This window comes from Centroberyx affinis, unplaced genomic scaffold (assembly GCF_046629955.1).
Source record: "Centroberyx affinis isolate AG114_WGS23_722 - 3 ecotype Tasmania unplaced genomic scaffold, CSIRO-AGI_Caff_v1 ptg005350l_1, whole genome shotgun sequence".
NCBI classification, from domain to species: domain Eukaryota; kingdom Metazoa; phylum Chordata; class Actinopteri; order Beryciformes; family Berycidae; genus Centroberyx; species Centroberyx affinis.
In genome coordinates this window covers 1-56669 of record NW_027282671.1, presented here as the reverse complement: position 1 = coordinate 56669, position 56669 = coordinate 1, and the positions used below count along the sequence as shown (strand labels likewise).

The 56669-nt window shown below is 39.8% G+C and overlaps 3 protein-coding genes across 4 annotated transcripts; 2 read left to right on the top strand and 1 right to left on the bottom strand.

The window, feature by feature from the left end:
* Positions 1-1920: 1920 nt before the first annotated feature.
* Positions 1921-16042, top strand: riox2 (ribosomal oxygenase 2). Its single transcript, XM_071546604.1, has 10 exons — positions 1921-2020; positions 3865-4320; positions 6441-6560; positions 8691-8819; positions 9889-9992; positions 11433-11535; positions 12380-12548; positions 12659-12747; positions 13644-13769; positions 15688-16042. Exons 2-10 carry the CDS (start codon positions 3871-3873, stop codon positions 15838-15840), a joined length of 1443 nt encoding a protein of 480 aa, XP_071402705.1. The 5' UTR covers positions 1921-2020; positions 3865-3870; the 3' UTR covers positions 15841-16042.
* Positions 16043-18354: 2312 nt separating this feature from the next.
* Positions 18355-31637, bottom strand: tiprl (TIP41, TOR signaling pathway regulator-like (S. cerevisiae)). Of its 2 annotated transcripts, none has more exons than XM_071546603.1 (8): positions 31340-31447; positions 27624-27751; positions 26343-26522; positions 26001-26100; positions 25092-25223; positions 23992-24087; positions 23741-23803; positions 18355-19787 (listed from the first exon to the last, which is right to left on the bottom strand). In XM_071546603.1, exons 2-8 carry the CDS (start codon positions 27746-27748, stop codon positions 19659-19661), a joined length of 825 nt encoding a protein of 274 aa, XP_071402704.1. In that variant the 5' UTR covers positions 27749-27751; positions 31340-31447; the 3' UTR covers positions 18355-19658. The 2 variants fall into 2 exon arrangements, with proteins under 2 accessions (XP_071402704.1, XP_071402703.1); XM_071546602.1 differs by lacking the exon at positions 31340-31447 and adding an exon at positions 31547-31637 and having other exon boundaries at positions 18356-19787.
* Positions 31638-32491: 854 nt separating this feature from the next.
* Positions 32492-54728, top strand: ska2 (spindle and kinetochore associated complex subunit 2). The gene is made up of 7 exons (XM_071546605.1): positions 32492-32657; positions 47889-47981; positions 49215-49391; positions 50443-50517; positions 51556-51598; positions 52681-52822; positions 53867-54728. Exons 1-7 carry the CDS (start codon positions 32625-32627, stop codon positions 53991-53993), a joined length of 690 nt encoding a protein of 229 aa, XP_071402706.1. The 5' UTR covers positions 32492-32624; the 3' UTR covers positions 53994-54728.
* The last annotated feature ends 1941 nt before the right edge of the window (positions 54729-56669 follow it).

Genomic DNA, 56669 nt, shown 5'->3' with positions numbered 1-56669 from the left:
CTTACCTTCCTGCTACTGTAACAACACCCATGAATGTAATAATTATTACATGAACAGGATAAAAGTTTTTACATAAACAGGAGGTAATATTTATTAAATTGGGAATTGATTAAGTTAACAGGATTACTAATGGTTTATTACATTAATGGGAAGTTATTACATTTACAGTTGCAGCAAGTGTGTTTGTGAGTGAATTAGAGAGACAGAGAGAATTAGGAATTTCATAAACAGTAGAGTCTTGAGTAAGGAAATGTGACTGACTTCACTGTAGAAACATTGGAATTGTATGAGTGTTCTGCTTTTCTGCTTCACTTTCCAGGCACACTCCAACCACAGAGATATTTGTTCATAAGGCCTTAATTTGCCTTGACAGTGATTACTATCTTACTTCTATTAATTTGTCATTAATTCATTGAGTAGTTAGTTGTCTTGTGGAAATTGTGTTAAACCAGTCAGCTTTGTACCATAGAATGTGAGTTACTGTCACCCTGTGTTCAAAGGGTAGAATACAATTTTAGGAGCAGCATGACATTTAAATTGTTGAACTGTGTGTGTGTGTGTGTGTGTGTGCGTGTGTGCTTGTGTGATTGTGTGTTTGTTGTGCTGGACATTTTCCTAATTTTCAGATAGTCACTTATGGGAAGCCTGTTTATTTAGATTATGATGGAAGCATATTTAATTGAGCCACAGTTCCCACAAAATGTGATGGTGCAGTCCCATCTGGTGTGATTCAAGGCCAAACAATGCTAAAAATCTCATGAGTCTGGGTTTCACAGTTTTAGTGTCCAGTGATGGTCTGAATGCTGTTTCAGAGGCTTTTCTCTTCTGATTACTTAGAACTGTTTGGCATCAAGAAGGTCAATTTTAAGATGATAACTTTAGTCTATCGTCATATTGTTTCAGTATTAATCCTTAGTTTCTTAATATTATGCGATAAGAAGTCATAGCCTAATTTGAGAAAAAAAAATCTCACAAGTTATGTGCTGGTTATTTTATATATATATATCTATATATATCTATCTATATATATATATACACATATATATATATATGTACACACACACACACACACACACACACCACACACATATGTATATATATATATATAGAGAGAGATATGGTAACACTTCACAATAAGGGTACACTAAGTTAAGGGTTAGTTAATGCTTAATAAGGGTTAGTTAATTAACAGTTAACTAATGTGTAATTTACTAATGGTGCTCATGTTAACTAAGGTATTAATTTATACATTATTTAATAGTTTATAAAGATGACTATTAAATAATGTATAAATTAATATCTTGATTACCAGACACATTAGTTGACTGTTAATTAAGGGTTATTTAATGCTTATTAAGCATTAACTAACCTTTAATTAATGTACCCTTATTGTAAAGTGTTACCATATATTTTAAATTATTGTTTAACAGGTGGCGGGTGGGCTTCCATAACAATGTTGTCTCACACCCATGAATCAGATATTATTAAAAAAAATATACATCTAGACTATTATACTGTTATAAAAAGCTGCCATGCAATCATAGCAGCCTGATAGCGACACATTAAAATAAATACTTATCAACTACTAAAAACACTAGCTATAATGTTGGCCGACTGAATTTCATAATGGTAAGCCTTTGTATTAAAATAGATTTACTTTTACATCATACCCTTTACTTTGATACATTTTCGGTCGGCTACTTTTATTTTGAAGGCGGCATCAATACAGTGAAACAGCTTGTGTCGGATGATATCATATAACATAACTTACAGGAAAGCAAGGTGGGAAACTCGCGAAAATGAGAAGATAAATGGTTATCGTTCTTGTCCTTGTTCTTGACGTATTTTAATTTTTAATGTTGACGCTATTCGTGATCACCGTTCGTATGTTTTCGGGGTCAGGCGTTGTTTCCAGTCGGACACATTGAGGGAAACACAGCTCAGTTCACATGGATCATTCTAAATAACGCTTTATTATCAACTTACTTTAACATCGCAGAACCTTTACACTCTTGGGAAGGTTAGTGAATCGAATTCTTTTTGATTGCACGTTTAGCTTGCCGTACTAACGTTATATAACATTAGCGATTCGTAAACTTACAGCGTTACTAGTTAGTGGTAGCAGCGTTAGTTAGCTAGTAGTCTGTTGATTTAGCTTTTTGAAAAGTTACAAAGTGTATTTCCATTTATATTTTAGGCATGGAGTTGATGCTGTTGTAAAGACAGGCTTCCAGTGAGTTGGACAGTAGAAAAAGCTTCAATTCCTAGATTAACAACTTTAGAAGCAACCAGTAGCAAGGAGGTGAGGGGTCAGAGGTCAGAGGTCAACACAGAATGATCATGGAACACAGAGGAGATAGGAAAACATAGGGCTTGATGTCATTTTATTGTATTTAGCTTTTGTACATAGGTGTATGATGATTGTCTGCCATGTTTGTTTGTCTTAATGCTGCTCTCCTGGCCAGGTTTACCCTGAAAAAGAGATTGTTAATCTCAATAATTTGGTCTAATGAAGGAACAATGAAAAAAACAACAACAATAAAAACTGGGCTGGGTGTATTAAATGTCTAAGTCTGCATATGTGAAAGCCTAGTTGCCTTAAACCCCATTTGGGTGAATGTGAGTTGAACAGTGGAGCTTTATGGGAAAGTGAGTGTAGGAAAAAATCCAAGTGACAGTGGTGAGACAGTGGCACCAAAAGTAGTCTATGCACTGGTTGTAAATGTTGGCTTTAGAAAGTAAGATTTTCATGTATAATGAGATGTGTAGAGAAATGGCTCACAACAATCCTACTGCTATAATTGGAGAGCGGTTTGTGCGTTTATGTGTTTGTGTGTCCTGAGAGGAGAGGACAGGAGACAAGGACAGGAGAGGACAGGAGACAAGGAGAGGAGATGTGGAGAGGAAAGGAGAGGAGAGAGGAGAGGAAACATGGAGAGGAGAGGAGGAGACGAAAGGAGGAGGAGAGGAGACAAGGAGAGAAGAGGAGAGGGGAGAGGACAGGAGACAAGGAGAGAAGAGGAGAGGGGAGAGGACAGGAGACAAGGAGAGAAGAGGAGAGGGGAGAGGACAGGAGACGAGAGGAGAGGAGACAAGGAGAGGAGAGGAGAGAGGACAGGAGACAAGGAGAGGAGAGGAGGAGGAGAGGAGACAAGGAGAGGAGAGAAGAGAGGACAGGAAACAAGGAGAGGAGATGAGGAGAGGAGAGGAGAGGATGAGAGGAGAGGAGGAGACGAAAGGAGGAGGAGCGGAGACAAGGAGAGAAGAGGAGAGGGGAGGGGAGTGGATAGGGGACAAGGAGAGGAGATTAGGAGAGGACAGGAGGAGAGGAAAGGAGAGAGGATAGGAGACAAGGAGAGGAGGAGAGGAGAGGAGAGAGGACAGGAGACAAGAAGAAGAGAGGGGGAGAATAGGAGAGGAGAGAAGAGAGGACAGGAGACAAGGAGAGGAGATGAGGAGAGGAAAGGAGAGGAGAGAGGAGAGGAAACATGGAGAGGAGAGGAGGAGACGAAAGGAGGAGAGGAGACAAGGAGAGAAGAGGAGAGGGGAGTGGATAGGAGACAAGGAGAGGAGAGGAGGAGATGAGGAGAGGAAAGGAGAGGAGAGCAGGAGAGGAGAGAGGAAAGGAGACAAGGAGAGGAGAGGAGGAGAATAGGAGAGGGAAGGAGAGGAGAGGAAAGGAGACAAGGAGAGGAGGAGGTTATAAATTCTAGTTTTATTAATTGACGTTTCGATCCCCAATAGGATCTTCTTCAGATTAGACCCATCAGTTTTGCTCATACATACATGCTGTGTTACACAAACCTATCCAGATCTTGATTCAGCAATGCCACCTACAATATCGTTTGAATTTTTTTCCCCCAGATTAAAATGCCACAGAAAGGGAAAGCAGCAGCCGGCAAAAGACGGAGCGCCGACGATCCCGGCGGCCCAATGAAACAGAGCAAGCCCGACCCCGACCCCCCCGCCCCCGCCCCGTCCCCCCTGAGCTTCCACAGCCCCGCCGGCCTGTTCGAAAGCCTCATCCGCCCCTTGGCCAGGGAGGAGTTCTTCAGGGATTACTGGGAGAAGAAGCCCCTCCACCTCCAGAGGGCCGAGCCCGGCGTGGCCTCCTACTACCGCTCTCTGTTCCGGCTGTCCGACCTGAAGGGCCTGTGCTCCCGGGGTCTGGAGTACGCCACCGACCTCAACGTCTGCCGCTGCGTCAACGGCAAGAAGAAGGTGATGAACAAGAAGGGACGGGTCAGCTACAACGTTCTCAGCAAGGACTTGGAGCAGAACAAGGCCACCGTCCAGTTCCACCAGCCGCAGAGGTTCAAGGTGAGAGGCAGAGAGACAGGAGCAGGCAGCACTGTAGAGTCAAAGCCAGCCAATCATCCTGACAGACAAAATTAGTTTACAGAGGTCAACTAGGCAAGGATGTTGTCTATCACCCACTCTATTTGCTCTCTTTATAGAGCCCTTGGCACAAGCAGTTCGTCAAAACAAAGAACTTAAAGGAGTTGTGGTAAATGGCATGGAGCATAAAATAGGACTCTTTGCTGATGATATCATAGCCTTCCTTGAGCAAACGAATAAATCATAGAGCTGGGCGATAATTCAATATTATCGTTTATCGTCTTTCAGTGGAATCATATCGTGATGATATGAAGATATTTTGATATCGTGACACACATTTCTGCTGTCTAAATTGATGATGACAAGCAAATTTGACTTAAAAACTCTCATAAAATGAGGTATGGTAGGAATATTATTTGAATATTTCTATTTTGTTTGACATCACACCTAACATTACCATTCGGTTCAATGAGATGAACATTAATTTGATTATTTAACGTGATTTTGCGTACATGAACCATATTGTGATATATATTGATATTGAGAAAAATCCATATGATTATCATGATATTGATTTCAACCATATCGCCCAGCCCTAATAAATCACTTCCTGTACTGATGAAGCTTCTAGAAACATATGGACACCTTTCGGGATATCAAATTAATATTTCAAAAACACAGATACTAACGCTTAATTATACTCCATCAAAAGTGATTCAGGAATCATTTAATTTTAATTGGAATCTAAAGACAGCCAATCATCTCCTTGTTTCCCTTGGACTAAATAGTTGCTTTACATTTCATCTATTATTTACTCAACTTTTATATTTGAATAATAAATTACTGTCAAATTCTGCCTTACTTGCAAACAAATCTGATATCAGGTCTCTTCAGTACATTTTAAAGGGATATAAGGATGTTTAGGAAACTCTTTAGATACACATTTGCGAACTTATTGATAAATGAGGCCCATTATACATGAAAACGTTCAGCTGGTCATGGTGCAAGTTGGTATTACTTTTCCAAGCGATATGTTTTATACTTTTTAAGATATTTAGCTTTTATTGCAAATTATTTTCCGATACACACTAATGGGAAAATGTACAGAGCAGATGCACACTATCTCTCCTTCTGTCCCTCTGTTACTACTAAAATTACTACAGCTACTACTGCCACTACTACTGCTACTACTACTACTACCTATACTACTACTTCATCTCCTACAACTACTACTGCTGCTTATACTACAGCTACTTCAACTACCACTAGTACTACTACTGCTACTACTAGCAGTACTGCTACTACTACAACCATCTACTACCACCCTAGATCAGTGATTCTCAACCTTTTCCATATCAAGGACCCTAATTTAGTCCACATTAGGGCCATGGACCCCCATTTGATGAGATTTTGTCTCTTGGACCTAAATCTGAGAATATGTTTTTTTGTTAGATATGATTTTGTCCAGAATTCCATGACTATCTGTATTGTAGGTAGAGAGATAACAGAGAAACTATGATTCTCTAATTGTGTTAACTTCTTGTAAATGAAATAATGCTGAAGTTTAACAATTCATCAATTTGCTGGGGACCCCCTGGAACTCCCTCAAGGACCCCTGGTGGTCCCCGGACCCCACGTTGAGATTGAGAACCACTGCCCTAGATTTTCTGATGCTCATCTACATATTTGTACAGATATTCATAGGCCTGGATAGTTGTCTGTCTTGTATGATACTGAATTAGCACTCTATGCTTGGTTACTTTTATCTAAATCTGCTTAACATTCACATAATCATCGACTCATGTTCTCTACCTTATAAAACAGTAGCTTACACATAGCCTAAGGTTTCATAGTTTGTTGACAATGGGAAAATGATTGCTTGAATAAAGGTGTCAGGACTATTTTAACTTGAGGACCAAGCCTCAGTCCCGATGCTAACAAATTGCGTGTTTTTCAATTGTCAATAATTTTAATTTTACTAACCTTCAGTGTTGAGTTCCTAATGTCTAGGTGTCTGCTGTTGTAAATAAACTCCACAGAGAAAGTGTGAACCAGCTTTTTGTCAGTTTTCCTGAAGCAGGGTGTTTTTACTGTCCTGTCAGGATGAGCTGTGGAGGATCCAGGAGAAGCTGGAGTGTTTCTTTGGTGCTTTGGTGGGCTCCAACGTCTACATCACACCGCAGGAGTCCCAGGGGCTTCCTCCTCACTATGATGATGTCGAGGTACAACACCGAACCACTCGCCCATACTACGTTCACCCATACCACTAGCCTCATATTCATAGTGCAAAATCACCCCCTAAATGCACAAAATATATTTTTGTCATCAAATTAAGAGAGAAAAATCTTTATGTGGATATCCACTTTCCTATACAAACAGTGCCCCGATTGTGCACTTTGTTATGCTGTAAAATACTTACCATTATTTGGATTTTTTTTTAATCTATGAGATAGATGAGCTAGATAAAACTACTTTTTCAATATGAAAAGAAAATTGTAGACATCACAGTATAACATTCCAATGGAAAAAAATGTTGTGTGCCTTGTCTTATGTTCAAATTTGTATTCAATATTTTGAGACAATCCTCATTAGATGTTACTCAAACCTCATATTTAGGTTGTAGAAATGGGTTTTGAACCATTTTTCCCATAAAAGTTGTACTAATTCAGCCACTTTGAATAGACTCCAAAGTACGGCTGGGCGATAATTAAAAAACATTGTTTATTGTCTTTCAGTGGAATCATATCGTGATGATATGAAGATATTTTGATATCGTGACACACATTTCTGCTGTCTAAATTGATGATGACAAGCAAATTTTACTTAAATAAAATGAGGTCCGGTAGGAATATTATTTGAATATTTCTGTTTTGTTTGACATCACACCTAACATTACCATTCGGTTCAATGAGATGAACATTAATTTGATAATTTAACATGATTTTGCATACATGAACCATATCGTGATATATATTGATATTGAGAAAAATCCTTATGATTATCGTGATATTGATTTCAACCATATCGCCCAGCCCTACTCCTGAGAGCAAGATTTATAGACACAACATGGTTGGAATAGAAACATTTTTGTACAGAGTACAGACTGACACAGAAGTCACTGGTTAGTGTTTCCCTAAAAGAGTCTTTGCATTAAAAGAGTCTTTCCTCTACTGGCTTACAAGAGGTTAAAGATGATCTTAGATGCTTTTGGGAAGCCCTTTTTCTGGCAGTTCCGGTCAGCAGGCAGCAGGTCATTCCAAGTGCAAGTGACACGCATACAATGTCAGCGTCTTGGATGACATGACTTTGGCCCAGACGTGGACGCTCCAGTTACCCTGTCCTCTCCAACAGACCCCGAATGGTCTTGATATCTGGGTAGAGGAGCACAAACTGAAACTCAACCCAAAGAAATGTAAAGTCTTACATGTCACCCACATGAGGCATCCACCCGCCCTGCCGACTCTCTCCACTGACCAGAACGTCCTGGAAGTCTGTGACACGGTTAAAATCCTGGGGGTCCACCATCCAGAGTAACTTGCGATGGGACGGTCAGGTGGAGTCAAGCTTTTTGCTCTGCGTCGCCTGAAGAAATTTGGTTTCCGAGACCCAGAACTTGTTTCCGTCTACACAGGCTTCGTGCGCCCGGTGCTGGAGTCTGCAGTCCCCGTCTGGCTCAGTTCCCTGACTACAGACCAAGGCTAAAAGGCTGGAAAGCACGCAGAAACGGACTTGTAAAATCATACTTGGCCAGAGGTACTCAGGGTACCCAGAGGCTCTTCTGCACTCTTGCATTGTGCACTCTATCAGAGAGACGCACTCAACTGTGTCTTGGCTTTGCCAGAAAGCTGCTGAAGTCCAACTTCAGAGACTGGCCTCCCCCCCCCTCAGGGAGCTCACAGGTCATCAGACAAGGAACTCAGACAAACTGGCCATCCCAAGATGTCGAACCGAGAGATACAGGAGATCACCAATCCCCTATATGTGCAGACTCCTAAATGACAGCGGATTTTAGATTTGACATATGAGATATTAGATTTTAGCTTAGATAATTGCAACATTTAAATTTTTTTTAGTAGAGCTGCAACAATTAATCGATTAGTTGTCAACTATTAAATTAATCGCCAACTATTTTGATAATCGATTAATCGGTTTGAGTAAGAAAAATAAGTCAAAATTCTCTGATTCCAGCTTCTTAAATGTGAATATTTTCTGGTTTCTTTACTCCTCTATGCCTCTACTCCTCAGAATAATTCAGTGTTTTTAATGACAATCATCTTTATGAACCTGTAATAATGCTGGAAGGTCAATAAACAATAAACAAACAACTTAGTGTTGGTGGACCTCTTGCCCAGGTGTTTATCCTGCAGTTGGAGGGGCAGAAACACTGGCGTCTCTACAGCCCCACTGTTCCCCTGGCCAGAGAATACAGCCTGGAGTCAGAGGAGAAGATCGGCAGCCCGACCCACGACATCATACTCAAGGTACAGCACCATCACTTCAGCATTCTGACCAGCATTCTGACAAGCTTCACACTTAGTTTTGAAAGTGTGAAGCTCATTTTTTGAGTCTTCACAGAAACAAATTTGCACTCGCGTTTGAGGCTCTGCTGTCGTAAGAAAACCATACACACTTGAAATAAAAAGAAACCGTCATTGTAATTACCGTTTGAACACTTGTGAGGGTGTTTGAATGCTTGTAACATAATGTTTGGGTTTGTCTGATTAATGGTTACGTATAATGAAATCCCAAATATTTTCTATGTAAAGCTACAGCACCCCTCAACGTTTTGGAAATGAATAGGCAGAGCTATGAATCCTGGGATTTCTCTCAGTTTGGCCCGCAAGCCCCACATTGGACATCCTGTACAAGCTAACAAAACAAAGTGGCAAACTGTTAGGGCTGAACAATTATTCGAAATTTTATCGAAATCGCAATATGGCCTACTGAAATTTTCAAATCGCAGGAGGCGCAATATTTGTTAAAGTTGAAATGTGTGTCAAAATACCATTTTAAAGTAAATATTGTGGTGCTGCAGAGATGTCCTGGCCTACACATCATATTCTACGGACTTAAGAAAACATCTTTGTTTGGTACAGATCCCCGCAAAAATCACACCATAATCATTTTAATACGTTTTTCAATGAAAATGAGAACGACGATGTAAAAATGATCATTCCCTCTAATATCGCAAATCATATCGCAATTGCAATATCAGTCAAAATAATCGCAATTAGATATTTTTTCAAAATCGATCAGCCCTACAAACTGTTCCCACGTGAGAAAACTGCAAGAATCCCAGAATTCATAACTCTGAACATTACCTGGTGAAACCTTGTCGAGAATGGTGTAGCTTTAGTTTATTTTTGGTCTTGTAAGATCGAGTTTATGAACATTTGATGGGAATTATTCTGCATGGATAATTGCATGACAATTTTCTGGTCAGTGCTAACTAAATATGTGCCAAATGTCTTGATCCTACGCATATCATTTGGTATCTGAAATGGGATTTTCCATGTTGTATGAATGAGTCAAGATCTTCCCTCTCCATAGGCGGGGGATCTTCTTTACTTCCCCAGAGGAACCATCCATCAGGCGGACACTCCTGTGGGGGTGGACCACTCCACCCACCTGACCCTCAGCACCTACCAGAACATGTATGTTGGCTCCTCTTCTCCATAGCTCTCCCTTTAACCCGTTTACCCTAAAGCAGTGCTTCCCAACCTTTTTCCTTAAGGGAGCCCTATTCTATCACTGAGTAAACAGACGACCCCTGACGAAGTGACATATTTTAGGGATATTTCATGTTATATTCAATGCATAACAATAACAGCACAAAACAACCCAAATAGTGAACGCAATAACTGCAGGAAGTTTGTGTAAAACGAGCAATTTGGATGAATATTGAGCAGATTATGTGAATATTGCATCAGAGATTAGTTTTCCTGATATTTTTAGGAACGTTTTATACAATTCTCTGTATTATTTTATTTATTTTTAACTATCATACATACTTATTATGCTTATTTTGGACAAATCAGGCTGTTTAGCAGAGAGTGAATATAGCTTGTGTTCATGTCTTCACCGCGCCCTTATCCTTGTTTATATCTTAAAAAACATCCAAACTTAAAATAACAACTACATTTAGTGCTTTTCTTCACAGAAACTCATGAAATGCTGAGATATACTGTATATATATTTTTTTTAAAGTTTTCTTACACCCCTTAAAACCAAGAAGACCTTGCAACCCCCCCGTGAAGCTTTTGCAACCCCTAGTGGGGGTCGGGATCCCCAGGTTGGGAACCAGTGCCCTAAAGGGAGGCATTTTTTGGTCGTGGTTTGGCACGGTACGTTTTGGAACGGTACCAAGAATATCGAGAGAATAGCAATCACATAGAGGCATGTGGTCTGCTTGGAATCAAAGGACAATTAGAGTAGCTGATCTTTGTCCAGCATCTCAAGGTGAACACAAGTTGTTTTCACACATGGACATGGAATATGGAACATTACCACATTGATTTAAATATACTGAATATTAGCACAACATATCAGCTATTGGCAGCTTCAATACAAAAATATCAGTTATTGGTGTTGACCTTCAAAATCCCATATTGGTTGAACCCTAATTCTCACTCTAAACATTGTATATATGATACTATGCTATACTCTTTATGTGCAATCTGAGAAGTGTATATATTGGTCTATAACAGTGATTCTCAACGTGGGGTCCGGGGACCACCAGGGGTCCTTGAGGGGGTCCCAGGCAAATTGATGAATTATTAAACTTAAGCACTGTTTCATTTACAAGAAGTTAACACCATTAGAGAATGTAGAAGAATGACTGTTTTGATCATAGTTTCTCTGTTATCTCTCAACCTACAATACAGATACCTCATGGAATTCTGGACAAAATCATATCTGATAATAAAGATATTCTCAGACTTGGGTCCGAGAGACAAAATCTCATCAAATGAGACTCTAATGTGGACTAAATTAGGGGTCCTTGATATGAAAAAGGTTGAGAAATGCTGGTCTATACAGTATATTGCTTCCTCTCACAGTCTGTTTCCTGTCCTCCCGACCTGTATCTGTCTCAGGTCATGGGGAGATTTGCTGTTGGACGCGTTTCCCAGTTTGCTGTTTGACACCATCAGGAGTGACAGGAGCCTGAGACAGGGCATGCCCAGAGGACTCTTACTGGTAAGATTCTGTTGATCTGGCCTACTTTGGTGCAAGTACAGGAGTCGTTCATTCTTGGGCCGATGCATGTTAAGTGAAGGCATTTCACACACTGGAATTCCTGTTTGTAGACAGACATGTTTCATTCCCCGAAAGAAGAGATGAGTGACACAAATGCAGGCAAAGTAATTCAAATACTTAAGTTTGTTAGCACTTTAGTATAGACTTCTGAAATCATGAGGATTGTGATTTGGTAACACTGTAGTATTTATTACAAATTAGGGCTGAACGATTTTGAAAAAATATCTAATTGCGATTATTTTGACTGATATTGCAATTGCGATATGATTTGTGATATTAGAGGGAATGATCATTTTTACATCATTATTCTCATTTTCATTGAAAAACGTAGTAAAATGATTATGGTGTGATTTTTGCGGGGATCTGTACCAAACAAAGATGTTTTCTTAAGTCTGTAGAATATGATGTGTAGGCCAGGACATCTCTGCAGCACCACAATATTTCATTTTAAATGGTATTTTGACACATTTCACCTTTAACAAATATTGCGCCTCCTGTGATTTAAAAAATTGCAGTAGGCCATATTGCGATTTTGATAAAATTTTGATTAATTGTTCAGCCCTAGTCTGGAGCCCTGAAAGGGTTCAGTAGACCTAAACAGCGAACCCACTTAGTCACTGCATTCCTGTTTAGGATGAAACAATGCAAGCAAAAGAAGCGAAGAACACATCGCTTACCTCCACCTCCCCTATCCCTACCCCCATTCCTCGCTCTCATCATATCCAACTGCAATGAGGATTCACACCTTGTCTGTATTTCTTTCTGGATGTGTTCGTGTGTTTAGGGCAGCAGTGAAGGCCCGGACACCAGCGGGCAGCTGGCCGGCTTCCTGAGAACTCTGGCAGACGAGGTGGAAACGGGGAAGCAAGATCTACGCTCTACTCACATGAGGAGAGACTTCATCACAAACAGATTACCACCATACACCCAGCACCAGCAAGATATTACACCATGTAGGGCTGTGTGGGCATTTGTATTTGTTCAAATACAAATCTATACAGTATGTGTTATGTGCACATTGATATAATCTGACCTTGTACTTGTGTGTGTATGTGTCCCATAGCTGGGAGGATTCCTGTACTGGAGGATTCAGTGTGTTTGAGATTTAAAGACCACATCCTCGTAACAGTGGAGCCGAGCCAGGAAAGAACAGTAAGTTGAGTAAATGAATGAATCAACAAAACCTTCTTGTCCCGTTCTTTGTCACTGTCACACAGTAAGCATAAAAGCCATTGATGATGGCAAACTGGGATTCGTGGATTACCGTATTTCCTCTAATAGTGGCCGGTAGTCAATTAAAAGCCGGGTCTCCGATAATGGCCGGGGCCGTGGTCGACACGAACAAATAAAGGCCGGCCCCAAATACAGGCCGGGGAAAAAAACAAAGGAAAAAACAACAGCGGATACCGGTAAACTCCTGGTGCCTGTTATATAATGTAACTGTAGTTTGTAGTAACGTACAAGTGCCACAAGATGGCAGTATGCCACGAGACGGCTCGGCCGGCGGAAGTCTCTGGAGCGTGCCGTCGTCGATTACCGTAATTATCGGTAATGCGTCGCAGTAACAAAAAAACGGCTACCTAACGAACCCCAACAGAAGCAGATCAGAAAACAAGGAGGCTTCGTACTAAAATATGAGCAAATATACTTATCAAACAGAGGGAATTAGAAATAAAGGCCTGTCTCTAATATAAGCCTGCTTCCAATAAAGGCCTGGTACCCTCTGCAGCTGAGGTAAATAAAGGCCCGGGCCAATATTAGAGGAAATACGGTAAACTAGTGTTGGATTCATATGTTGAAGATCGATGCCGAAAATGGAGGGACCGGGGGCTGGATGGACTTCGGCATATGGGGGCTAACCATAATGACAAATATTAGTCTTGAGAATTGTGTTTCATGTCATATAAATGTCCTGCCAAATCAAGGAACAGAATTCAGTTCATTTGCATGCTCAGCTGTCTGGCCCAGACTGAGCAATCCTTCATTTAGAAGTTGCGAAACACATCTAGATGATGTCCACTAAGTTCTAATTTGTGTGTGCGTTCTAGGATGAGGCCACAGAGTTGGCAGTCTTTGTCTTACATTCTTTGAAGAACCAAAGGGAGAGCCACATGATGGGTGAAAGTGGCGATGATGATGAGGATGATGAAGAGGAGGAGCGGGACATCTCGCAGGTAAGCTGTCGAGAGGCTGCCACACTGATTCATGCTTTCTTGGCGGAACATACGCAAGTTGCTCATGGCTTTCACGGGATACTTTTTTTTCTGGCCTCGGTACTCTTTAGAGCTGAACAATTAATCAAAATTGTATCGAAATCGCAATATGGCCTACTGCAATTTTCAAATCGCAGGAGGCGCAATATTTGTTAAAGGTGAAATGTGTCAAAATACCATTTTAAAGTAAATATTGTGGTGCTGCAGAGATGTCCTGGCCTACACATCATGTTCTACAGACTTAAGAAAACATCTTTGTTTGGTACAGATCCCCGCAAAAATTACACCATAATCATTTTAATACGTTTTTCAATGAAAATGAGAATAATGATGTAAAAATGATCATTCCCTCTAATATCGCAAATCATATCGCAATTGCAATATCAGTCAAAATAATCGCAATTAGATATTTTTTCAAAATCGTTCAGCCCTAAGGATCTACTATATGAGACGCATCACGATACAGACAACAGTTTGATGGTACTGCGATCATTGCAAGCCTAAAGTTGTATCTGTTTTATATATTGTGTAAGGGAATAATGTACAGTGAGCCTTCTGTTACTGCAAAACAAGCCCCAACGATGATGGAGAGACAATCATTATTCCTGTACACAGTCAAGTGCTCCAGTGCTCCCTACCGCTGTACATGCATGACACACCCTTATTGGACCTTCTGCCAGGCAGATACATTTGTAATACGGAATGTAAATAGTGCTTTCAGCAGATCACAGCACTACTGGATTGGGATGCATTGATCAGGTTATGTAGTGCCATACTGGATCACTCTTGCATAGTCCTAACACTCGTGCAGTTTCTCTCTCCCAGCATACTGCCATTTTGACATACTCATATTCATTCATTCATTCACTCACTCCATCTGCCTGTCTGCAATACTGCTTAAAGGATAAGGCTGGTGTTTTCAAATACATTTCTTATCGTCAACAAATCCTATGAAAATAACAAAATCAACAATGCGTTTGCTCTACTCCCGTTACTTTCCGACTTCCCACGTTCCGTTTTTAGCCTTCAACCCGGAAGTCATTTGCTCCAACTGTAAGCTAAAAACCTTTAAACACAGCTCACAAATACATAGTTTACATTTTTAAAAACTGTTACCATGAAAAGTCAGGCTGTTGTAGTTATTACCAAATCAAATTCAAATGGGAACAAATTCTTCATTACAACGGGGACTATTTTCAGTGCTAAGGCACTGCTTTCCTGAGATGGAAAACGTCTTTACAGCCGGCTTATTAAGTTGTTTGAGGAAAAAGTGGTCCGGCCCGGTGCATCGCGATGATGAAATATGCTGCAGAGCAGCAGCATGGCTTTTTGACATGTTTTTTTTTTTTTTTAAACATCTCTTTATTGAATTTTCAAAAGGTTCTGGTATACATAATACAAGATCATCATATAATATACAAAATATAAAACCGCCCTCCCCTTTCCCAACCCCCTGGTCTCTCCTACTCATCCTCCCAATCCACCCCACCACCCAGTCCTACCCCCAGTCCCATCCCAGTAGGCTACAACTGTCCACTACTCTTTGACATGTTTTTAATCGTTTTTTTTTAATACAATGCAGTTCTATGGCTGCTGGGACATGAAGATTTATTGGGCATCGGCTACATGGACGAGACTTGTTGACAAAACAAATTCATTGCTGATTTTGTTATTTTCATAGGATTTGTTGATGGTAAAAAATCCATTAAAAAACACCAGCAGTGACACTGTGACCTTGTTTTTAATACAAAAGGCTTCAGAATCAAAGAACTTCCACCTTATTGCTGTGTAGCTGTGTTCATGAACTAACTACACGTATTTTATTTGCAATGGTTGTGCCGATTTCCCATCTGTTTGTCTTTCTGTTCCCCCACCCTAGGGTCTACGCTTCCCCCTGTCCCACCTCCAGGCCCTCCGGCAGCTCCAGCAGGCGGAGCAGCTCGCCGTGGCCCAGCTGCAGCTGCCATCAGATGCAGACAAACTCAACCTGGTCCTGGCCCTCTGGACTGAGAGCCTGCTGGAAGTGTGCTAGTACACTTATCATGTCAAAGCACACTGTCACACCATGGAATCTCCTCCTCATTGAAGCCGGACGCCTTACTGAAGCTCCAGCACAGTGTTTGCTGTAGCCAAAAGAATTATGTCAATTAAGTTATGTTTGCACTTTGTAATGACATTATTAAATTGTTTACATTCTAGAAAGCCAATGTCATCGCTAGAAAGATTTGTGTCTCACGAATAAACATAATTCTGCAAAGTCAGACGGTTGTCACTGAACTTTTATTTATTACATCGTATCATGGTTGTATCGAATCATGTAGCTCAGTGGTTCTCAACGTGGGGTCCGGGGACCACCAGGGGTCCTTGAGGGGGTTCCAGGGGGTCCCCAGTCAAATTGATAAATGGTTAAACTTCAGCATTATTTCATTTACAAGAAGTTAACACAATTGGAGAATGTAGAAGAATGACTGTTTTGATCATAGTTTCACTGTTATCTCTCTACCTACAATACAGATAGTCATGGGATTCTGGACAAAATCATATCTAACATTAAAAATATTCACAGATTTGGGTCTGAGAGACAAAATCTCATCAAATGGGGGGTGCGTGGCCCTGATATGGACTAAATTAGGGGTCCTTGATATGAAAAAGGTTGAGAATCACTGGTGTAGCCCATATCATGTATCGGAACGTATGGTAAGATAAGCATATGGTCCCATCCATATTCACCCTGCAGCATTGTTTTTGATAAAGGTCTTGGTGAACTGACAGATCAGATACAGCACAATTTCTGTACAGTGGTTGTCTGCAAATAGAATAATGCCAGAGTAGTTTCTGTAGTGTTTTTAGTATTATTATTACCACCAGGACACCATCAGGGTAGACTGTGTGTGGAGGTACAAAAATCCAAAGCCTTACTCTGAAAAAATTTGGCCAATATTTACAATATATTTGTGTCATTTGTGTCCATCTGAAACTGCAGAAATTACTTGCTGTCCTGCAATTCCAGATATGTTAAAATTAGATGAGGATGAGAAGAGGATTCAAAAAGTTTAGAATAAAAGACAGATTTAATCTTTGGTTCTCTGACAAATTCTTAATATCGTTTCAATCGAGAAATAAACCGTGGCTGGTTCACTGGCTTGCTTTCAAATAATTTAGAGTTTTTAATGCTGTTAAGAAATCAACAGGGGAGGATAATTTGGATCCATTTTTCTCCCGGTTCTCCCGATGGCCAGTCTGGGCGGGACCAGGTCTGAAGTTTGGTAACCATACCATTACTAGTAACTAGATCAAAAGTTTAAGGTACCATACCATTACTTGTAACTACGTCTAAGGTTTAGTAACCATACCCATCACTAGTGACCAGGTCTAAGGTTGAACTCAAATAGTGTATTTTAAACAGAGGTGGAAAGTAACTACATTTACTCAAGTACTGTACTTCAGTACAATTTTGAGATAATTGTACTTTACTTGAGTATTTCCATTTGATGCTACTTTATACTTCCACTCCACTACATTTCAGAGGGAAATATTGTACTTTCTACTCCACTACATTTATTTGACAGCTTTAGTTACTTTTCAGATGGAGATTTGACACAATGGATAATATAACAAGCTTTTAAAATACAACACATTGTTAAAGATGAAACCAGTGGTTTCCAACCTTTTTGGCTTTTGACGTCTTACAAAAAGCAGTGTGTAGTCGGGTCACATTTCAGATGTCTATGAGTTGTTAACAGCTCCACCAAATAGTGATTTTTCCCTCTAAACCTCACATGGTTTCATTTCAATAAATGTTCAAATGATCCAATATTTCAGCAAAAATCAAAGATTAGAGAAAAAGTCCAAAAACTGAAAACAGATTTGTGTGTCACAACTTTGTTTTTTCTTCTTTCCTCTCCCATTAATCATCTCACGACCCCTCAGATTTATCCGGTGACCCTTTGGAGGGGCCCGACCCCTAGGTTGGGAACCACTGGACTAAACTAGCTCACTGTATATAAAGTAGTTCAAACTAGCTCCACCTCCAGCAGCTACAACAGTAACATGCTGCTTACACACTGATGCTTCAGTATTAATAATCTAATGATGTCATATATAATAAAATATCAGTCAGAGGGACCAAACCACTACTTTTACTTTAATACTTTAACTACATTTTGCTGCTAATACTTATGTACTTTTACTTAAGTAGGATTTTCCATGCAGGACTTTTACTTGTAATGGAGTATTTTTACATTGCTGTATTGGTACTTTTACTTAAGTAAAGGATCAGAGTACTTCTTCCACCACTGGTTTAAAGGGTCTATGTGTCATTTCTGGTCCAATGCTGGCCTCTATCGTTCAGTGATGTCATTACAACAACAAATCAAAGCTTGCCCGCTCCCCTGTTGTCTCCAGCTATGCAGACTGTGGGCTTACCAGTATTATCCTTTAAATAGCATGTTTTACGTCATTGCTACGTCTTAAACATTGACCTATGATTTGCAAATGGATAGGCCAGCCATTGTCATGCAGCTGTAAGTACAATCTGTTAAACACAGTGCTATATTGGCATTTTACTATTTCTGCTTGCCGTGCCATTTTACATGATGTGCTGTTGTTAGTAGAAAGTCTAGGTAAAATGCATCATTTCAATCTGGTAGAAAGGTATGATAATAATCTAATATCTAATGTAATATTTCAATAGATATAGATTCATGCAGTTATATTTTAGGGTTAGGTTGTCATTAGAGAGCTGACACCCAAACTCAATGGCTCTGTGGGTCAATATGACAGAAAATGAGCACATCACAATTTCTTTTTACCTATCGTCATATTTATTTCATTCTTCTGTAACCCTGCAATTCATGTCTGCCATTTTTCGTTTATTTCAATTGGGTTTCATTTAATGATTTATCATTGGTAAACCCCTTTTTCACACTGTTCTACAGAAATTAAGTTGACTATTTTTGATGCCCATGAACATTCCACAAAAGAAAACAAGAATCCAGCACAATATTAAACAAGTAAACATGTTGTCCCCCACAGATGATGCAGGCGTCCCTTGGATGGACGGACCAAGGACGATGCACAAGTCCCTTCACTGATTTTATCGTGGGGGACAACTAACAGCAAAGTAGCTGTATTTACACAAGCTCTTTCATTGTTTTATCAAAAAAAAAAAAACTTGATTCCTTGTTCTTTTTACAGCCCCACTCCAGAATTTATTTGGCCATATGCTAGGCATATTCACATAGATTCTTGACGAGTTTGACTTGTACATGGAAAACAAGCTTTTTTTCCCACCTTCCATAAGCCACTGTAGAAGCTACAGGGCTGTTTTACCGTTTACAACACATAATCAACGTATACCAACAGCTGCCCCGTACTGCCGAGCCTCACGTAAAAAGGTCAATCAATTTGACAGTGAAAAATGTCTTTTACAAATAAAACAAAATCAGTTCATATATTAACAAAGCCAGTAGTGGGACAAAAGTGTTTGACTAGGGTTGCCCATGCTGCAATTATGGTTTGAGGCATCTATGATATCAGAATGCATCAAGCTGTATTGTGAACAGAGTGAATCTTCCTAATGTCAGGTTGCACAGTTTGAAAGAACACATCATCATACAGTGTTCAAATATAAAACCCACGATCATCCCCGTCCCCACAATGTCTTACATCTATCAAAATCTGAGGTCACTTGAGGATGCCTAAAAGGTGTTGCTTGCAACTAATGTATATTCAACAATAAAGGCATGGGCAATGTTTGTTTTGACACCCTAAGAAAAAACTAATTGCTTGAGGACTACTCTGACTTCTCACCATGGGACACAGTAAGTGGACCTTATTGTGTGCACTTCACTACTGGTCTTCATTTACAGCTGACTCGGGGTCCGTCATAGGAAGCTCCAGCTTCTCGCATTCTGTCAGCTTCAGGGTTAAGTGCTGGGCGATCTCATTAGGATCAGTGTACTGAGCAGCAGGAACGTTCTGAAGGAAAAGAGTTAAAAATGGTGTTAACATGATGAAAATCAAAACATCTTCTCACTAGAGACCTGTGTTACATTACTTGAAACACCAAAACAAATGTGCAAAGTGGGCTAGTAATGCTCAGTTATGGTGATAGATAGATAGATAGATAGATAGATAGATAGATAGATAGATAGATAGATAGATAGATAGATAGATAGATAGATAGATAGATAGATAGATAGATAGATAGATAGATAGATAGATAGATAGATAGATAGATAGATAGATAGATAGATAGATAGATAGATAGATAGATAGATAGATAGATAGATAGATAGATAGATAGATAGATAGATAGATAGATAGATAGATAGATAGATAGATAGATAGATAGATAGATAGATAGATAGATAGATAGATAGCTTTATTGTCACTGTACAAGTACAATGAAATGTTGTTTGGAGCAAGCCTATAGATGCCTAATTAAGGATAAAATCTATAAGAAAATATAAACACTATAGAGTATAAGATACAAAAATATAAAATAAATAAGAACGAAATAATACTGTATATACACAGAATAAAAGAGTGAAATGTCCGGTACTGAGAGCAAGTGGAGCCAGTATGCAGTTGGAGAGATATTGCATAGAACAGATTATTGCACTTGAAGAGATATTGCACAGAACAAATGCAATATCTCTTCAAGTGCAATAATCTGTTCTATGCAATATCTCTCCAACTAGTCAACTAGTCACTCACTGCTCAAGCTTTGTGTATCCAATTACATAAACAAATGACTCATGGATGCTACTAGTAAAGCGTGTTTTCACCAACTTCACCACTAATAACAAACTGCTTGGCATTATAGTGCCAACAAAGAGTGACCCTGCCTTGTCCGCCTTGTCTGGGTAGGCCTACCATCTGCAAACTGAGTGAAACATCTCTGGTATGGATGGATCAGATAGTGAACCTGGAACCACTTGACAATCTACACTTGGGTCAAGACTACTGGAATAAAAAGGGAGACGTAAGCCCACCTTCCACTTCTGAGTTGATGATGAAGAGTTCCAGGTTCACTATCATTCATAAAACTGTGTTTACATACAGTATGTCAACCCAACATCTGTCCAAACAGGACAACAAGAAGGACAATGTCATGAAGGAATGGGGAACAACCCTCCCTAACAAGCCTCAGACAGAGACAGAAGACAAATAGCTGGATTCCAATCACAATTTTATTGGATTGCCAGGAATGCATATACAGTGGTTTAACCATTACTTGAACAAAAAAAGATCTCTTGATCCCATAGCAAAATATAAATTTCTCACAAAAGTATATATTTATACATGCATATGCATAGATACACACAACAGATGCCACATCGCAGGCAGAGAACCAAAATAACAGCAGCCCTTAGCTGTTTGAAGCACATTCTGCAGCACTACCGGTGGTACAAAAAGGCTAGAATCATGCCAGAGAATGTCTCATAGCATTACCAGTAACTGACCAGAGAAAAGGAACACTTCCTTCCCCTGGCCCCTGCAGCTAGGGCAGGAAGGATGAAACTAACCATCTGCTGCCACTCCCAGACCCGAGGCAGAAACACTTGTAGAGTGAGACACCACCGCAGGTGAAGGATCTAATCCCAACCGCTTATAGGCTAAGGAGATCAAATCCACTATCCAGTGGGCCAAGTGCTGTTAAGACACAGCTGGGCCCAGTGTACTTCCCACATAGGAGACAAAAAGCCTATCTGAGACCTGAAGGGACTTAGTATTAAGGCTGGGCAATATATCGATATTATATCGATATCGTGATATGAGACTAGATATCTTCTTAGATTTTGGATACCGTAATATCGTGATATGGCATAAGTGTCTTTTCCTGGTTTTAAAGGCTGCATTACAGTAAAGTGATGTCATTTTCTGAACTTACCAGACTGTTCTAGCTGTTCTATTATTTGCCTTTACCCACTTAGTCATTATATCCACATTACTGATGATTATTTATCAAATATCTCATTGTGTAAATATTTTGTGAAAGCACCAATAGTCATCCCTACAATATTGTCGCAATATCGATATCGAGGTATTTGGTCAAAAATATTGTGATATTTGATTTTGTCCATATCACCTAGCCCTACCTAGTATGGTCCACATAGAGCCTAAAGGCTCTCACCGGGCATAATCTATGGAGCTACTCTGCCTCTGCTGTAAGGGAGCATGGAACGCCTCTAGCACTAAGGCTTGCAGACAAAGCCCCTGCCCAAAGACTTAGGCTGGAAGGTTGGGTTTGGAAGTAGATAGACTGACCTGTCTCCCTCTCCAAACCTGAGAGAAGCCCTATCATCGTATTAACAGATAACGCGCCAGGACGAATGCTGTCTTCAAAGACAGGAGCTGCAGATTGAGGCCGAACAGATTTCTCAAAAGGGCATTTAGCACCATTTGAAGGTCCCAGGAGTGGAGAAGGCACTGCCATGGTGGCCTGCTCCTTCTTACCCCCTTCAGAAACCAGGATGCCAAGGGGTGTGCCCCAGCAGACACCCCATCGCACTTATTGTGACCTGTGGAAATAGCTGCCAGGTAGCCCCAAACAGTAGACTCCACCAGCCCCTTGGCAAAAAGATACCACAAGAAGACCAGGATCACAGTGACGCTACAAGATGAGGGGTTTTCCCCACTCGCCACATATCAATCCCTAGAAGCCTTCAATTTGCTGTTTTACTGCAGCCTGGTGGAGGGGGCATGAGAGGCCTGCAATTTGTCTACTACATCACCTCCCAAACCAAGCCTTTGCAAACGATGCCGTTCAGAGCCTGGGGCTTTGGGTGCCATATCCCTCCTTGGGCCTGCGACAACATATCCTGCCTGTGTGGAACAGGCACTGGGCTGCCCTCCAGTAGCTGCCCGATGTCCTTCATCCATGGCCTCTGTGGACAGTTTTGGGCCACTCAGGCTCCCACCTGGTTCTTGCCAGCACAGCTGGGAAAAGTGGAAGTGGGGTAGAGGCATGAACCTCTCCAGAGGCCAGGGATGACTTACTGGCCCCGGAGGACCTCAGATTGAGAACCACAAGGAGCAATGTGTGTTCTCAACCCCTGCTCTCCACCCCTGCTCTGCCGAAGAGGAGCCAGACGCACTCCACAATCTGTGGGTACAGCTGCCACTCACCTGGATGGGGCCTCCCCCTTGATGACAGGTCTGCCGCAACATTGCGAGACCCTGGGAGATGAATGGCCCTCAAGGAGGTGCCGTGGGCCTGTGCCCACAAGAGAAGCTGTCAAGGCTTTGTATCCCGGGATGGGGACCTTAATCCTCCCTGTGGACTGATGTAGGACACGACTGTGGTGTTGTAGGGCCTAATCAATACTTGCTAGAAGGCGTAACCCCAGGAAACAGGGCAAAGGTTGAGCCCACCCTTGTGGTTCCCTCCAGCCAGACGTCCCACTGAGACTGGCAAGAGCTGAACGGGGAGCTGCAGCCTCTTCAGGTTTAACCAGAATACCTGAATGTGCTTGACAAAATCTGGAAAAACGGCAGGGGGGGGGGGGCTGCCACTGGCAATTTGGGTCCCAGTCCAGCGCAGAAGCCCTGGGAGGGGACGGTGGGCAAGTGATGCTGCTGCAGTGTTTGAAACTTCAGTGAAGCTTCAGTAGACAAATCCCAGACCCTAGAAGAGGAACTACCGCACCCTTGGGAATCAACATCAACATCATCCGCATTCTCATCATCTCCACCTCCAGAGGAGCCGTGAACTGAGCCATCAGGCTTATCAAAGCTATCTGAGGCCACAAGAGAAACGGCATCAGGATGGAAGTGCTGGCAGTGAATCAATCAATGTCTGTTTCCTGCAAAAACAACTGACCCCAGATATGGCCCCACCACTATTGGAGCTGTGCTATACCTCCTCTAGGAGAGCTACAGGTCTTTGCACTTGTGCCATCAATGCATGCTCTGTCATAACTCACCTTCAGTTCTGCAATTTTGCTTTCCCTTGTGCTGAACTCTCGGAGCATGTAGTTCTTTCCAGCCTGGAATGCAAAACAGCGTTATCTCTTTGTGTTACTCGTTTTGGAAGAGGCTTTCACAACAGGCAGTGTGTAGGTGGACGTCTTCCAAAAATAATAATTCTGTTCCTGACTGCTCATTGTAAGGGTGTTCAACCTTCATGCACATTCTAAAACTATACCTAACTCCTGGCTGTAGGAAGCCAACTTGCCTCATGATAGAGTCGTGTGTCGTTTATCCTGATGAGCACTCCATCCACTCGTAGGAAGAAACGTAGCAACAAGAAGAAGCTGGTGGGCATCACCCTCTGCATCATCCACAAGGCAGAGAACAGCAAGTTACTCTACAGTACTTCAGATTCATTCTCACACTGCTCGTTACTCTGAAACGTTTGCATGTAGCAATAAATCAAGACACAATATACCGCAATGCAAAAATGCCACAATATGCGTTGTGGAGCTGACCTGCACTATGCTATCAGATAAGCATAATCAGATACAACTGTGTAAGGAAAAATCATAAACAGTCATAATTACCAATGTATCAAGTCATTTTCTACTTTACTCATTTCAATCTTAAAATTAAAGAATAGACCATAACATAGCTTTAATATTTAAATGTAACTTCATTTCTGATATTTTGACAATAGTGTACCATAAATATGTATCATATATAGAATTGTATTGTCTGCAGTATATCATACAGTATAATAGGGCTCGGCGATAATTCAATATTATCATTTATCGTCTTTCAGTGGAATCATATCGTGATGATATGAAGATATTTTAATATTATGACACACATTTCTGCTGTCTAAATTGATGATGACAAGCAAATTTTACTTAAACTCTGATAAAATGAGGTATGGTAGGAATATTATTTGAAAATTTCAGTTTTGTTTGACACCACACCTAACATTACCATTCAGTTCAATGAGATGAACATTCATTTGATAATTTAACATGATTTTGCATACATGAACCATATTGTGATATATATTGATATCGAGAAAAATCCTTGTGATTATCATGATATTGATTTCAACCATATCGCCCAGCCCTACAGTACAATATGAGTAATCTCACTTGCAATGTGGCTAAACAGCCTTCATCCCTGATTTCAAAGGAGATGACTCAGTAAGGCAGCAGTGGTGTAAAAGAAAATCTCTTAAGAAGAAAATCAAAATTGCCTGCTGTAATTATTATTCGAGTGGTGTGGGAATCACAGCGGAAGTCAGTACTGAACCCTGAATCCTGAATCAGTGGTGTCAAGAGAGGCGTCAGGTGGTTTACATGAGGGGGGAGTGCTTACAATTTTGACACTGATCATGGATACACCGTGGTCGTGCAACTCGTCCTCAAACAGCAGCACCTCGTCAAAGAACATGATCTGTTCCCGCGCCTTCAGCTTCTCCATGTCTATACGCTCCGATGTCTCAGCCACCTTCAGAGAAACACAGATCACAGTGTGTTCAGACAAATATCCGTTCATTAGGGATGTGAGGAAAGTTTGTTTAACGTGAAACTTCGCGATACAAAAATTTGCTGCTATGCATTGTGGAGTTGAAAAATTTTCACAATTTAAGATCTATGAAATGACAAAATGGCTTCTTCTCTTTTGCATTGTTTAAAGGAATAGTTCACCCAAACATGAAAATCCTGTCATCATCTCCTCCCCCTCATGCCAGTTGAAACACAGGTGAAGTTTGTCCATATAACACACAGGGAGGCTGCCAGCACAACTCCATAGCAGCCTTCTCCAAAACAACTGAAGTCAGTGGGGACCAGTTCTTCAGAGTTCCAAAAAGACCTACAGTATATTTACACCATCATTTAGTGCAAATCTTAACTACAGCTGATTGATTTGCAACAAATAATGGTGTATAGGTCTTTCTATTCACAGTGTGATTGTTTGGCTGTTTTTGTTTTGGAACTCTAAAGAACAGGTCCCCATTGACTTCAGTTGTTTTGGAGAAGGCTGCTACCAAGTTGTGCTGCAGCCTCCCTGTGTGTTATATGGACTAACAAATTTCACCTGTGTTTCATTTGGCATGAGGGTGAGTAGATGAACTATTCCTTTAAGCTACATGTTTCTGTGTCAACAGTGGTCTAGATAGCAATAAATGTGTGCTAAAATTAGCTTTGTCATCAACTGTCATTTCATGTCTTTAGTTGGAAGTTGAATATGTATATGAATACTTCATCAGTGAAGGTTACCCACCTTTATCTGTGTGCCTCCACCTATCAAAGTACCTCTGTAGTCTGTGGTGTATGTCCAGTCATAGCGTTTCACCACCTCTTTGGAGTGATCTGAATCAGCCCTGGAATGAGATTACACACATTTATTCATCGTGTAAATGGGATGTCATTTTTTTTTAACCTTTCTTTCACTTTTCTTTTTTTGGACAGACGCCACCCATTCATTTCTAAAGGGAGTTTTCCTGTTTTCCTGACCACATCCCTGCTTGTGATATCTATGATGATCCTGCTATTGCATAATAACAGTTAATGCAGCAATCCTTCAGCACTGCGACTTGGCAACATACTGTGATGATCATCTTGCCTGCTCTCCTGCCATTCCTGTGCGCAGGCCACCTTGACGGTGTCCTCCATGTTGTTGACTCTCTTTAGGGCGTCGATGGCGTTGAATTCAATGCCGTAGCCATCCATGTGCTGGATGCGCAAGACGTTGTCCCCGAACAGCATCTCCGGGAGACAGGGCATGCTCATCTCCTCTGCTAACCTGGAGAGACACATAGAAAATAGCTAAATTTGACATGGGATTCACTCTTTCAGGAAAAAATCTAGTGGTGTAACGGACCGTAGTTGATCCGTGATCTGTACGGATCCCCCCCCCCCACGGTTCGGCACGCATGTGAACCGTGGATTAATTGCAAAATTTAACCATCATAGTGTGAAATACAGTTTTACTGCCACTGTTACTTCTAAAAGTAATAATTCCCTAAATCTGGATGCAGAGTTGCAGTGAAAAGATACAGACAGACAGATGCTGCTGTGTTTTACTCTGAAGAACAATGACTGTGTTAGGGAAGAAAAAAAAAGGAAGAGCGACTGATTTAAAAGCCGTCGCTTTCGCCTCCGTTGAGTGAAATCCTGTAAACTGACTTGACTTCAGGCATTTTCAGTGGTGGAACTGGGAAACTGGGCTGCTTGTCATCATTGAAATAGATCACAAGATTGTGATGTTTATTGCAACTACGGCAACATGCTGCCTTCCCTTCACACACAGCTCCGCTCAGAGAAACTCTGGTCTTTTTGTCTGTCTGTGGCAGAGCCTTCAGTGTTGATAGGCTGTTACTCGTGACGTGTAACCAATCAGAGTAGCACATTTTTAAATTAATTCAATTCAATACTTTATTGCCATGTCAGCACAGTTGATAGGAATTTGCCTCAGTGCAGCTCTTAAGAACAGACACAAAAACACACACATAAGTAAATAAAATATATAAAATAAGAACAGCAAAAACAGTTATCACATTTATACATTCAAACATACATAATACGATAAAGTCCTAAAGTGCTAGTCGTTTTAAAGTGCTTGTTGCTTTGTGCTGCTACCTACCTACTTTTAAAGTGCATTTAACCCTAACCCTTTTTTTTTTTTGCTGATCCGAAAATGATCCGATCCGTGACTCAAAACTGTGATACGATCCGAACCGTGAGATTTGTGATCCGTTGCACCCCGAAAAAAATCCCAACACAATTCTTTATTCATTCATGTGGTTTGACTTACTTAGAGATGTTTCCTCAAAATATCTTGCAAATCAATTTTCTCCAGACTCATAGAATGATTTGCATCCTTAGTGACAGAGGTGGAACTCACCGTTCGATATCCTTGGATTTCATGATGTGCGTTTTGGCAGCAGTCACTTTCCATGGTCCAAATGTGAAGTCCTGTTTACTGCTCTTGAAACCATGCGACATCATGGCTGACAGGGAGGCCAACATCAACTAGAAGGGAGATCATCAACCACGATAAACAACAGTTTTTTTTATACAGAGGGCTTTCAAACAGATTGGTCTGACGGATCGTCAAACAGGAGGCATTTAGAGCAGTGATTCTCAACCTTTTTCATATCAAGGACCCCTAATTTAGTCCATATTAGGGCCACGGACCCCCATTTGATGAGATTTTGTCTCTCAGACCCAAATCTGAGAATATTTGTATTGCTAGATATGATTTTGTCCAGAATTCCAAGACTATCTGTATTGCAGGTAGAGAGATAACAGTGAAACTATGATCAAAACAGTTATTCTTCTACATTCTCTAACTGTGTTAACTTCTTGTAAATGAAATAATGGTGAAGTTTAACAATTCATCAATTAGCTGTGGACCCCCTGGAACCCCCTCAAGGACCCCTGGTGGTGCCCGGACCCCACATTGAGAACCACTAATTTAGAGGAAGAAGACACAGATTTTGAACAAGGTCCATTCCAACTCAACCTTGGGATACAGGAGAAGCTTGTCTGGGGGGCAAGAGTTAAAATCAAGCATTTCCAGCACATCCTCTCTACACATTTGGGTTTACCAGCTCTGTCTGGCAGCTGATTCAACTCACAACCAGATGGTGATCAGTTCAACATCCGGCTTGTCTTCACGGTGACAGCACAGAGCAAATAGTTAGATCTATGAAAGGATCTGCCTTCCCAGTATTTTGTTTGTGGTGCTAAACCAAAGTTCCAACGTTGAATACCCAAAGGTAAAAAGGTAGCACACGCACAGATCTTCAGGACACAGTTGACTGATCTCAATTTCACCAATTTATTCTGGCCATGTCAACAAACATGCTAACGTTTCGGCCTAGTGGTCATGTCATTTAGAGCAGTGATCCTCAACCTTTTTCATATCAAGGACCCCTGATTTAGTCCACATTAGAGCCACGGACCCCCATTTGTTGAGATAGTTTTCTCTCTGATCCAAATCTGAGAATATTTTTATTGTTAGATATGATTTTGTCCAGAATTCCATGACTATCTGTATTGTAGGTAGAGAGATAACAGTGAAACTATGATCAAAATAGTCATTCTTCTACATTCTCTGATTGAGTTAACTTCTTGTAAATGAAATAATAGGTGAAGTTTAACAATTCATCAATTTGCTGGGGACCCCCTGGAACCCCCTCAAGGACTCCTGGTTTAGAGAGACTGAGAGAGTAGTTTTGGTAGATTGCCCCCTACCAAAACTACTCTCCCAGAGAGAGATGTACTGGATTTCAACACTCAACACAATGACACCTGCTGGACTGAATGATGATTTCAGTTTCAAATGCTTCCTCTGAACAAGTTTCAAAATATGGAAACATAGAATGTATATTAGAAAACCTGTAACCTCAGTTAGAACTGTTAAATTGTATGGGATTTACCATTTCACCTGTTTTTAGTCATTGTCATATTGTTAAGAAAAGATGTATATGTGACCTCAGGATGTTAATTACCATGTTTCCCTTTAAGCCAATCACCTGCCAACTCCTGTAGCCTATATAAATGACATGACTTCCATTTTCCTCCATGCTCTGGTGAAGGCCACTAGGCTGACACGTTAGCATGTTTGTTGACATGGCCAGAATAAATTGGTGAAATTGAGATTAGTCAACTTTGTCCTGAAGATCTGTGTGTGTGCTAGCTTTTTACCTTTGGGTATTCAACGTTAGCACAGGGCAAATGTTGGGGAAATGCAACCCGCCACCTAGTACCATATGCAGGCAAGGTGGCCAGCATTGTGTCAGGATAGATATTAGAAATGTCAAACCGGATGTTTATTGCTTTCAGTGCAAGAGCAGTGAACTCCGCAAACGCTGGTGTAAAGACAAAAAGGCAAATTTTCTGAAGTTTTACCTTCTACCATGGTGGTAAAGACGAAGTGGTTGTTGAAAAATCTAGCAAAATTAATGTACCAGTCAATTGTTAAAAATAAACAAAAATGGTCCATCTTCCAGTCTGTAAAAGTGGGCATTAACCCTCAACATGAGCTCACCATTTTTGGGGGGTGTTGAATCATATTTATCAGTCTAATTTGTAAAACATAACCTATCATAGTGGTTCTCAACGTGGGGTCCTTGAGGGGGTTCCAGGGGGTCCCCAGTCAAATTGATGAATTGTTAAACTTCACCATTATTTCATTTACAATAAGTGAACACAATTAGAGAATGTAGAAGAATGACTGTTTTGATCATAGTTTCACTGTTATCTCTCTACCTACAATACAGATAGTCTTGGAATTCTGGACAAAATCATATCTAACAATAAGACATATTCTCAGATTTGGGTCTGAGAGACAAAATCTCAACAAATGGGGGTCTGTGGCTCTAATGTGTATAAATTAGGGTCCTTGATATGAAAAAGGTTGAGAATCACTGACCTATCAGACATTGTGAAATTAAATATTAAAGCGAGCAGTCACTTAATACTATTAATTAGATCAGGTTTCAAGGGGGTGAAGGAGAAGGCTTCCCCAGCCCCTTTGAGAAACTGACAACAAAATATTGCAGAATGTTACAGTATTAGAATATTACAGCTTGTGGCTGCTGGCATTTTCCCGTCTTTAGGCCTATAACCCTCAGAAATTATTTATCGAGACCAATAGTAATGTTACGATACCATAGGACGATAACTGTATTCATAACTAGAAACCGTTTTTCATCGTTTTGAGTACATTTGACACTAGGGCTGAACGATTTTGAAAAAATATCTAATCGCGATTATTTTGACTGATATTTCAATTGCGATATGATTTGCAATATTAGAGGGAATGATCATTTTTACATCATTATTCTCATTTTCACTGAAAAACGTATTACAATGATTATGGTGTGATTTTTGCGGGGATCTGTACCAAACAAAGATGTTTTCTTAAGTCTGTAGAATATGATGTGTAGGCCAGGACATCTCTGCAGCACCACAATATTTACTTTAAAATGGTATTTTGACACATTTCGCCTTTAACAAATATTGTGCCTCCTGCGATTTGAAAATTGCAGTATTGCCATATTGCAATTTCGATAAAATTTCGATTCATTGTTCAGCCCTAGTATTTATCTATCGAGACCAATAGTAACGTTACGATACCATAGGACGATAAATGTATTCATAACTAGAAACCGTTTTTCATCGTTTTGAGTACATTTGACACAACAATAACCATTACAGTCGAATCGAAAAATATATTTTCGGATCTTCTGATGCAGTTGACAGTGATGGAGCCGTAATCTCTGCAGCCAATTAACTGTAACTGTTAGCCTACAGCAGAGCCATGGAGGGCGAACCGGTGTCCTATCGATATGTGCTACCTATCGAGATGTGCTACTTAGCGGTTCTGCGCGTGAGTTAGGGTTATGGTTAGGGTTAGGCGATTCGCGCTACGGTAGCATTTTTCGACAAGGCATCATAAATCGTCAGGACACCGCCACTTGTGCTGTTGTCATTGCACTGGTCTAACTGAACACCTCGTTTCTCTACAAATGACCAAGATAAAGTTCCCGAAAGCGCGACGAGGACGTCTCCCGCTGTGAAGACAACGGTTCTAGTTTAAATTAACGTTACCTTTAAATTTATTTAAAGTGCCCCGTGCACTGTAGTTCCGTTAAAAAGTGGCTCCATACATACATACAATAAGGAAAGATGTTGAGTGCTTCGGAAACCACTTATAGCGCTGGCCGTGATGGTGGCTTAATGTTGACGTTCACAGATACAGGGAAACGGCTCTGTTGCTCAGTAAAACTGTGTTACAACGTGAAGAAATCAGCTTACCTCCGTGTTGTTGTTGTTGTCGTCAACAAGCGGTCATGTACCTGAGCGCGTCGGTAAAAAACGTCCGGCTGCTTCCTCTCCTCAAGCGGTCATGGTTCCGCTACAGAGCCGAGCCGAGCCCGTCTTCTTCTACTTCCTTGTTTGCGGGAGATTAAAACGCGTTTAGCGTAATACTGCCATCCACTGATCGATATCCGTCGTTTCATCAAAAGAAAAAAAAACTGTCACAGCTTTTAGTTGGATAAAGTTGAGCATTTTCTCGATTTCAGTTCAACAGAGAGTTTAAAGAAAAGACTGGAACTCCCAAATCCAAAATTATCAAACCAGAAAAACATGTCCATCCGTCAACACAAATGACATAAAAATCCTAATGAAACACAATATCCACAATACATTTGTGGATATCTGCAATTGCATTGTTTCTAGCCATAATTCTAATTGTAGATATCTGAAATTGCATTTTTACTAGTCATAATGCCAAATTGTGGATATCCATAATGACATTTTTACTAGTCACAATGTATTTTGGATATTCAAAATTACATTATGGATATCTGGAATGGTTTTTCATTTTTCCTAGTAAGAATTCTATTGCAGATATAATGTTCATTCTGGATATCAACTTGACTTGTACATTGTGGGTAAGCTTATTGCCAAAGTAGGCTAATATGAGACAGTCAGGCTCATTGGGTCATCATTTTTGTGTCTTAGTTTGAACACCATACAACACCGGCAGGAGACGCCGTGACTTGCCCTCCCATCTGACGTAAGGCTGGGGACTGAGTTGTTGCATGGCAGCCATGTTAGCTCCACCTTCTTCCCCCTTGGCTCCAAAGTAGCTAGTGACTTAAGCGATGGCTGGCCTGTGGTGTACTGGGCTTTCTATCACAGTGAAGTTAGGAAGGACATCACGTTCTAACAGGCAGCCTCTAAAGACAACGGGCAGCAACATGGCGCCCACACGACTACATGGACAAACTATCAGCGGCTTCCGTCTCGGCCAGCCAGCCAATCGGCTTCCTCCGTTCCTGACAGCTGGCCAATAACAGAGCCCACAGCAGGCTGGAAAGTATTCAACATGGAGACAACAGTTGAAAAGCTAGAGGCGATGGTAAGCATTGTGCAAAACTATTTTTATTTTCCGAAACATTCAGAAAATGCGCATACCTTTGCTTAACGATATTTAGTGACAACCAACAAGCTATTAGGCAAATTGGCGGTTAATTTATAATAGGGAATTCAACGTTAGGTCGTGAGGAGCCAACATGCCATGTTTTTCTCTTCGTATTGATGAAAAGGAAAAGAAGCCCCGTCAAAAATCTCCTTTGCGCCATTCGGTGTCTGCATAGAACACCACATTATAGCCCCACATTGTTTTTAGCCTATAGCCCGCTAAGTAATCCGTTAGTAAAGCGGCCAGTGTCTGTTATAAGGCCATTTGAGATGTATCTGCTTTAAAAAGCGAACAGCCGGTGTCCTTTTAGCTAGCCTTCAGCTGGCTCCACTACATATGATATAACGTTAACGGACAATCCCGGGTAACCGACTCTTTCCAGGAAGTAGCACGATAATGAAACAAGCCAGCAGCTAGGGACAACTCTCCAGAGTGATGTGGGTGGAATCAAAGCCTTCTACTACGAAATCACAATGCTCTCTGAATGCTTTTTGACAGTTGATAGCAATTGTTGTCAGTGTAAAATACGACTGTGCATGTTGTATTAGCACAACAATACACATTTCCAGAATATACCTGTCACCTTTATCATTCAAACATGCATTCTCCCCATGAAACTAACACTACAATAATAATAATACCTTGTGCCCTCGTTAGTAATTGTAATTATGGAATGCAGACGAGGACTGCTTCTCCAAAATCCTTACAGTGAATGACCAATATGAATTGCCTGTGTCAACACAGAGTTAGCCAGCTAACGTTAACCAAGGTCCCAACGGGTCCTTAAAATCCTTGAAAGTTTGTGAATTTGAGAAAAAAAAAATCAAGGCCTTGAAAGTTTTTGAAAATAGACAGTGGTAGAAGAGGTACTCTGATCCTTTACTTAAGTAAAAGTACCAATACAGTGGAGTAAAAATATGTATTGGAGTAAAAATACTCCATTACAAGACAAGTAAAAGTCCTGCATGAAAAATCCTACTTAAGTAAAAGTACATAAGTATTAGCAGCAAAATGTAGTTAAAGTATTAAAGTAAAAGTAGTGGTTTGGTCCCTCTGACTGATATTTTATTATATATGACATCATTAGATTATTAATACTGAAGCATCAGTGTGTAAGCAGCATGTTACTGTTGTAGCTGCTGGAGGTGGAGCTAGTTTGAACTACTTTATATACAGTTAGCTAGTTTAGTCCAGTGGTTCCCAACCTAGGGGCCCGGCCCCTCCAAAGGGTCACCGGATAAATCTGAGGGGTCGTGAGATGATTAATGGGAGAGGAAAGAAGAAAAAACAAAGTTCTGATACACAAATCTGTTTTCAGTTTTTGGACTTTTTCTCTAATCTTTGATTTTTGCTGAAATATTGGATGATTTGAACATTTATTGAAATGAAACCATGTGAGGTTTAGAGGGAAAAATCAGTATTTGGTGGAGCTGTTAACAACTCATAGACATCTGAAATGTGATCCGACTACACACTGCTTTTTGGAAGACGTCAAAAGCCAAAAAGGTTGGAAACCACTGGTTTCATCTTTAACAATGTGTTGTATTTTAAAAGCTTGTTATATTGTGTCAAATCTCCATCTGAAAAGTAACTAAAGCTGTCAAATAAATGTAGTGGAGTAGAAGTACAATATTTCCCTCTGAAATGTAGTGGAGTGGAAGTATAAAGTAGCATCAAATGGAAATACTCAAGTAAAGTACAAGTATCTCAAAATTGTACTTAAGTACAGTACTTGAGTAAATGTACTTAGTTACTTTCCACCACTGAAAATAGATATAAATAGACATGGGTCATTGAAAGTGCTTGAATTTATATATTTTGTGCAAGAATAGAAATTGAAGTTCTTTTGATATTTTTTTTACTTAACTTAGTAAATAGTCTACGTTCTGCTGTCTGCATGTGTGTCTCCCGCCGTCTGTGTGTCCTTGTTTCACGTGCCACCTGCCTCGAGAAAGTGCGACGGTCACGTGCGTGCATGAGTGATTGAAGTGGAATATTCTCAGTGTTGTAACAGTAATTAACCTTGATCCGTGTCTCAAACTATGCCGTGTTGGGTCCTTGAATTTGAGGGAATTGGGCCTGGAAAGTCCTCAAAAAGTCCTTGAGTTTGATGTTTAAGAAGGTGTGGGAACCCTGGTTAACTAGTTTGCTCCCTTCTGCCATCTGCGGTAAACATAAGACAACTTGCAAACCTCATATTGGAAACTCGGCAGGGGTTTGCTCTTTCCCATCGTGCAGAATGGAATAATCTCTCATCCATTTTGGGAATAGAACTAAAGAATGGGTAGCGAGCTATTTAGACACTCTACAGGTCATTTGCTCTCTTCATGCCCTCTGAATACCTTTTTGGAGAGGAGCATTTTTTCCATTTTCATTGATCTTATATTTAAGTTGTACTGTATTACAGTGGTTCTCAACCTTTTTCATACCAATGACCCCTAATTTAGTCCACATTAGGGCCACAGACCCCCATTTGATGAGATTTTGTCTCTCGGACCCAAATCTGAGAATATTTTTTATTGTCAGATATGATTTTGTATAGAATTCCATGACTATCTGTACTGTAGGTAGAGAGATAACAGTGAAACTATGATCAAAATAGTCATTCTAAAATGACAAAATAATGAAGTTTAACAATTCATCAATTTGCTGGGGACCCCCTGGAATGCCCTCAAGGACCCCTGGTGGTCCCGAGACCCCACGTTGAGAACCACTGCTGTATTAAGGCGGTCTCATTTGAAACATTGAGATTTAGATCTCTTTTTCAAGAGAGACCTGAGAACAAAAAAATCAAAAAATTTTAAATTAATCAGTAGTCTTTCATAAATAGAAAATATATAATACAATTAAATCACATGTTCCAGCAGTCAGTCATGAACATACAGAGATGTACAGTACATGTTGCACAGATGTACTGTTGGCTGCTTTTGGTTGTTTTTGATATAATTCAGGCATAGTTTTGAAAAATGCCAGATCTTCATGTCAAAATTAGTGCTGTGATGGTATAGACTTACTCTTAGCATGGTAACATAATGATATTACCATGCAGTTTGCAGTGTTAATGTTGGAGGAGGGTGAATAACTTACTTTCCATTGCACAATAATTCATAATATTCAGCCTAAGCCCACACAATTTCCTATATTTTTTTACCCTAATCTCACATGGGAACTGCCAATTTCTCTCTCAGTGTTATTCGTTGCAGAGTCAGGTCAGTCAAATTAAACCTGAATTGTGTCATGGCAGCATGGCTTACCTTTAGCATGAACTTGCAGGTAAAGTGCTGTGTTTCATCTGTCCTGAAGAGGGAGCAGAAGGATAGAGAGTGTGGGGAGGAGGCTGTTCACTTCCTCAGCAGGAGAACCCCCTGCTCTGGGAACAGCTCTGTGTGGTATTGCACTGGAAAAGATAGAGGCAGTAAGATTCTGATGTGGTGTACTATCCAACACCAGTATGAGTCTGTCAGTAAGAGTAAAAACACTTAGCCCTAAAATATTTAACGCCATTATGGGTACAACTCAAAGCCCTTTTTATTTAATTTGGACATGTGCAATGCAGTCAGTCTGATATTCTTCATTTTTAATAAGCCACCATATTCATCATCGATAAGCTTCTGTGAAGTATATTTTATCGTGCTAGTATTGTCACTTGATTTATAGGGCTACACATGATGTCTCATGGGGCAGTTGCCTGTGTTATCTGTTTAGGTTCCAGCTCATAGGGCTGAAACCCTTTTGGTTTATTGGCTGGTTTATTCTTATTCCTCCTCTTCTGCAAATGGTACATGATAGAGATATAACATTTGGCAGAATGATGGGAAATTGTGTGCAAAGGCTTCTCCATAAATATGACCTTAGTTGGCCTGATGGTGATGCTATAATTAAAGGCCGCTTTTTTTTTTTTGAAAATTTGAAAGGTCATAACTCTGTACGCTGCACTGTAAGTCGCATTGACACAAAATGTGGTACATATGTCCGGCTGTACTCCAGATTTAAACCAATGTAACATGCCATTGAGAGTTTGTTGAAAACAACGTGAAGTAACACTCTAACCAAAGGATAGGAATGATGAGCTTTTATTTAATGTAATCCTGTAGGCCCGAATTACTTGTGCTGTTGTAGTTTGTGTATTCGTTTACCAATATTAACAATTCGAAAGATGATGCTCTGATTAGATAATTTGACTAATGAATTGATTGTGTTGCACCTGTGTGTGGGTTCCAAGTGGGTCTCCATCACAGTACGGTCTTTCGTGTTCAAATCAACGTCCCTGGATGGTCGGAGTGGCGGCCATTTTTATGTGTACCGTTGGGCTAGCTTCCGTATGAGCCGACTTACGGCAAGTCGCTGAGGGGAGATGTTTTGCAGCAAGGACCAAAGCAGTGGAAAACAGACACTTGCTAAGAGACGCATCTGCACAGCTCTCAAGCAAGTGTGACACACTTTACGACCTTAATGCCCAGACTGGCGTTGTCACCGTAGCAACTAACCCTTAAACTTCCATAGTTGCCATTTTATGGTGTACTACCCAAATTACCATAGCAAACAGTGGAAGGACCATTCTATCCAGTTCTGTGGTCTTCATCTTGGTGTGTATGATGCTCAGATTGGTTAATTTGACTAATGAACTGATTGTGTCACACCTGTGTGAGATTCAAGTGGGTCTTTATCTTGGTGTTTGTTCTCCATGTTGTATGCTCTAGTAATTGCCTGAGGCTGAAACCTCAACTATTAAACACAGTGGATTGCAATGCAGTCTGTTAGTTAGTTAGTTAGAAACTTTATTGTCCACAATGTGGAAAATTGTCTTTGGCTTCATCACAAACAACACAGACTAACAATATAACTGTAGAAAACACATAACAACATAAGAAGACATAACAGAAAAAGCTTATTACATAATTAAAAAAATGCAAAAAGTACAGTGCAGATTACACAGAAGTAGGCTATATGCAAATTTACCTGGGGTGGAGGGGTTACAGGAGTAGCTCAGGAAGCTTAACTATGCATTTAATATAGGGCTGGGCAGTATATCGATATTATAGTGATATCGTGATATGAGACTAGATATCGTCTTAGATTTTGGATATGGTAATATGGTGATATGGCATAAGTGTCTTTTCCTGGTTTTAAAGGCTGCATTACAGTAAAGTGGTGTCATTTTCTGAACTTACCAGACTGTTCTAGCTGTTCTATTATTTGCCTTTACCCACTTAGTCATTATATCCACATTACTGATGATTATTTATCAAAAATCTCATTGTGTAAATATTTTGTGAAAGCACCAATAGTCATCCCTACAATATTGTCGCAATATCGATATCGAGGTATTTGGTCAAAAATATCGTGATATTTGATTTTGTCTACCTTTTTCTTTCATTAACACAGCACATTTATTATTTTTCAGTTGCAGTTTACTGCTTTATTGTTGTGTTGCAAACAAAGTTGTTGGTAAATAATCTGAGTGGCTGGTAACCTAGACTTTTTCAGCTACCTGGCACTGTGGCTGGTGGAAGAAAAAAGTCAATTTGTTAAACCTCTCATACCTATTTGCTAGTAAATGTCACTTTTAGGCTACTGATAATACTGTATGTGCACTCACAACTGAACCCATGCCTGAGCCCCATTATATGCACATACGCACTGTCCAGTTTAATAGAGTCAAGTGCAAAGAGAAAAGCTGTCAAGACAGAAGCACGTAAACAGCACAATACATCCTTGTACAGGCTATAAGACAGAAGAAATAGGCCAATGACTCTTGATCTGACCTACATATTTTATGTCTGTTTGGGAGGGTAGGTGGGCTGAGTTGGCAGGCGGTTGCACAAGAGATGTTTTATTAATTGTATATTTAATTAAAAACAAAGGTTAGACCTGAACGGTATGTTGTTCTTTTCCTCTGAATGCACAAGGTCCCCGAGGAGGATGCCTCCAGACACCCTCTACAGTGGTTAGCAGGGTGGGAAATACATTTTTTGATCCACTAGCCACTGTGCCTGGGCGATTCCTTAATTCTAATGGGCACTCACATTTTTTACCAGCCAATTTTTATAATCAAAGTATTCTGTTATAATATTTAGCTAAAGTCTACATATGATCTGGAATTGTGTTCAGAAACACACTTTCTAATAGGGCTGCAACTAACGATTATTTTCATTGTCGATTAATCTGTCGATTATTTTCTCGATCAATCGATTAGTTGTTTGGTCTATAAAATGTCAGAAAATGGTGAAAAATGTGGATCAGTGTTTCCCAAAGCCCAAGATGACGTCCTCAAATGTCTTGTTTTGTCCACAACCCAAAGATATTCAGTTTACTGTCATAGAGGAGGAAAGAAACCAGAAAATATTCACATTTAAGAAGCTGGAATCAGAGAATTTTGACTTATTTTTCTTAAAAAATGACTCAAACCGATTAATCGATTATCAAAATAGTTGGTGATTAATTTAATAGTTAACAACTCATCGATTAATCGATTAATCGTTGCAGCTCTACTTTCTAACATGATTTCAGGTCTTTTGGTACGATTTCCTTTATGAGTAATCAAAAGGCAAGTGAGGTCAATTCATAATCATAGAGATACTAGATTTAGAGATATGAAGACAAGTTAGTTATGAACTTAGATACAAAGCATGAACCCTTTGATTGCATTTTGGGCAATGGTGTCTTCATGTAGTGGATCCATAATTAAAGTCACAATGATGCACCATTTTGAGAGCACCTTGCTTCCTTAATTTGATGTAGGCCTGTTTCCTGTTGAAATGGGATATTCAAGTGTAGACTCAACCAAATATCAGTTGGGGAGAGAAGGGCAGTTTTATTTGAAGGGAGGGGCAGGATTGTTCAAAAATCTGTGATGAGATTATTGGTTAGAATTTTTTATTTAATCCTACTGGTACATGATGAGGTAGCCATTAACGATGCACTGTTTTTCAGGAAGTCAAATTTTGATGTAAAAATGACACATAGCACACAGATGGGTGAAACTCAGAAGTGTGGGTTCAGTGCACTGGTGAATGCCAGCCCAGTTCCAGCAGTGATTTCTAGGATGGGCTAATGTTGGAGTTTGAATGTTGAAAGAAGTCATATGGACGGATCCATTATAAGAAGTAAAACTGTTTTACCAATATTAGGGCTGAACAATTAATTGAAATTTTATCAAAATCGCAATATGGCCTACTGCAATTTTCAAATCGCAATCGAGGCGCAATATTTGTTAAAGGTGAAATGTGTCATAATACCATTTTAAATGAAATATTGTGGTGCTGCAGAGATGTCCTGGCCTACACATCATATTCTACAGACTTAAGAAAACATCTTTGTTTAGTACAGATACCCGCAAATATCACACCATAATCATTTTTAATACGTTTTTCAATGAAAATGAGAATAATGATGTAAAAATTATCATTCCTTCTAATATCGCAAATCATATCGCAATTGCAATATCAGTCAAAATAGTCACAATTAGGTATTTTTTCAAAATCGTTCAGCCCTAACCAATATGAAACATTGTATTAAGGAGTGGTGTCTCTTCAGGACTGAAATTGCATAAATCTGCCATATTGGAATATGGAAATAGTTTCTGTCTGTCCAGTGCCCCTTTTATGTTGTACTACTGGTGACCCTGCTAGAAAAGCAGTGCAATGTTAAAAGGGCATTGGCCAGGAATAGTTCCAAGCCAAGGAAAAGTTTCTAAACTATGAACCTTATGCTGTTGGCAGGTGCTCTGACTTCATTGCACTACTGTATTGGACAGCTAGCAGTGCAATAGTATTGTCAAAGCATCTGAAAGCTGCAGAGACCGGCTTGCACTGACTACACAAAGGCTTTCCTCTTAAATTTGTAAACCAAATCGAATCATGATAGATTGACTTAAGATGATCTAAAACCCTTGGACGTTTTAGAGTTTTAGGGTGCTTTCACACCTGCTCTGTGTGGAACAATTGAATTGAAGTCTGGAAAGTTCACCCCCTGGTATTGGCAGGTGAGAACACCTAATTGTACCCAGGTACCAACTAGGGCTGGGCGATATATCAATATTATATCGATATCGTGATATGAGACTAGATATCGTCTTAGATTTTGGATATCGTAATATGGTGATATGGCATAAGTGTCTTCTCCTGGTTTTAAAGGCTGCATTACAATAAAGTGATGTCATTTTCTGAACTTACCAGACTGTTCTTAAACAGGGAAGGAAACCCTGTCTTTGCATTTTATTTTGATCACAGTCTTGTTTCAATAAAAGTGCTTGTGACATCTCACATGTGGCTTTGACTTACAACTGAACATTTAGCCCACTTCTTAGAAAATACCGAGATATATATCGTGTATCGCCATTCAGCCTAAAAATACCGAGATATGATTTTTGGTCCATATCGCCCAGCCCTAGTACCAACCACTCCCTGATCTACCTAAGGCAGGTGGTCTCGGAGCACTTTCAAGTGAACCCTGGAGCGGATTGTTAGAAGTGAGAAAACCATTCAGACTAAGTGCTGTGCATTGTGGGTTGACTGGGTTGTGATGTTGACAATCGTTTGTAGCACCATATGGCTGAACAATTAATCAAAATTTGATCGAAATCGCAATATGGCCTATCGCAATTTTCAAATCGCAGGAGGCGCAATATTTGTTAAAGGCGAAATGTGTCAAAATAGCATTTTAAAGTAAATATTGTGGTGCTGCAGAGATGTCCTGGCCTACACATCATATTCTACAGACTTAAGAAAACATCTTTGTTTGGTACAGATCCCCGCAAAAATCACACCATAATGATTTTAATACGTTTTTCAATGAAAATGAGAATAATGATGTAAAAATGATCATTCCCTCTCATATCGCAAATCATATCGCAATTGCAATATCAGTCAAAATAATCGCAATTAGATATTTTCTCAAACTCGTTCAGCCCTAGCACCATAACATCGCGCCTGCTTGATGCAACAGATGTGGAAGCTATGAAAAGATCAGATGTCTGCTGGATGTATGGGCTGAAGAACACATTGCTGAATTGTTGAAGAAAACACACAAATATACGAAAGTGTTTAAAATATTTTTGCGACAAAATGAATGGGAATGTTTTATGTTATCAAAGTAAAAAAAAAACATGAAAAGGTTACATTTATACGATAGGACGACCTAAGGACTTAATACAAAACCCATTGTCAATCCAGAGGTCTGAAGCATTTCTCACCTGCAGATGATGGCAGCAGGTACTCAGCAGACATTGTGGAGTCAGATCAAAGTGGTAAGTGTATGATCTAGTCTAGATATTGATGTAGTAGCACAGATTTTGCATCTGACCAACTTGATTATCTGGTGAATGGTCAATTTAGACTAACATAATGCTGTCCTAGGTGTTCACAAATGTAAAAACACATGAAGAGGGATGAATACTTATAAAAATTCTCCCCTACTCAGTTCAGTAACATGTTACTTCAGTAATATAGCGTACTCATGGATGTTTGAACTTTCATCAACAGGTGGGAATGCCAACTTCAACAAGCATAGTCACCAGAGGGCCTCCTGTGGGGCAGAGTGCATGGGGCAGAACTCAAGAGCATGCTGGCAGGAGTCAGGAGGAAAATAGGATGCAAGATGTTTTAGCCCCTTGAATAGGCTCTGCTGCAGTAGTATTGTTATCACTAGCTAGACTATCCCAGGACGCTCCATCTGACTGGTAAAAGTCATTACAGCGGCACCGCAGAAACACTTGACTGTATTCAAATGATGTAATATGATTCCCTGTTGAGTTTTCACATACAAATGATTTTAAAATGTTAGATGTATGTCCATGTTTCTGTTTTTTTTACGGTCATACTATCTGTCGAAATGGGGACTTGACATTTGTGCATTGAGTGTGATTAAGACAGACACAAAAACGTATGTAACCTAGTCTAAATGTTTTGCATACTTACTACTTTGGTCCATTAATAGGACTAGAATTTATTACCTCCTCTCCTCCCCTTGTCTCCTCTCCTCCTCTCCTCTCTCCTCTCCTTGTCTCCTCTCCTCTCCTTGTCTCCTCTTCTCTTCTTGTCTCCTCTCCGCTCCTTGTCTCCTCTCCTTTTCTTGTCTCCTCTTCTTGTCTCCTCTCCTCTCCTTGTCTTCTCTCCTCCTCTCCTTGTCTCCTCTCCTCTCATTGTCTCCTCTTCTCTCCTCTCATTGTCTCCTCTCCTCTCTTCTCATTGTCTCCTCTCCTCTCTTCTCATTGTCTCCTCTCCTCTCCTCTCCTTGTCTCCTCTCTCCTCTCTTCTCCTCTCCTCTTCTTGTCTCCTCTCCTCTTGTCTCCTCTCCTCTCCTCTCCTTGTCTCCTCTCCTCTTGTCTCCTCTCCTCTCCTTGTCTCCTCTCTCCTCTCCTTGTCTCCTCTCCTCTCTCCTTGTCTCCTCTCCTCTCATTGTCTCCTCTCTCCTCTCCTCTCCTTGTCTCCTCTCTCCTCTCCTTGTCTCCTCTCCTCTCCTCTCCTTGTCTCCTCTCCTCTCCTTGTCTCCTCTCCTCCTCTCCTCTCTCCTCTCCTTGTCTCCTCTCCTCTCATTGTCTCCTCTCCTCTCTTCTCATTGTCTCCTCTCTTCTCCTCTCCTCTTCTTGTCTCCTCTCCTCTCCTTGTCTCCTCTCCTCTCCTTGTCTCCTCTCCTCTCTCCTGCCCTCTCCTTGTCTCCTCTCCTCTCATTGTCTCCTCTCTCCTCTCCTTGTCTCCTCTCCTCCTCTCCGCTCCTTGTCTCCTCTCCTCTCCTTGTCTCCTCTCCTCTCTCCTGTCCTCTCCTTGTCTCCTCTCCTCTCATTGTCTCCTCTCTCCTCTCCTCTCCTTGTCTCCTCTCCTCCTCTTCTCTCCTTGTCTCCTCTCCTCCTCTCCTCTCCCCTCCTCTCCTTGTCTCCTCTCTCCTCTCCTTGTCTCCTCTCCTCTCTGCTCTCCTCCTCTCCTCTCCTCCATGGTGGGACACACAAACACACAAACCGCTCTCCTATTATAGTAGTGGGATTCTGCATAGGACTCGACTGAAACATGGATTGATCCTAAATCCTGGAACCCTATCAGTATTGCCTCTGCTGTCCAGCTTGTTCAGAGTAGTGCAATATTGCTTATAGGGTTTCAGTGTTTGGGTTTATACGACTATAGTGTCTAGCTGACTAGGTAAGCATTCCTTTTCTTGTACAGGTGCCAGATGTCTGGTGGGTAAAACACACACCCAGAAAGTGTGTGTGTGTGTGTGTGTGTGTGTGTGTGTGTGTGTGAAAGAGAGAGAGTCAGCCCATCAGCCAGCCAGACACACACACATATACACTGAGATTGTGTATATGTAGTATTGTGTATATTTTTATTTTGTTTTGACTTTTTGTTTTCAATTGCAGTTTAGTTTTAATTAGTTTTTAAAGCAGGTTTGCTAGTTTAGTTTTTATTTTTTGAAAATGCTTAGTTTTAGTTTAGTTTTTATTAGTTTCAGTGTTAGTTTTAGTCTGTTTTTGTAATATGGGGTATTTGTCAGGGGCGAGATTGAAAAAGGTAAAAAAATTGGAGGAAAAAAAAATAAATTGGAAGCTAGATTTTACGGAGCCCCTAAAGTCCCGAAAGGTGATATTTTTTTATCTTGTGCGCACAAGTTATTATCTTGTGGGAACAAGTTATTATCTTGTGGGAACAAGTTATTATCTTGTGGGAACAAGTTATTATCTTGTGGGAACAAGTTATTATCTTGTGGGAACAAGTTATTATCTTGTGCGCACAAGTTATTATCTTGTGCGCACAAGTTATTATCTTGTGGGAACAAGTTAATTATCTTGTGCGCACAAGATAATTAACTTGTTCCCACAAGATAAATATCTTGTGTGCACAAGATCCATATCTTGTGCACACAAGATAAAAAAATATCACCTTTTGGGACTTAAGGGGCTCCGTAGAATACAGTTTCAGTTAGTTATTGTTTTTTTGTAAAGCCTCGTTTTTATTTTTATTTCAGTTACCGAAAATGTTTTTTCACACCTAGTTTTCGTTATTTGGTTAGTTTTCGTTAACGATAATAACCTTGGTACCTACACAGTAACATTGTGTACTATACTACCATAGGTTAATACAGATTAATACGCCGGAATAAGACCACTGTAAACAGTTACCAAAAAATATTTTCATTACTTTGTTTTGATTGTTTTTGCACAATTTAAATTCAGGTACTTGAAGATAGTACGTAACCTACCCACTTTGTTTTGTGTAATGATGGAAACCCTTACAAATAAAAAGAATATGTCTTAATCGACAAAGTTTTCTTGCCTGTTTTTGATTCAGTTCTGTTTTACTCTCCAAGTTTCATGTCGGGGGGGGGGGTGGTAATTAAAGTTAATTAAACCACTTAAATTCACTTGCTTAAACACACTACTCAGGAAGCATAGTGCAACAATTTTCAAGATTTTGGTTACCGTTCCTTTAAGAAAATCATTTCAGATGAATTCTGGGCAAATGAGAAATGTTCACTAACAGGGAGGTAAGGTATGTGCACAAGATTAGAGAGAAATAAGCTTTTCATGAAAAATTTGTGGGATATATTAACTCTAACTTACAAAACAAATTACTTACAAAAACAAAATGCCATCAATATCACTGAACCATCCAAAATTTTGAAAATACCGTGATACCATATTTTGGCAATATTTATATCTCCACACTTGGTTGTAGCGCTGTACCAGTGCAGGAGGAAGGAGGTTTGCTCATATTTTGAAAACTCTTATTGTGAAAAACTGAAGCTTATGATTCTTTGTTTGTAATGGTTTGTGTTAGACACTTGACACGTTTTGGCTTATAAGGCAAGAAAGATTAATCAGTAACCCATGACAGGCAGTGGTAGGCTGTAATTAAATAGTGTGTAGATACTTAGCCATTCTTAAACAATATTCCACTTAGTTTTAAAGGAATAGTTCACCCAAAAATGAAAATTGTGTCATCATCTCCTCCCCCTCATGCCAGTTGAAACACAGGTGAAGTTTGTCCATATAACACACAGGGAGGCTGCAGCACAACTCCATAGCAGCCTTCTCCAAAACAACTGAAGTCAGTGGGGACCAGTTCTTCAGAGTTCCAAAAAGACCTACAGTATATTTACACCATCATTTAGTGCAAATCTGAACTACAGCTGATTGATTTGCAACAAATAATGGTGTATAGGTCTTTCTATTCAGTGTGATTGTTTGGCTGTTTTTGTTTTGGAACTCTAAAGAACAGGTCCCCATTGACTTCAGTTGTTTTGGAGAAGGCTGCTACCAAGTTGTGCTGGCAGCCTCCCTGTGTTTCATTTGGCATGAGGGTGAGTAGATGATGACAGAAATTTTCATTTTTGGGTGAACTATTCCTTCAAATGTCAGTTTTCATTGAAATGAATTGAAGTAAAAAAAGAAGTAAAAATCCAAACGCTACAAACTGGTCCAGCGGCATCCGATCTTGGAGATTAGTTTATATTCTGGTTTTCATGGTGCTCAAGTGCTGAATAACCCCCATGTTAAAAATAAGTGGAATATTGCTTTAAATGGTTCATGTTCATGTTTTGTTCCCGTTTCATTTCGCTTGTAACATTAGTGCAGTCATGTCATAGTATATCTCAATAGTTTTATCTCCACTTTTGTTTCCCTGCCTCCATAGAGCCCTTTGGAGGGTGTTGTAAGCCTTCAGTTAGTGTTTTCCCTCCACATTATCAAAGGAGACAATGTGATTAGCTATAGGTCAGCTGGCAGTGATGTGTTCAGTAACTGCTGACCTGGTAGGAGCCTAAAACTGCTTCCTATTTAGTGCCTTCAAAGTACAAAGTCTCAGACCAACCCATTGATCAATGAGAGTTCCAGTGTGATGTTTGTTGTAGGAAGGGAGGGAAAGCCATCATATTGCTCTCTAATAGTGTAAAAAAACTCAATGAAAAAAGGCTTCTTAGTAAGGAGTTATTAAATCATAACAGTGCATGGACAGGGATTTCATTTCCATATACAATCGAAAGCTGTATGAAACCAAACTACTGGCAGACAGCACTGTAACCGATGGCCACTGACACCCATTTACCATTCTGACACTGGCTTATTTTTTTACCCACTGACTCGATGTGATTTGGAAACTATGTAATGGCATTTGAATGGTTTTCCTATTGTGGACAATAGTCTGGTTTTCAAAAGGTATTTGAAAGTTGGCAATAATATTGACATGGGGCAGAGTCAAGTCAAGTTTATTCATATAGCCCTAAATCACAAGCCTGTCTCAAAGGATTTTACAGCAGAGGTGGGGGCTCGAGTCACATGACTTGGACTCAAGTCACAGTTTGAATAGCTTGAGACTTGACTTGATGCATGAAGAGAAGACTTGAGACTTGACTTGACTTGGGTTCTGGTGACTTGGGACTTGACTCTGACTTGTACTGTGATGACTTGAAAAGGTTTCTAAAGTCTTGACTTGAGATCTTGTGTTTGTGTAAATGACTCAGATTGAAAGTGATGAGATTTGTTCCAGCAGACGACTGAATTTAAATTCTGTTTTCTGAATTTGTATGGAATGATTGCATTTATTGAAGTGGAAACTGATTATAGAAATCAAACTCATGATGCTCTTACCAAGTTTGTATCCTATTAAAACTAAAAACAATTGACAAATCATATAGGGATCCCCCAGCAGGACATGTGACTCTGCAATAGGTGCTGGGACAAAACAATAAAGTGGACATTAACATGACAGACAGTGAGATAAGGAAGCAAATGAGACGATGAGGTAGAGAAAATGTGGGTTTTATTCAGGGTGGCAAAGACTTGATGGTGCTCTGTAACTTTCTTCCAAGACATGTGATCATTTGCTGTATAACTGCAGTGTTAGAATGCGGCTGTATTTTCTGGGCATTTAAAAAGCTTGTATTTAACTCTAACTAAAATGTTTGTTGGCTGAAACTTAAACTTTGAGCTAGAAAATAGTTTTCAACACTCAACTTACTACATGCAACACAAAAACAATAGATTCAACATCTGTCATTAGAGCTCATTGAACTTACGTAGCAGACAAAGGAGTGAGTTAACTGTCCAGTAAAAACAAATATCGGAGTTATCTTGTTTTGTGCAACTGCAGCAGTTTGTAATTTTTTTTATTTTTTATAAATGCTGCATTTATGAGCTGACGAAAGCAGTGAAACTTTTCATTAAACAGAGTGTTTCTTCAGTTCCAGAAGTCGGAGGCTGACCTGGACTACATTGAGAAAAGGTTGAAGCTGGACTTCGTCAATCAGACCACAGAGAATGGAGCTCCTGCTGAGGTGATTGTTTCAAGACAGTTCTCAGAACTGAAGATGCAGTGTACAGAGAACAGACAAACTACTAGAGCTGAACAATTAATCAAAATTTTATCGAAATCGCAATATGACCTACTGCAATTTTCAAATCGCAGGAGGCGCAATATTTGTTAAAGGTTAAATGTGTCTCAAAATGGCATTTTAAAGTAAATATTGTGGTGCTGCAGAGATGTCCTGGCCTACACATCATATTCTACAGACTTAAGAAAACATCTTTGTTTGGTACAGATCCCCGCAAAAATCACACCATAATCATTTTAATACGTTTTTCAATGAAAATGAGAATAATGATGTAAAAATGATCATTCCCTCTCATATCGCAAATCATATCACAATTGCAATATCAGTCAAAATAATCGCAATTAGATATTTTTTCAAAATTGTTCAGCCCTACAAACTACACAAGAGATTTGTTTGTCTTATTGATTGATCCTGATCACTATCAGCAGCAGTCACTGATCATCTGAAAATGTACTGTACTTCAGATTGTAGCCATATGAACTTCAACTTTTTCTTTGAGAAACACACCATGGCATTGTTGCCACACAACAAAACCAGTTCAGTTCAGTTTATTCACAAATCAGTTAAAATACAAGTACAATCATATGAGACATAATGGACATATGTGAAATGGGACACCCTGATAAGCTATCTGAAGCTTGAGAATAGGGGCCCAGACACTAAGCAGATAGTATTTAAAGTATATGTTGACTAGCACGTCTAGATTTGAAAAAGTTCATGTATTATACAGTAACACTTACAACCTACAAAACACCTAAGACTAACCTAAGACCCTAAAAAGTACTACTAAATGGTCCTAAGACATTTATTCCATCAGTCTAAACATTGATTAAATAGGTAAGATACAATGAGTAGAGACATATGGCAAGTGGAAATAACAGTACAATTTGAATGGATTTCAGAGTAGAGTAACTAGTTTAGAAGTCCCCAGCCGTTCAGGGTGTTCAAGCTTAAACATATTTTAGCAGCAACTGCTGCCTTAAACTCTTTTTGAAAACAGACACAGATAATGACATTTTTATAGTGTTATCAAGCTCATTCCACACGTGGACCTCTGCAAAAAAAGCTCGTACATTTAAGTTTACCTTTCTTACCCTTTATAAGTAATGTTGGTCATGGAGGTCGGTGTGTCTGTGCTCTGTCCATGTTGGCTGATGATTCACACTGTGCTGACAGGAAAACCCGGTGGTGCTGCTGGAGAACCTGGTGGCCATCAAGGCCAAGCACGCGGCCCTGTGCTCCCAGGTGAAGGAGATAGCAGCTGCTCAGGAGGAGTCCATGGACTCCATCAGAAGAAACCTGAACAGCGTGATGCAGCTGATGCACCACCTCCAAGAGACTGCTGATGTGCAGGTAGCCACACACACACACGACTGTTGAAGCCTGCTGTAAAACTCAGGGTTCCTACGCAGGTCTGGAAAAGTATTAAAAATGAATTTGATCATTTCCAGGTCTTGAATAGTTTGGGAATTTGAAAAAATGTCTGGAAAAGTCTGGAAAATGTTGCGGTTCAGGTCTGATACACACATCATTGTAGCTTTTATGTTGTTGTAGAGTCACTTTGAGTCCACAGTTTTTGTTGATGTGAAGAATAATGTTCAGATAGAGGGACGCTCTTATTACCCAGCCGCTGTCAGCATGCATTATATCAAATACCCACCAAAATCAAATCCGGTCAAGAACATAGGGTCTGGGAAAAATATGGAATTTTAAAATGGAAACCGTGTAGGAACCCTGCCAATCATCTCACATATTGTGATATTTGTCTCTGTGAAGAACAATCTTCATCTATACAGTGATATGACCTAGTTAGCAGGGACAAGATGTCTATCTGCGTAAATCATATTGAACACCAGACAAAATCTTCAAAACAAATCAAGGTCTGGAAAAAGTATGGAATTTAATTGAAAATGTGTAGGAACCCTGAAAACTACATTTCTGCTACTACACCACATGTGTTGCACAGGTTGTTTTTTTTTGTTTTATTGTATAATTCATATGTATGCATGTATGGTTCCCATGGTCATAGAAAACCTGCAATAGTCATGAACTTTGAGGAGTGAGTTTTCCAGGCCTGGACGTTATGCAAAATGGTGTATAAACAAAAGTTTTAGAAATGTCTGAATGTTTGATCATAATCTGGTTCATTTAGTCAAGTGTTTGAATCCAGCTTGGTTCTGGTGGACCTAGTCGCCTTTTTGAAGGAATAATTGTGCAAATAATAAACGTCTTGTAAGTCCCACATCTTAGCTGTAGCTAGTCACAATGAGACCTCGGACATTCGAACCAGCCATTCAACAAATAATGTCGCGTATGAACATAAATGTTGATAATATACAGTAGGTCAAAAGATATATTAGGAACCCTGGTTGACTGTTAACACTGTCCTTGCTAAATGCTGCAGGTTTCGCCGCTGACCGAGTCGGAACAGCAGGCGGCAGAACTGCTTGGTGCAGCTGTCAGTCAGAACACAACAGAGGTAAGGCAGTATGGTATGTGCAGTATAACACAGGCTCATTCTGAACAATGAAACGCTCGTGACTAGGCTCATAGCAACATAGCATTAAAAAGAAAATAGGAAATATACAACGCAAGAAGAACGGTGTTACACAGTGGTAGAAAGGAGATGGCATTAGAAGAACTAAGATAAACCATACAAGATAATGAATAATAGCCATAGTAATAATAATAATAATGATAATATGACTTCTGATATGAGATGGGATACGGAAGTGCAATTCAAGTATAAGCATAGCAGTAATACAGATATCCCCAGTGTCAGCCCATGGTAGGTGTGGACTCATATGAGTAAAGCAGCAATTTGTGGGTCACATCAAATACCTTTCATCTGCGATTGGTTAGAGATGACCTCCAGCAGGTTAGGGCTGAACGATTTTGAAAAAATATCTAATTGCGATTATTTTGACTGATATTGCAATTGCGATATGATTTGCGATATTAGAGGGAATGATCATTTTTACATCATTATTCTCATTTTCACTGAAAAACGTATTAAAATGATTATGGTGTGATTTTTGCGGGGATCTGTACCAAACAAAGATGTTTTCTTAAGTCTGTAGAATACGATGTGTAGGCCAGGACATCTCTGCAGCACCACAATATTTCATTTAAAATGGTATTTTGACACATTTCGCCTTTAACAAATATTGCGCCTCCTGCGATTTGAAAATTGCAGTAGGCCATATTGTGATTTCGATAAAATTTCGAATAATTGTTCAGCCCTACAGTAGGTTGAGGATTAAAGTACCATTGGTCTAGAGGTTGATCCAGTCACAGACGATTCCCTTTTTTATGCCCTAGTGAAGCAAAGCAAAGATGAATATTAGGCCCGATCTCCTGAATTGGTTAGGAAAGGATACTTCCACATCATGTTGTGTGATACCTGACTGTTTGCCAGCTTACCATAACGAGGCATCAAACGTATTTGCAGTTTCCTCTTAATAATTTCTGGAAGCGTTGTAGCTGAAAACAGGCTGATGTGGATGTTTGCTTCCAGGTGCCTCCTCCTACAGCAGGCTCCAGCCAGCAGCAGCCACCGTGTGAGTGTGACATCTTCAACTTACACATACACTCTGTTGTGGGCAATAATCAGTTTTCAGATCAGACATTTACAATCATCTTGACCTTCTCTGTTCAATGCAAATGTCCAAAGAGAGCGCTGGCAGCTAGAACTCCACTGGACGCACAAAATGTGTGGGTCAGTCTGGGTGGCAGAGATGCTGCTGCTGTTTCATTCTCAAATATTTCTCCCTCTGAGAAAATTACAGCTTCTTGTGAAATTGCAAGATTCAGTATTGTGATTCAAATTGCTGAAATGGTGTGATTATTGTTTATATCATATTGTTTTATAAATTTCACATCAGAAGCAGTGCAAAATACCCCCAAAATGCCTCTAGGTGGCAGCATGGGCTAAGAGTCCACCTTGGTCTTGTTCTAGGAGAACAAGACCAAGGTGATTCTCAACCTTTTTCATATCATGGACCCCTAATGTAATCCACGTTAGACCCACGAACCCCCATTTGACCCAAATCTGAGAATATTTGTATTGTTAGATATAATTTTGTTTTCCATGACTATCTGTATTGTAGGTAGAGAGATAACAGAGAAACTATGATCAAAACAGTCATTCTTATACATTATATAATTGTGTTAACTTCTTGTAAATTAAGTAATGGTGAAGTTTAACAATTCATCATTTTCCTGGGGACCCTTTGGAATCCCCTCAAGGACCCCCGGTGGTCCCCGGACCCCACGTTGAGAACCACTGTCTTACACAACAATGACAAACTTCGATAAACTATAAGTCAGCAGCTTTGGATTTATAATGAACCTAGTGTCTAATCCAGAGTAGCTTGTTTACAATATCATATTGTATTTAAAAGTATTACCAATATTAGGCAGTTACTTGTCCTTTTAAGGTCATAATATATTAATGAAAATTGAAAAGCATTTATTCAGGTGGTTTTACATGTTTTTTCAAATGGCGGGTTACATACAAATCACTGCATTTATTTGTGCAATGTGTTTTTAAAGGTGGCGTGTGACATATTTCTGCATCATGTGCCATTTGTTTTTGACTCTTTATTAAGACTGTTCGATCTCCACATTTCTCTGTCCACAGCCTTAAAGGCCGGCGAGTTTGAGGACCTGAATGAAGCCACGCTGGAGACCGTTCCTCTCAGCATACGTTGCAACGTCAAGCTGGCAGACCTCAATGCTTTCTACCAGCAGCTGCACCAGTATTTCACTACCAAAAACAACAGGTTGGAGAGTCATATTAAATGGAAAATACACACTGCTTCAATGGAGTTTAATAGGAGAAAAAAAATCTGATCTAAAACATCAATGGTAAACGTCAGGTTTTGGCTTCAGTCCCTCGGAATCAAAGAGCGAGGGCTTCTTTCTAGAGAAAAAAAAAAGTAAATTCCCGCACACACTCGTCACCTCTGCATTGATTTATTAAAAAGAGACGACATTTCAGACATATCAATCATAAAGTGACCTAGTGCTTCAATACAGCCCATGATTGCATAACAGTCCACAGCTGTGTTGGAGGAGTGTCCGTGATCCCACACAACAGCTCACTCATTCAAGATTCCCTCAACTGTCAAAACATACAATATCTATAATCACACACATTCAAAATCCTTTTGATATTACTAACAAGCAAAACATTTATTCCAGGTTAGTGGTATATATATAAATATATAAGACATAGCCCAAGTCTACAGTATACAAATGCCCCATGGGGTCCTTTAACTTCAAATTCATCCATGTACAAATATACAAAATATATATATTAGTGGTATACATATAAGACATAGCCCAAGTCTACAGTATACAAATGCCCCATGGGGTCCTATAACTTCAAATTCATCCATGTACAAATATACAAAATATATATACCAAAACATATTTTCGGGAGGACATGCCCACCCTCCCCCCCCCCAAAAAAAAGGGGAAACAGAAAAACAAAAACACCAAAAAATTCTTTCTAGAGCCGCCATTTTGCACCGATGTTCAGCAATCACACAGGGAGAAATCCATCGCAGAAGAGAGATACTCATTTCTCCACCGACAGTATCGCATCACTAGACCAGAATGCAATGCAGTAGAAAGTGGGTTCAGGAAAATAAATAAACAACACAAAATGCATTGAACATCCCAGACTGATAGAACTACCTCAGTGAAAGAGTATCAGAGAGTGGAATTAACTATTAACTTGTATATTATATATTCTACTCTTGACCTGTGGAATCAGTCCAGGCGTTGAGAACATTGTGTGTTTGCTCTCGTCTTCTTTCCAGCGGCTCCCTCAGTTTGCAGAAGATGAAGCAGCTGAACATGAAGGTGAGCGAGGCCAAGCTGAAGACCCTGCAGCACCTCTCCTTGGTAGAGCTGGACAAGAAGGGAAACGTTCGCCTGCTAATATGAAACGGCTAAACGCAAACCAAGAGACTGTTGAGAGGCTGCACTGCTGTCATAGAGTGTGGTGCGTCTGGCTGCTCCCTCCCCTCCTCCCCTCCTCCCCTCCTCCCCATGCTCTTCAGTATAGACGCTATTCTTACTGAAAGATCAAACTCTAAAGGTTTTAAACCCATACTTAAAGAATGTGCATCCTTTGTGTTCTGTATGTGTTTTTTCTGACATCTGACATTCTCCCATATTAGGGCTGAACGATTTTTAAAAAACATCTAATTGTGATTATTTTGACCGATATTGCAATTGCGATATGATTTGCGATATTAGAGGGAATGATCATTTTTACATCATTATTCTCATTTTCATTGAAAAACGGATTAAAATGATTATGGTGTGATTTTTGCGGGGATCTGTACCAAACAAAGATGTTTTCTTAAGTCTGTAGAATATGATGTGTAGGCCAGGACATCTCTGCAGCACCACAATATTTACTTTAAAATGGTATTTTGACACATTTCACCTTTAACAAATATCGCGCCTCCTGAGATTTGAAAATTGCAGTAGGCCATATTGCGATTTTGATAAAATTTTGATTAATTGTTCAGCCCTATCCCATATGTAAAAAAAAAAGTTTTGTGACCCTTGGATTAAGTCAAATCATACTTAATGTGTTGTAAAATAGTAAAATGCATGAGCTCTGGTAGGTGTTGAGTTTTTCTCAATTCTTGAAAGATGTCTTTTTGGAAATAAAGGTTCTTTAATGAATATTTAATGAATTCCTAAACCATGCAACAGTTTGATCAATATAAGTCAAAGTGAATAATAGAGCTGCAACGATTAATCGATTAGTTGTCAACTATTAAATTAATTGGCAACTATTTTGATAATCGATTAATCGGTTTGAGTAAATTTTTTAAGAAAAATAAGTCAAAATTCTCTGATTCCAGCTTCTTAAATGTGAATATTTTCTGGTTTCTTTCCTCCTCTATGACAGTAAACTGAATATCTTTGGGTTGTGGACAAAACAAGTCATTTGAGGACGTCATCTTGGGCTTTGGGAAACACTGATCCACATTTTTCACCATTTTCTGACATTTTATAGACCAAACAACTAATCGATTGATCGAGAAAATAATCAACAGATTAATCGACACTGAAAATAATTCTCCGACAACATCGTTCAGAATCGTTCTTAAACTCAAATGAGCATTGTTTTCTAACATTAACGACTAAATGGAAACTAGACAAAGGTCCCAGACCGGATCTGAACCCATGATGTCGCAGCCACATGGTATCTGCCTCAGGTCATTTCAGTTCTGTATTATCCAGGATGGGGAAAATTAGTTTGCAGTCAGGGGTCAGCACAAAATGTACAGTTTAACATTATATCCTCTAAAACAGTGATTCTCAACCTTTTTCATATCAAGGACCCCGTAATTTAGTCCACATCGGGTCCACAGACCCCCATTTGATGAGATTTTGTCTCTTGGACCCAAATCTTTGAATATTTTTAATGTTAGATATGATTTTGTCCAGAATCCCATGACTATCTGTATTGTAGGTAGAGAGATAACAGTGAAACTATGATCAAAACAGTCATTCTTCTACATTCTCCAATTGTGTTAACTTCTTGTAAATGAAATAATGCTGAAGTTTAACAATTCATCAATTTGACTGGGAACCCCCTCAAGGACCCCTGGTGGTCCACGGACCCCACGTTGAGAACCACTGCTCTAAAACACACATGCTTTCAATCCCAAGAGTCTGCAGGTTTTTGTTCCAACCAAACACTGCAGCTGCTGATTTTCACTGATTAACTCACCATAAACCAGCCAGGAGGAGCTGGTCAGTGAAGTCAGCTGGTGTATTGTTTGGTTGGAATGAGCCTGCAGACTCTTGGGTCATGATGAACAGATTAATATCACATTTTCTTCATGTATTACACTGGAAATAAGCAGCACTTCTCAGTTCTGTAGGACTTAATGCTGGAAAATAGAAGATTTCGCAAGAATTTTTGCAGGTGAGTTTTGTTATTAAGTGATGCAAAGATAATGAATTTGTATGTAGTCTGACATGTTTCATCTTAATGAAAGGCCACTGGGCTTTACTGACACAATCATATTTATAGAACAATGAGATGTGGATTGTATATTTTTAACATGGATGTATTTTACTTCAAAGGCAGAATTTGACCTGTGTTAATGCTAACTGAAAGCATAAAATACTATATTCTTGAAAATTCATGACCAGATCATCTTAAGTCCTCTTGCTCGAACATTACGTTTTATTGATGTTTGCGTGGCAGTTAGCGAGCTGAATTGTAATTCTGATTTCACTTTGGCCATAAATTACTCTCAGATAAAAGAACAAAGTCAATAGCAGCAAGTGAAGAGAAAAAGAAACTGAATCATCCTATAGCATTATTAATTCAACAAATGGGGAACTTGGTAAGCGCATATCATAACACCGAGCAACAATTTAACTTATTTGAGGAAACGATATGGTTCACTGAAGTGACTTAAAGCTTCAAATGCATTTAAAGTCAAAGAATGAAAAAAATATATTCCCAGGTTCAACAACTGTCAAGATAAAATTCATGTTATTAATATCCAGCACATAACAATTCACAAATATTAATTAGTTAACTTGGTAACACTTTACAATAAGGGTCACTAAGTTAAGGGTTAG

Coding starts and splice junctions, on each gene's coding strand:
- riox2 (XM_071546604.1), top strand. CDS start 3,871: ATGCCACAGAAAGGGAAAGCAGCAGCCGGCAAAAGACGGAGCGCCGAC. Junction 6,561..8,690: donor CTCACTATGATGATGTCGAG/GTACAACACCGA, acceptor CCTCTTGCCCAG/GTGTTTATCCTGCAGTTGGA. Junction 8,820..9,888: donor CCCACGACATCATACTCAAG/GTACAGCACCAT, acceptor CCCTCTCCATAG/GCGGGGGATCTTCTTTACTT.
- tiprl (XM_071546602.1), bottom strand. CDS start 27,748: ATGTTGGCCTCCCTGTCAGCCATGATGTCGCATGGTTTCAAGAGCAGT. Junction 24,088..25,091: donor CCATGATCAGTGTCAAAATT/GTAAGCACTCCC, acceptor TGGATGATGCAG/AGGGTGATGCCCACCAGCTT. Junction 19,788..23,740: donor GCAAAATTGCAGAACTGAAG/GTGAGTTATGAC, acceptor CTTTTCCTTCAG/AACGTTCCTGCTGCTCAGTA.
- ska2 (XM_071546605.1), top strand. CDS start 32,625: ATGGAGACAACAGTTGAAAAGCTAGAGGCGATG. Junction 32,658..47,888: donor TTGAAAAGCTAGAGGCGATG/GTAAGCATTGTG, acceptor GTGTTTCTTCAG/TTCCAGAAGTCGGAGGCTGA. Junction 52,823..53,866: donor TTCACTACCAAAAACAACAG/GTTGGAGAGTCA, acceptor TCTTCTTTCCAG/CGGCTCCCTCAGTTTGCAGA.